The sequence below is a fragment of the Marmota flaviventris genome, chromosome 4 (genome assembly GCF_047511675.1).
Source record: "Marmota flaviventris isolate mMarFla1 chromosome 4, mMarFla1.hap1, whole genome shotgun sequence".
NCBI classification, from domain to species: Eukaryota; Metazoa; Chordata; class Mammalia; order Rodentia; family Sciuridae; genus Marmota; species Marmota flaviventris.
In genome coordinates this window covers 99,673,794-99,745,882 of record NC_092501.1, presented here as the reverse complement: position 1 = coordinate 99,745,882, position 72,089 = coordinate 99,673,794, and positions in this window count along the sequence as shown.

The following is a 72,089-nucleotide window of genomic DNA, read 5'->3' as shown; positions in this document are numbered from 1 at the left end:
TGCCGCTCCACCAAGGCCTTCCTCCTCTAGCTCTTCTCCTCTTCTCTGTTGGGAGCTGATAGCTGCAAATGCTAAAGGCACTCATTGGACTGTCCCATTGGACTTCACTGGTCTCCATTTGCCTGGCTTCATCTCACAGTAGCTGGGTTTTGCATGAACCTGCTATTTTCAGCCACATCAATCAACATGTATTTCCTAACAAGATCCTTTATTTGAAATAGCCTTCTTTCTTACCACCAATCAACTACTTCTCATTTAAAAAAAAAAAGTAAAACTTTTTTTGTAGTTGTAGATGGACAGAGTACCTTTATTTTATTTGCTTATTTTTATGTGGTGCTGAGGATTGAACCCAGGGCCTCATTCATGCTAGGCAAGCGCCCTGCTACTCAGCTACAGCCCTAGCCCCTACTTCTCATTTTTAAATGTTGAATTAAAAATGTATTTTCCAAAATGCTTTCCCTGAATATCAATACCCAACTCTAAATATGACTTTGCTTAACTTCTATTTTCTATTTCAATAATTGTATTGCCTTATAATATTTCTTCTCAGATCCCTGCTTCATGTGATTATAATATTCCACTAAGTGGACTTCAAATTCCATGACATCAGTGGTTATTTGATTTTGCCTGGTTATTTAAGTGTTAGTAATAGTAAATACTCACTGAACTGGATTCCCTGTCTTATCCCCTTTCTGAGGCAGGGATAAGATCCATGCATCATTTAACAGCTCTTAATGGATCATAAAATATTAAGTGCCCTGGGTGAGATCTATAAGCACTTGTAATGTTCCAGATTCTGTTCTTTGTGCTTTAATTCATGATCTCATATTATCCTCCCCAAAACCCATGGAGAAGACACAGTGGATCCTTGGCTGAGTTTCAGCAGGCAGGCGAGTCTGGTTGTGGCTGACATTGGTGACACTGCTGGGTGTGTTTAAGACAATATTGAGGGTGATTAGATTATGTGGGGCAGTATTTCAAGAACAGAAGCTCAGGAATCCAAACATGGCTGATAATGGGCATTATCTCATAAATTAAAAAGTACAGATTCTAGGCTCTACCTAAGACTGAATGAAAATTTGCCTTGGAGTTGAGAAGTTGCATTAAAAAAAAAAAAATCCCAGGTGATCTTGATAATCACTTTGAGGCAACACATACCTAAGCAAACATTTCATACTTATTCTTTTGTTTTGAGACTTCTCCCTTTCATATTTGTGTGTGAGATCCAGGACCATTTCCTTGGTTATATAGGTCAGTCCATCAAGCAAAGTACTAAATGAATAGGGCATTCAGAAGAATTTATACTTGTGTGTGTGTGTGTGTGTGTGTGTGTGTATGTATAATGCGTTTGAAATATGAGTTTAAGTCTATTATTAAGCCCACTGAAAATGTGGAATTTTAAGCATTAGTTTCATTACACATTTCATTATAAAATGATAATGATTATAATAAAAATGATCTTACACAGACCCCATTACAGTGGTGTCAATTATGCATCATCGCTAAGACCATGGCCCTTTTAGGTAATCTTTTGCCTAATTCCACAATCAGCCTCAGATTTTTCCCTTCTAGGTTAATATAGTTGCAATTTATTTCCTTCTAAACTTTTTGTCTCTCATATACTCTCCAAAAGTAGAAAAAGACTAGTACAATCCCCATAACCACAATTACCCTTTCCCTGGATTTTCTATTGTAGGGCTGCAAGTTTTGAGTTCAGAGTTTGGCCAGTAGGAAGTCTATATTGAAATCAGCATCATGCCTCTAAGTTTGTTTGGGGATTACTTCAATAAACTCTGGTAAATAAAACTCCACAGGAAAAAAATCAATCATACTTAACTGGCTGGGAGCCAGTTGTGAAACTAAGGTCTAAGTCACTGGTTATAATACTATTTTTACACTAAGTAGCAATCAGTGTTCTTAATTGTTTGAAAGTGGTAATAATAGACATGGTGACTAGGTATCCACTGAGATGCAGAGAAATCAGTGGAGGAGACACTGATCACTTTAAAAATAAATTTAGAATAAATTGAAGAAACTTCAAAGCTGCAATTCCTAATCAAGTGTCTCTAAACTAAATATTGGGGAAGAAAGCAGACTTTCAATTTAAAAAGTTAAAAAATTCTAACACCATATGTTTACTAAAAAGAGATCATATTAGAAAGTGTTTGCTAGATATTGCTTTGGAAACAATACCGTGAAACAGTTGACACATAAAGGTATGAATGGATGTAATAAAAGTTTGAGTGAATGAAAGTGCTTTGAGATATTCGTACTAAAGAACAAACTGGGGTCCATGTATCCAATTATGTTTTGTAACAGAGGCTTGAGCATGTCATTTAGGATAGTGGTTCCCAATGTTTTGAATGCACAAAACTTCATTTATTTTCCAATATTCTTCCACATAATAGTATTCATACTTTCATCATATAATAATAATAGGGGCAGTGTATAATTATAAGAGCATAATACATTTAATACTACTTTAAATAATTGGTATTTCTTAGAGCCACAAATATAAATTGTATAGACTAAAAACAGTCACAGCTATATACGTAAGACTTTTTAAAAAAAATCAACAGTTTTTTGTGGATACGTGTTTTAAAAATATGAATTCTTGTATCCCTCCTTGCATTAACTCCAAATCTCCAGGATATGCATTCACATATCGAAGATCACTACTTTATAGATTTTTTTTCTATAAAGAAAACAAGAACAGTGGATGATTTAATAACTTATTCCAGAGACGTGCCATCAAAATTCTCTCAGCTGAAATGTGTCCTCTCCTACTTATATCTGTATTTAGCATTAGTTGCATCTGATGGAGCCACTTTCCTCCCCTGGTCATGACGGAGAGACCTGGGGAGAGTGGCCAGTTTCTAGAACCAGATTAGGATTTGGGGCTGATCATTGTTTCCTTTTTTATTTGCGACATAAAGAGTATTGTCTAATATTCTTGTTATTGTAGCCTAGCTCATAGAGTACTGTGAAATGATGTTACGTGAAGAAACAATATGAAAGCTTTGGTAAAAGGTTATTTAAATGCCTGTAGAAAACCTTCCAATTATGGATAAGGATGTGGAACTGATGTTAACTTGTGTTTTTTTTCCCCCCTCATTTCTATAAATTAATGACAGGAGGTCTAGAACATACAATTTTCTTACATGCATTTAATTCTTTTGCTAGTGGATAGAAATAAAGCACCCAGCCTATAAGAGAATATTTGGAATAGTGAGACCAAAATAGCGATTTTGTTTTCCCTCTCCTGTGGCTGTCCTGACCTATAATTCATGGTTTGGATTCTGGCTGAGCATCCCTAGCGCCACATAATACCCAATATTCAGTGGTGTGTAAAGATTCTTTGCAAGTTGCTTAGATGAATATATAATAACTTTACATACATTCAAAATACTGTTTATTCCTTGAAATCACAAGAGAAGAACTTTAATCATGGCAATATTAAGTACTATAATGAACCACAGGGTAGCAGAGGGGCCCAGGGGTAAACAGTTTCTGTATTATTGATTTCCTTATTTGATTTCCTTATAAAATGTCCATGACCTGAACCATTGCTGTAGAATACAAATGCAGGTTTTTTGATTCAAGTCAAGCATTAAGATTCTTTTTTAAAAAGAATCCAAGTGTTCTCTGGAAAGCCAAAGGATGACTAGTTAGTGTCTTGGACCCGGGACATCAGTGTTTTGAAGTTTAATCAGGTTTGTGAGGGCGAATCCTTTATAGAGTGCCACAACTTCTATCAAGACACCATCAATATGATTTTCTAGAAACATCTATGTAGAGTTCCATGTCCGTGTGGCATTCTGTTGAACACTATCATAACATAGGCTATTAATACATAATTCTTGTCCTCAAAGAAATACACATCCATACAGTTTTTTATAGTTTCAGAAGATGTTCAAACAGATGATATACAAATTTAAATGCTTCAGGGTCTCCCCACCAATTAGTATCAATGCATAAAGCTGCCTGTAACACCACAGTCAGGAGTTGGGGGGCTTGCAACTGAGACATGCACTATTGTTTTGAGTTCAAATTCACATTTAAAAAGCCGCTCAGATGATAAAACATATCTGGTAGCTACTTTTACCCTGTTGGCCTCTTTTCAGGTGCACATACTCTTCTTGGAGCATCTAGTAACTATATGAAGTTGATTTAATTGACACAATTTTGCAAATGAGGAGATAGGGGCTCTGTAAGGTAAAGGAGTTGGCCAAGTGAGTTAGTAATTGGGAGGGCACAAGAAATTGAAGTTCTGTGGACACATCACCAGCTAGCGTTTATTTAAAAGCACCAGCGGAACAGGAAGAGCAAATATGGTTAGCCATTATGGTATATGCTCACTCTTCTACTATCTACTTGTCATTTAAGGGCTCCTCTACTGATTTTTCCTGTCACTTTTCTTATCTTTTCATACAATATTGGAAAGAAAATATGTGCCATCTTTTATAATCAACAAGATTCTCATATAGCAGAGATCTCCAGGTTGCTTTCAATACATTCATTTGCTTACCAAAGACTGGAAGAAGTTGCTGAGCAAAATAACTTGATGCAAAACAGGAAGTTGCTAGCTTGTGAGCAGGTTGGTGCATCTAGAGCAGACTCAACACAGAGCTATTTGACTTCCTTAGGGATCCTGTGCAGGATGCTTCAAAGGATGGACACAAAAAAGAGACTTGGAGTCTTATCTCAAAGCCAAACTCATGTGGACAAAAACATGGGTTTTAGAGTCAGGAAAAGTTGCATTATACAATCTCTGGTCTTGGATGACTTTGAGTTAATCTAATTAACCCTTGAACATAAAAATTGTGTTGCCTGAGGATGGAGAAAAATGTAGCATGGAAAGTAAATAAGTGAATATATTTAAGTTAGGTGATGAGTGCAGCAATTGGTGAATTGCAGGTGTTCAGTCGTTGCTGGCTCTATTCTCCCTGTCTTTCCTTCCTTTGGCTTCATACCCAGTGGAGAGCTGGGGCCCAGGCTGGGAAACCTGAAGACCAGTCTTCATTGCCACAGTGATACTGGGTTGCCAGGGGCACTATCTGCCTTGGGGTGCTTCTAATACTTTGTGACTATTAAGGGACACTAAATAAATAAGTGAACTAAGTTTTGGGAAACAAAGTGAAATTTCTGGAAACTGCTCGAATAAAAGCTTTGACAGGGTCACATGCAGATTAGCATAATTTTTATTACACGTTCTATTTTTGTCCTGTGGAATACTTATTTGGATTTCATTGTGCCCATTGAGCAGCTTTTGTTCTTTGGCTGTGAGTTTAATTATTTAGTTATTTATGAGTGCATCTGGGCATAAGTGCCACAGTTTTATTTCAGACAAATTTATGGTCAGTGAATTTTAGTAATTAATGAATAAATTATTTCTCCTCTATAAATGCCTCTGCAATTTGTGATTACCATAACAATTCATAATACTTAAGAAAGGTTCTTTATTAGTTGAAAAAAAAAACAGTGCTAATGAAATCAGGAAAGGGAGATTTCAAATTGCTTTAATTAACTTTATTAATTAGTATCCAACATGTGTAAGATATTGAAATGGCTTTGGTTGATTGATTAGAAGTTTAGTTGCCTAAAAATCTGGCTAAAATATGAAGGTACTTTATAATAATAATTTTTTAATTCTTTTGTGAAGTAAATGGCAGGAGAGAAAGGATTTCTTGTAGTTTTGACTCCTGGTATAGTCTTAAATCCTTGAAATTTGCAAAAAAAAAAAAAAAATCTGCATAAACAAATCTTCACATTAACTTTCCAAAAAGGAAGGAACCGTAAAGCTACTTGGTGGGTTGAAGGGAATTAGGGAAGCTTATGACAGTTTGTATGCTTCCAATCTTTTTCAAGTCAAATCAACACAAACAATAAAATTCCATTAAACCCTATTCTCCACAAATCACTGCTCTAAGTGGACTGCGGTGAAGACAGCTGAGTAAGGATAATCCCTGTCCTATGGAGCTCCCAGATGAGGGATGATGGGAGAGTTATTCAAATGAGCTGAGGAAGTATGGAAGACCCAATGAGGATGGATGGGCTGTGTACAGAACTAACCTGGCTCAGTGTTCTAAAGCAGAGCCTTGCTCTTCTGGTTGGTAGGGCCTGTCCTGCTGGGAGCCATTAGCCAAGTAGGTATGACAATTTCCTTGCCAGCGTACCCCATGTTGCTGACATGTTGCAGCGACATTGAATGTAGGTGACCTTGCTCAAGGACCAAGACAGATTAGGGTGTTCCCGGTTTTAAGATAATCCTGTTTAGGGCGTTCCCAGTTTAGGTTCCAGGTTTAAGGTTTAAGATTATTCCTGCTGGGAATAGGGCGTATCCTGCTGCCTGAGTTCCCCTTGAGTTCTCAGGGGATTCAGACAGTAGATTTTGGAGATAGAAGCCCAGAGAAGGTGGATTTTGGCAGAGAACGTGAATTTGGGCTGAGAATGTGGATTTCCCCAGAACGTGATTGTAGACGGCTGGTGTGAGTTCGGGAATAAAGAGTTGCTGTTTGAATCTACAAGCTGAGTGGTGGCTCGTGATTGTGTGCCCAGCCAGACTGCGGCATTTGTGCCCAGCCAGACTGTGGCACTGTCCTAAGCTTTACTTTAAAAATGAGGGCCAGAAAATTGTTTCCTTGAGGATAGGAATTCTTAGTCTTATTCCTGACTTTTCCCTCACATCCATATCCCTTCCACCAACAATTCCCATTCAGTTCTATGTTCAGAATAGGTGTCTCATCTGGATCCTTCTTTCCACTTCCTCTACTGGTACATAGTCCAAGCCTGTGCCAACACTTCCTTTTTCCATCTTGACTTGCCCCATTTGGAGATCCAATGGTCAGAGTGTTTCCTTTTCAGATCCATTCATATCCACCTTTTTGTTTCTCTAATGTGCCAAATCTTATTCTTGACCCAGTGTCTTTGAACTTACTACTTCCTTCACTTCCTGCCTCATTCTGTCCAAATATTGCCTCCCCAGAGAGTTTTACCTGACTACACTATCTAAAACAACCTAACCCCAATATCCACTGATTTTTTTTTTAATGGTGTCTTTCTCAGTTGAGGTTTAAGCAAAAAAAATTCATCTATCTATCTATCTATCTATCTATCCATCCATCCACCCATCCATCCATCCATTCATTCGTCATCTATTATCTCTTCTTTTTTTCTCCTTCTCTCTCTACCTATGTTGCTGGAGTGTGATGTCCACAGGGCAGCAGTCAGAATGGGAAGATTGATGTACAGTAGGGAGATCAAGCATGGCTGGAATCCCATAAAACTTGCCTCTGGCCTTGCTGACAAGGATATCCTAAAAAAGTCAACATCCTTCATTAAGGAGCTAAATACACACACCTGGTCCAGATATCAGAGAAAATAGAAGATCCAGAAAGTTGGTTCTAGCTGATGCTTCTGGGATAACTCAGCAGATCAGCAACAACATAAGCTATGGAAAAGCTGCTATGTCCCTCTGCTCTTCTTATCTTCCAAGAACCCTCATTGTGCCCTAAACAGAAACACCTAAGAAATGGAATTCTGGAAAATGCAGTTCAGCGTAGCCAAACTAACCCATTACAAAGCCACCACAGTATCTATAGCACCTACAATTGTATTTATATTTGTTCCATGAAGCAGATATTTTTTCTTGTGTATAACAGAATAATATTTAGTGCATAGTTGATATTCAATTTAAATATTTATTGAGTATGTTAACTAAAGATGGTTATTGATTTTACAGGTAAATTGCATAGTTATCATATTCCTTGGTCTGGGGACAGGAGAAATGATCAAATCAAGAGGTCAAGAGAGTAGACTAATGTTGAGAGCCACAACCAAGTCAAGATGGCGCCTGGCATTTTGCCAGAAGGAGTGATTGAGAAATAATGCCAGCGAGCCATTAAGATGATGATAATTAAGTTAAGCTGTGTATAATTATTAAGATAATGACTGATTGCTGTAACTGGATGATGCTAAATTGAAACAAGCTGTGTATTCAGTTGGGTATATAAACCTCTGCTGTCTGGCAATAAGGTGGCTCCTGCTACTTCGGATGTCTGCTACTTTTGAGTTCCCGTTGGTTCTCGTGGAGTTTTGGTTGAGTTCCGGTGGTGTTCCCGTGGGGTTCTGGCAATAAAGTAGTTCCTGTTTGAACCTACAAGTGGCTCGTGACCTCCCGGTTATTTTGTGCCCAGCCAGACTGCGGCAGACTAAGCCAACTAATGCTTGTTATTGGATGAGCTAGACTCTACCTGAAGACTGAGTAGGAAGCAGCCCCATCTTTCTTCCACTGTCCCCTTAAAACACTCCATCTGGTTCAGACTTCCCACCCTTGGATGAGACTTTAGGCAGGCCTCAGAAGATTTCTGATATGTATAATAAGAGCAGTCCCAACCATTGGGCTCCTCCTTTTATTTTCCATCCCAAAACACAAGGTCTCCTCAGTCTTCAGGTAGAATTGAATCATATCCACACCCAGAGCCCAGTCCAGGTGGGCTGATTTTATGTCTGAAATTGGGGGAAGAAAACCCACTCTGCATGAGGGTAGAAATTCTGGAGACATGACTCAGAAAGCTCTCTCCCTCAAAAAATGTCTTTTCTGGCCTCTTTTCCCCTTCCTTAATGAATTCTGCATTGGATTGTTGTTGTTTCTGGATGTGACTCAATAGCGACTGGTAGGATAATGGGATAATGCTGCCCTAATTAGTTTCAAGGTCTCTGGGCACATCCTTCATGTGTACTTTAACACCCTTCTCCAGGTTGTAAAGTTAATTGTGACTTACTTTAACTGTACTTAGGACCTCTGGAAAAACAAAGAGCTAGGAGAGTTCCATTTTCACACCCAGTTATAAAGGGGAGAACATTAGAGATGTGATTTGTAGCAGTGTCTTCCAGGTCATCATCTAGTTTCCAAGACATCTTCTCCTCAGCCTGTTGCTATTGCCTGAAATAAGAAAACCACTGATTTTCCCCCTTTGTTATTAAGCATTTGTTACAGGCTTTACAGTGCTGAAATGACTTCATTTAATTGACTAAGGTGATCACTTTTTGGGTTATGTGCTTAACAAAGATTTTATTCAGCCCTTATAACAATTCTGAAAATAGATGTTATTATCTCCACTGCACAGATAAAGAAACTGAGGCTTACTGAGGTTGTTACCATAGTGAGGTCACATAACTAACAGTAGGGACCTATGGAAATTAAATCCAGATTGCTCTAATTCCAGAGCTTATTTTGTTGAATTCTATATGTAGGTAAGTAGAGCATAAATGCTGGACTAACTGAGATCATTGTTTTCTTTTTAGATTCAGTAATCAGACACCAGCCTCTGGGGTCTAGTCTTCTGTGTGTGAGGCAGGGTGAAAACAGGGTAGGAATGGCCAGCCATGATGTTGAGGAAAATCAAGGAGCTAAATTAGAACCAAACAGAGGTGGAAAAATTCAGAAGATAGAATATTGTAAGGTGTAATTAAAAAAAAAAAGGTCCAAGAGACTGGTTTTCTTACAGGAATTAGTGTTTAAAACTGAGAATAAATAAATATGGATTAGGGAACTGTGAGAAAAGAGTGAATAATGGGCAGAAAAATTTTGTCCTCAAAACTATGTTTGCTTTTCTTTGCTTTCCTGGGTGCATAGCTGAACTACATTTCCTAGGTCCTTTGCAGTCAGTTTGAGGCCATTCGACCAAATTCTATCTAACTGGATAGGGGTTGAAGTATGGGCATGCCATTCCAGGCCTGGCCCACACACAGCTCCTATGCAAGACCCTTCTCACTTCTCTCTCCCCCCACCCTTTTTTTTTTTTTTTGAGCAGTCTCAGAAGCGACATAAAAAGTAGCAGCACTTGAAGGCTCAAGGATCCTGAGCACCTGGGTCCCCTCTTACTTAGCTCCCAATCCATATCACCATTCCACGTTGATTGTGGCATGAGAGAAAAACACACTTGTGTTGTGTCCAATCAGTGAGAACATAGGTTTTTGGTTCTATAAGCTAATGTGACTTATCCTGTAAGAAAAGCATGCACAATGGCCCAAGCTGAATTCTGCTCAAGGTGTTAATGCTGTGCTGTTTTCTTCCCCTGTTTCTCCTTATATTTTCCATCCCAGAACACAAGGTCTCCAAGTGACTAATGAGAATCAGAAGTCGGATGCCTGAATTGAGAGCTGAGGCATAAGCTCCCTGGGTCTGGGGCCAAGCAGAGCTCACATTCAGTGTTTGTTTCTGTTTGGGTTCCTGAAAAAAATAGTATGCTTTTTACTGGGGAGAGAAATGAAAATTCTCAGAAGTTCGGCACTGACTAGAGAACAAATGAGAGACCAGAGGTGTCACATCCCACAGGGTTTCACATCCTGTGTGGCACTACACTGCTAGGTGAAGAGCCGATGAGATGGAAAAGAGGGAACTTGAGTGGTTTCGGAAAAGAACTGCAACAATACATGTGGCACATAAATGGATCCCTAAATCAGTGATGGTTAAGATTTTTTTTTTTTTTATGAAAATGGGATAATTCTGTTTTGCATGGATTAAGTTGGCAGTGACTTAGAGTCATTCAGCCATGCTCAGTAAGAAGTAGATGAGGTACTTCCTAATCAGGGAAGCCCTTCTTTTTCTTTCAAATACAATAAGAATAAGGCCTCTGAATGTTGATTTATTATTTGGCTTTTGTTTTTTGTCAAACTAAATCAAACTACCCAAGTACTTGATATGTATGTCAAGAGGGTGAAGATGTTTAATATTGCCACCATTCTGCTGTTATCTCTTGTTCTTTTTTCCTTCCCACTACCACGATTAAGGAGTCTATACTTAGCTCTCACTGCTAATGTATTTATAAAGAATGGCCTGGCTGCTCCTTCATGCCCTTGCTAGTTGCAATTTATTTTCTGCCTTGGCCTTTTTGACTTGGCCTCAGCATGTGTCAAATTGTCTTATACATGCCCTTGATCTTTTGCCCTACTAACATTTTGCATGTGATTACATTTCAGGGTTTAGAATCTTCAATGATGCAGTGAAGAGTGATGTTGCATTAATTTTAAATTCAGGAGATTGAAAAGAGGTCAACTTGGAGTTACAGATTGACTAAATTTCTGTTAAGAGGCGGAGTGCCATAAAAGCTTGCACTGTAGCCAAATTATTTTCTGGTCCAATATGCCCTTGATATTCTCTAACTTCAGATCTCCAAGGATGATGAGAAATTGACCAGCAGTGGCAGGTTTACTTTTTAAGGTGCTAAGACCCGTGAGGCTAATAATCAGGGAGAGAAATTAATGATTTGGAAGTGACAACCAGTTATTACCTATTACTTGTCAGTTTCTCATCATACTTGGAGACCTGAAGTTAGAGAATATCAAGGACTTTTTGGCCCAGAGAAACCTGGGGGTTTAGGTCCCCCACTGGATCTCCAGGTTGTGCCAGAAGAACATTTGTCTTGAAGAACTTGTTAGTACTTCTGCATTTCTCTCTGAATAGCAGAAACATGCAGGAGAAGCTCCCTTCTCTCTCTGAGCCTATCAGGTACCAACCTCGTTGGCCTTGGTGTTCAGTGTTTTCTTTTATACCTTTCACATACGCAATGCAGTTTCAGCTGGACCATTTGCCACTGAGCGCAGGATGGTCAGGGAGGTGGGGGCATGTCCCATTAATGATGTGCTTATTCCAATATGCCCTCTGTCCACTAATACTTGTAGATGACCTTTTACTGTCAAAGGCTGGCCTCTCTGCTTCTGCAGCTTCTGCAAGGGAGGCAGAAGTGTGTTCTTCCTCTTACCATGTCCCCACTTTAAATCTCATCAGTGAATATGTAGAGATGAAGATTTTTCCCTTTCCCACTTCTCAGGCCAACTCCACAGTTAATTGCAAACTGGTAATATTATTGCTCTGGATTGTATGGACTGAAAAACTAAGAGATGAGAGTGCTGATGGGTACCGATGAGCATAGGGTAAAATAATAGATGTCTGCCATGTGAGCCGAGCCACGCACAAACCTGAGCAATAAGGTTTTCACATCATCTCAGTGTACAGAGGGCATATTAGAATTAGTAGAGGTATTCTTCTTAAAACATACCTATATAGAGCACATTTCCTCAACCTCCAACAAGCAATGACAGATGACACAAGTAGCAATGCACTGAGTATGGGGCCAGTGTAGAGAAGAAAACAAGTTGAGTATCAAGGCTTGTGGGAATCAATTCAAATAGAATAAGAAAATCATGTTCAGGTTGAAGTCATTCCTATAATAGATCAGAAGCTGAATATGAAAACAGACCAAATATACTGCTATAATTAAACATTTGTTATACAGAAATGGAATTAGGCTTTTTTACACCTAAAGTTTCCTGAGACTAGAAAACCATGTTGTGATTGTGCATGTTGAGATGAGAGGGGATAGTGATGATTACCATGTGATTCAAATCCCTCATTTCGTGGAGGAGAGTTGTGAAGCCTTAGAAATGGGGATTGTGCATGGTTATGTGATATAACAGGGAAAACCTAGGCTTTGTAGACACAAGAATATGAGTTTGATTATTTGATTTGCCATTTGACCTTGAGCAAGTTTCTTAATTTTGTTTAGCCTTGTTTCTCTGATTTGCAAAACCAAGAGGTTAGTACCTGTCACTCAAGTTTGTTGTAGAGAATAAATAAGCCCTTCTTCTCAGGGAAGCTCTTCTTTTTCTTTCAAATACAATAAGAATAAGGCCAGGCATGTAGCAGATAATAACTAAATCTGAAACACACACACACACACACGCACGCACGCACGCACGCACGCACTCGCACTTAGAGAAGACAGAGTTGGGAACAGAATCTGTATTCAGGCTCCAGGATACAGCTTTTTTTTTTTCTCTCTTCTGTATCATATAGATCCTAAATCAAGTTCCTAAAAACATAAAGCTCACATTTATAGGATTTATGAACACTTCACATCTGCTACTCATGAGAAAAAGGAGGGATAGGTTATAATCCAGCTATATTGGTGGTGAAAAATGACTTTGAGAGACTTGCTCAATAAACGTAATAATAAGAAACAGACCTGGGACTGACTCTAAACCCAGGAATCTCCCTATACCAACCCATTCCAACTTCATTCCTTTACAACCAACGTTTTACAGGTCAGTGTATCCTCCACTACCTAATTAAAGGTCAGTGTCATGGCTCTCCAGACATATCCTTGTTCTTATACTATCATCTTTAAAAAGTTGCTCTGAAATATAACAGGTATACTGAATGAGTCGAATATACATACATATATGTGTGAGCACTAGTGTGTATGTGTGTGTGTGCACATGCATGCATATAGTGTAGGTAGAAAACAATTTTTTTCATTGTTTCTCCTCATTATTCTTTCAAGCACTGTGCATACTTCATCTCTACAACTGAGATGAAGTTTCAGGCAACTGAGATGTATCTCCTTGCATTGTTTGTTAGATAATACAGTGTCTACTAGCCTTCCAGTTATTGTGGTAGCTGACACTTGACTGGTTCTATCAAAATAAACAACTGTTAAGTTAGGCAAATATATATGGAGCAACTATTTTCAGATGATTTCTATAGAAAGAATGCTGCTAGAGTTCTCTAATTTTAATTCTTATGAATTGAGTCTCAGCCAGTAGTCCATCCCATGGTAATTCTCACTTTTGAGTTTCCGTCATACACTCAGGAGCTCCTGAGCAAAGTTCACTTCCACTTCCAGAATAACTTTCTTCTCAAGTGACCTGCATCTCACCAAAGAAGACACTAACATATCCTTGTCCCATGAAGAAGTTTGTTTCCAATGGAGTCTTTTACCTTTTTTTTTTTTAACATGGGCTCAAGCTTCTTGCTTTCAACTTTTTCCATGCACAGATCTCACATCAGACTTGGGTCCTATGTATACCACATGATCACTAGAAGTACTTCACTAGAAGCTTCTTTTGCTTGTCTTCTTCCCTCCTCTGTGATAGGAAGAGAGTATATACAGCACTCCAGAACTTTCTGCAGCAACTCTGCTCTCCAACGTCTTTAAAATTAACCTTTTGATACCCTCAAGGTGGTTGTTGATTAGATTCCAGCAAAACTGATTTCTTTTTTATTAATTTTTAAAAATTTACATACACATTACAATTCTTATTACACATATAGAGCACAATTTATCACATCTCTGTTTGTATATAAAGTATGTTGACACCAATTCGTGTCTTCATACATGTACTTTGGATAATGATGTTCATCACATTCCACCATCCTTGCTAACCCCTGCCCCCTCCCTTCCCCTCCCATCCCTCTGCCCTATCTAAAGTTCATCTATTCCTCCCATGCTCCTCCTCCCTACCCCACTATGAGTCAGTCACCTTATATCAGAGAAAACATTTGGCATTTGTTTTTGGGGGGATTGGCTAACTAGATGCCCTTCAGTAGATGACTGGATAAAAAAAAATGTGGCATATATACAAACTGATTTCTTATCACTTGCTTTTCAAGTAGTGCAGAAGTGGTCCTGTCCTTCATTTTGTAGTCTAGGGGAATTTTATACCTATTGTTTGCTTTCTCCAGTTTTAGACTGAAGCAAGAATAGTGCAATTTTAACATCCTGTTACAGAAAGGGGGTATTTTAATGCCCTGGGAGCTGACCTTTAGCTGACATTCCTGGCTTTCTAAAGCAGAGCACTTTTACTAAATTATTGGCTGCAGAAAATCTGTCAGAAGATTCAGTTTATCCACAATTAACTTTAATGTCAAATGTGACAGTTGATTCTGTGATGCTTTCAACAGGGAAAATTCTCTTGTCTCACCAGTCTTCCTGCCACCCACAAATAAAAAAAAGCTGACTATTGTAAGTTGGTTTTCTTCTCCTGTTGAACTCTTCTGTGCTTTCATTTTGTAACTTTATTTTAAAATAAAAATATAAATATACTCAATACCATGATAGGATAAGCCACCATTTCATTGTTATTACCAGAAAGTTTTAAAAATTGTGGCAATTGTTATTGATCTGTAGCATCTGTCATAATGATAATTCTCTAGGACTGAAGTAAAATGAACTCCTTGATAACAATATGTGCCAACCAAAGTAGTGGGTCTTGGATTTACTGATAGAAATTGTAACCAGCATGAAAAGCAAATCATAGCCTAAGAGTTTGTAGGGTTTATTATGATTTTTTTTATGAAGCACCGATTTTCCCTGGGAAGCTGAATTTCCTCCTTTTTTTTATTGCTCTAAATGCTATTTTAGTTGCAAAATTGATTCTTTTTTTTAATAGAAAATGTGCAAGGCTTTGATGACAGGGCATTTAAAAAACTATATAAACAACATTCTGTATGCATATATATGATTCTTTTAAAAGAAGATCCTATACTTCCATTTTGAAGATGGTAGCGTCAAGTCAGCCTTTTCTACCTCTCCCTTTGACTTACTCAAAAGCAACAAAAAATGAGAAATGAAAATATTGTATTTGTCTCCAATAAAAGGGAAAGATAGCATAAATTATAAACAATAGAGTAGGTGAAGCGGTACAATTATGTTGGTGATCAAACATAGGAATGGGGGGCTTAGAATGTACATGGGTAAACCCCCAAATCAGTGTGCTTTTTAAAGGTATGGGCTTTACCTAGAAAAGCAAAGCAGAAGCCCTATTTTGAAAATTGGGAACAGGGTCCATTGGTTGTCATGGAAGTTTTTCCTCAGGTAGGTTTTTTCCTGAGAGGTGAGGAGAGGGGCCAGATGAAGATTTATATTGGCAACACAATTCACAGGCCATTCTTATGGACATGGTGGGACTGCCAGACCTTTTCACTCTAAACATCCCTACAACTGACTAACTTCATGCCCAGGGAACAGTAAATTCTCACAGAGCTCACAGACATAAATTTGGGACACTGGGAAAAAATCCTGCTATTCAGGAACCCTGTCCTGGCTTCTTCCTTACATGACCCACATGTATACAATTGGTTCATGAAGATTTTACCTCTCTCATGGATAAAAATTAAAAAGAAAAAAAATCAGTTCAGACATATACAAAGTCATTGGGAGAATAAAAGAAACAATATGCTGATTAAAGAATACATTGCAGACAAAAATCAGGAACAGATATTTCACCAGCCATTAACAAAATTAATGAATCAACTGCTCTAGTACAGTAAAAGCACAAAGTAGAAATATAAGAGCTCAAGAAGAGGTGGTTAGAGAGCAGCAGGTGATGAATGAGAGTTGATAGAGCTCAGGAAAAGTAAAAGCACAACATAAAAAATAAATGAAGTCATTGTAGAACTAAAGGCAAAACTGTTAGCAGCATCATAGATACCAGGCATTGATGAAAACAGGAAAAACAAGAATGAATACATTGAAATGTAAGCAAAGACTTAAAAAGGCTACTGAAAAATAATTGACAAGCAAAGTGATATGTATAACGCATATGCTAAAGAGCAAAAATAGAGGTAATGATTCAGAAAAGCATTTAGAATATTTTATGAGTAAAAGAATAATCTATAGTTTGAAAGGGCTATTTCTCAGGACAATGTGAGCCAGAATGGTAAATACAAGCTTCAAGTAGAAGAAAGATTTCAGTAAAAAGTAACAGTAAGCTCTGACTTTGCAGAAAATAATGGACAAACATTTGAGAGTTTTATACTCAGGCAAAATATTTTTATTTTATTCAGAAGAATTTTTTGAACATGTTATAATGCCGGGCATTTGGATCCCATGTATCCTTCTTAAAAAGAAGAAACTACTAAAGGAAGGTCAAAGGATATGGAGTGGTAGACACATAGGATGAACAAATCTAGAGATCTACCATACATCATGAGGACTGTACATAATAGTATTGGACTCTACTTGGATTTTTGATAAAAGAGTAGATTTTAGGTGCTCTTGGCACACATGCACAATGAGTACTATGTGAGATGATAGGTATGTTATTCTGCTTAACTATACTAATCACTTCACTATCACTATGTTTATTATAGCAACATGTTTTACATCTTAAATATGTGCAATGAAATTTTTTAAGAGGGGAAAAACTATCAAGTTTAAATTTCAGCCAATTAGGAAATTATATTAAAGAATAGGAAAATTATTTGTGGGAGGCACTGAATCTACATAATTGCAAAAAACATCAATATGAGGATTATGGCTGTGGAACACAACACAAAGGTTACCAACTCTGAGAAATATTGGAAAGGGGCCAAGAGAGAGAGAAGACTGGCTTTTTACTACTCTGATGTTCTCATCTTGTACAGTGGAATGTTAGAAAATAGTAGGTCAAGCTCATAAAACAACTGATCAAGACATACAATGACAAGGTGCAGTGGGAATGAAAGGTGTTAGGGAGAGTGGCCTGCCATTGTAAGGAAGAGTCTAGTATTTTATCCTTGATGCTGTGTCATTGGTGTATGGTGGTGGTGACCAGACTGACTTATAGTTGACTTTATTAATGTTTTAAATTTTTTTAAAGAACAGCATATTTTCGTATTGTTGGCATTGGGCATGGACATCTCCAGCCTTGCCCTTAGCGATCCACTGGATAAAGATACCAGGATATGACCATTACAAAAGCAAACAGGGAACAGGCAAAACACAGGGAGCAAAGAGAGAAGAAAAGATGTGTACTCATTGCCACGACATGAGACTACATCAGTCAGGGTCACTCCAGGCAATTGGGTTGGCATGAAATAATCACACCAAGACAGAGGAAATAACCTTTTTCTTGGGGTTCTTCAGGGACGGCTTCTCTGCTCCAGCTCTTACCTGGGAGACAAGGAAGGCAGACAAAAGAGGGAGGACACATTCTGAAGCCCATTTTATTGAGGGGAAGACACCCCAATGAGGCAAGGGGTCAGGTTTCAGGGGTTTGAATCTAGCTTCATGAAGTCTGGGGTCAGCAGATTGACATTTTGGAAGGCCACACCCATCTCAGGTGCTGTGTGGGGATCACAGGCAGAGCAAGTGAAAAGGACACATACATCACCAGCCCAAACAGAGGGACAATGTCAGTCCAGTCCCCTCATGTACTCATGCTCATAGTTCATGCACACAGCCACGGCTGGCCTGCAGCACTCATTTTGGCTTTGATCATGGTGTAGAATCAATAGACACTGCAAAATAATTTATATTATGAGTTTGAGCAGGCAAAGATTTATTAAATAGGACTCCTGCAACACAAGCTATAAAGGGATGATTCATAGCCTATGACAATTAAGGAGAAGGTTAAAGGGTTATTATGCAAAGTTATAGATATGCATGTAACCACTAGGAAAAAATTCTTCTAAATTTTCAGAAAAAATCAGATGTAAAACAAAATGAAGATAAGGAACTGCATAGTTTTGTTTTTTTAAGATTAAAGTATAAGACATTTTTTCTCTTGAGAAAATCAGAAGTTTCTTTCTCCATGTATCTTCCCTTCCTGGCTCACTTTTCTGAATTTGTTCCTTTTCCCTCCACATCTTGCATGCAGAAGCCATGAGAAAATACCCCTTTCTCTTTTGGAGAGGCTTGTGGTAATGTAGCATGCTGGTACTATAGCAGAGAAACCCAGACTTCTCAGCCATAACTACTGTCCTCAATTGTTGCTATGACTTTCCTTTCCTTTCAAGTATGCCCAGAAGTTGATCAAGGCTTAGAACAAATGCCTCCTTGTATCAGTGAACTGGGGTCAACATGAGTCATGACAAGATCATTGGCTCTGGAGAATGACATTTCTGAGTTTAAAATATAGCATTGCCCCATATTCTGCGTGGCTTTATATCTTCTCCAGGCTCAGCTTCCTCATTCAGAATATTGGAATAACATACACCTTGCAAAGTTGTCATGTTAATAAAAGGTAGAATTTAATGAACAATTCTATGTGTCTGACTCTTTAAAGCATCTTAAGTTGTATCACATTAACTCATTGGATTATCACAAAAACTTTATGAGGTGAGTACTGGTATTGTTCCCATTTTACAGATAAAGGAATGGAGGCACAGAAAAATGAAGTTACTTATTCACAGACACACAACTAGCTAAAGAAGAAACTGGCATATGAGCTGATTTGAAGGCCTGTTTTCTTAATCTCTTTGCTATATTGTCCTATTTGGAGGATTCAAGGTAACTCATATCATGCGTCTCACAGCAATGAGTAGATGTCAGAGTCAAGCTTTTCTTAAAGAGAGTCAGGGTGTGGAAAAGTCAGGAAACTGTTGACTTTCAAATCACTATAAGAAAGTGAAATTTCAAAAAGAGATAGAGAGAGACAAGTGGATAATGGAGATTCTAGAGTGTAGTTCATCTTTGGGAACAGTAATAATAAGAAAATTTCCCTAGTAAACAGCAGAATCAGTTCCAAAGAAAAGAAATAGTTTTGAAAAAAACAAAACAAAACAAAATAAAACAAAAACCAAACAAGACTTGCAGTTCAGACATGGTGGCTCATGTCTCTAATCTCAGCTACTTGGGAGGCTGAGGCAGGAGGATCACAAGCTCAAGGCCAGTATGGTCAATTTAGAGAGACCTTGTCTCAAAACTAAGAGATAAAAAAGAAGGAAAAAAGGGGTGTGGAGGGAAGTTCTGGGGATATAGCTTACTGATAGAGTGCTTGCTTAGCATGTGTGAGGTCCTGGCTTCAATAATCAGTGCCATAAAATAAACACACACACACACACACACACACACACACACACACACACTGGGGATAGTGAACCATTTGAAGAGCCTCTATAACTTCCCACTCTGAAAACCAAAGGATGCACAGGTAGTTTCATGTAAAAAGAGTGGAGTAATGTCATTGCTTGTAGAAAGTTTTGACACTTGATTGGTGATCTGAATGGATGTGTCTCTCTTGCTCTAATAAAACGAGTGGAGGCATACATAGTTATATTCACACATACATCCACGCGCTCCCTCACACATTCTGTTTCCCCACATACCCCGACTTCTTCAGGTTTTAGGTTCTGAACTCCAAATATCTATTGATTTGGCTTCTGTCTATCAATATGCCTTGCTGAAGCTACCTTCACTCCATGTGTGAATTCTGCCTCTCAAAGAGAGATTGCAGAGTTTGATGAGAATACCACAGGAGCTAATGTGACATGAAAAGCAAATGTTCTGAAGAAATAAAGTTGCTAAATGCATTGCATCTTGCATGCAAAAGCTTAATTCCCGATTCAGAGCCAGAGGCCTTTAATCTCCTTTCTGTGCCTCAGCCCAGGACCCAGGTGTCTACTGGCAACTATCCCATCTGGATATGGGCAGAGAGCAAAGCCCTTGGACTTCCTGATGTTCTACTTCTTCAAAGCTTTTCAGGAAATAAAAATCCTTATCCTGTACAATAAAAGAGGAGCTGTTCGGTTCACCTCATTCACTGCCACTATCCATTTTCAAACAATCAGTCTCTTTGCAGCTACGACTCTTGATTTTTGTAGTCCAAGTAATTTATTCGTGTTGCTCGAGCACCACTGTGTTCCCTATGTGGTAACCACAGTTGTTATACTGCTTGCCAAATATATTTATTTCTAGTCATGTTGCTGTGCTGAGCTGGCGAAATAGATGCATTCACGGGCCTGCTTTCTGCTGGGCAGGTTCTCTGCTGCTCTTTGGCTCCTGCGGAGACTAATGCAGAACTGGAGCAGCCAAGAGGAAAGCCTCAAGGTCTTTCCCCAATCTGCCCTTCCAAGTCGTGGAGTCACAGGTTTGGAAAGTCACTCTTAGCACTGACCATCTTCGCTAGCTCCTGCCACATCCCCCAGGACCTTGGGTGTGCTTAAGCAGGTGAGCAGAGTTGTCCCCAATTTTTCTGAGCTTCCAGGGCCCATGGTGAGCTGCTGTCTTTCACTGTAATTACCCTTCACACCATTGCTCTGCTTAGCAGTGCTGATTGGTTGTTTGAATAAAATTAGATTCTGAATTTCAAGCCATATGGGCATGAAATTACATTCTAACTGGGCCATGGGATTGCAGATAGTCCCTGCCACCTCTTTACCTCAGCCTCCCTGAGGAAGATGTTGTCAGTCTCCTACTGTTATTTCTGGAGTCTGAGATAGAACAAGCTCTGAGCGATAATACCATGTGGGTAACTGAAGGCTTTGCTAAGGTAGGGCCAGTGGGTACCTGCAGGACTTTGAAGCTTCCAAATGTTTCTCTACAGTTGACAATATTTCTTTTTTAAATGACACGGGCTGTACCATAAACTTGCATTTGGCAGACCCTGTGTGTGTGTGTTTTAAGAGTCCTGATTCTTTAAAATTAAAAATAAAAAATAAATTAAGCAAATTAAAAAGCAACCTCAGAAAAGTGTCAGAATAACATCAGAGGAAAAGGACATGAGATCAAAGGTGACTTTCTCCTACAAGTGTTGTGTTGGCTACTTTTTGGTGACTAAGGTCTCGAAGTCAGGGCTCTGCTTGTCTTCAGAGTACAGTACCTGGAGGGCAGGGATAATGCTGCCCACTTATCAAAGGGACAAAGGTATCCCCCTTTGCTAGAGGCACTCAGTGGATACTGAATGAATACATGGATGAAACTGCCCTCTGCCCTTCCCTCCTAGATCAACATGATCCATGTGAATTTAGAATCTTTAGGAGACCAGGGACAAGCATTGGCCACAGTCTGCTGGTTTTCTGTCTGTCCACATTTGAATAAAGAAGCTGGACTGGTCTCTTAGTTCAATGCTCCCAGAGTTCTTGGTCTATTCAAGAGGAGGGGAGACCCCAAGAAGGTACCAGCTTCCCTGATAAGAAGAGTCCTGAGCAGGCTTTGGTATAAACTAGTAAAGAGAGATGAACTCATATCTACACTCAATTATCTGCACATATATTAACAGGTTCACTATATTCACAGATGAAATCAATTCACAAATTCAGTAATTCAAGTCAAGGCTTATATGAAGACTTTGACTTAGTAATAAAGACTTAGGATTTAAAAAAAAACGAATTTTTTTGCTGGGTGCAGTGGCACACATCTGTAATCCCAGCCGTTTGCAAAACTGAGGTAGGAGGATTGCAGGTTCAAAGCCAGCCTCAGCAACTTAGTGAGACCCCCCTGTTCTCAAAATAAAATATAAAAAAGGGCTGGGGATGTGGCTCAGTGGTTAAGCACCCCTGGGCTCAATCCCTGATTAAAAAAAAAAACAAAATCCCCATTGGATAGAGACAAGAACTGAGTGAGTTATTAGATAAGAATTCACCTTGTAGCAGATTAAAAAATAGTGTTTTGAGAATTATATTCAATGTCATTCTAAGGAGAAATTATTAACTAAAAAAAATTCTCCATACCTTGTGAATTTCATGTATAATTATAAATAGGAAAATGTGTATGTCAGAGATGTGAATTATAACAAGTCAACTTTTAGAACACTTGAGCTAAAGGGACCTGTCTTGGTTTTGTTACACAGACACCTGGGTCTTGGATGCCAACAAGGAATTGAAGGAGCTCAACTAGGGAAACTGGTTACCTTGCAGAACTTTATCTGAAAATAGCTTCTTCCTGGCTTATTGTGTTACCCATTGGTTTAGAACTAAGTGGGAGAAGTCAGGACAGTGCTGTAGTGCTCATGGGTTGTCTGTAATTCTTTAAACTGGTAGCAGGGGCAGTCATTCTTCAGAGTGATAGGCTAAGCACTTCATTATGATTGTTAGGGCTGGAGAGGGGACAGTGAGTGTGGGGACATAGCCATTGCTCTCTCAGGGGACATGGATTAGGAGAAGAGTTGGTGGAACAGACTCCTCCATGGCTTCTTTTACTTGGTAATTTGGTCTGGGAGGGTTCAGTTGATATCAACCACAGCAGTAACACCATTTTTTATTCATTGAGTATTGGTGGTGGTGGCAATCTGTGTTAAATATTTTTTACATACATGTTGACATATTAATTTTTTAATATAACCATATTATTATTATGCCTCCCAAAGTTCCTGTGTTAATGAAGGAATGTTTGCAGGTGAAATAATTAGATTATGTAACCTATTCAGTCCATCCTAGTTTGAATGGACTGGGGGTATGCCCTGGAAGGGTACATCTTCCCTGTGGCTCCTTCCCTCTTCTCTCTCCCTCTCTCTCTGCTTCCTAGCCACCATAAATGGAGCAGTAGTTTTCCACCATAATGTTCTGCCTTACCTTGGACCCAGAACAATGGACTCAGGCTTACCATGGACTCAACCCTCTGGAATTGTAAGCTAAAATAAACTTTTCCTTCTCCGAGTTGTTTTGTTGGGTATTTTGGTCACAGCAACACAAAACTGAGGAACACACCCATGAATGTAATAGTAGTGTCTACTAAATGGATGGGGAGATTGAGGAGTGGAGATATTTAGAAACATGTGCATGGCTGGAGATGTGGCTGGGAGGGGTGGGGTGAACCCAGCTGAGGAGGTGGAGGAAACCTGGGACAAATGCCATAGACCTTACCGGCTCTGAGTCTGCCATGAATGCGTGCCACATGCTGGTTTTTCTAGGCATTTTTTTTTTGTGTGTGTGTGTGTGTGTGTGTGTGTCTCTGTGTGTGTGTGTAACACTGGGGCCAACTGAGGATCCATTGTTGAGGCCAAGTGGAGCGATGCACAAGTAGAAATAAAGGACTTGTGGATTATTTCCCATCTGGTCTGAAAACTATCAAATAAATGTGATTCATGCTGCCCACCAGAATGCTGGAATAACAATTTGGTTATAATACCCAGCACTTGCTTCACAGAATAGTACTCTTCCAAAATGACTCTCTGAAACCAACATTATAGCACTCCCCTTGAAAGTCCGCAGATGGAAAGCACATCTTTAAAATAGACTCTTTAGAAGTCAAGGACTGGATTTTGAAGTGGCTCCCGGACTCACTTGCTTTTTAGCTAAGCCTAGGCTTTAATCCATAGTGATTTTTTTTCCCCATCCTACTAGGAAATTTTGGTGATTAGAAAGGGGAAAGAGAAATAGTAGTGAGGATTTTGAAAGCAGAAATAAAGTCTTTTTAAAAAATATTATGTTGTACTGTTGCATTTTCTTTGGTCTAGCTAGGATATATCAACCTATACCCAAGATAGTCTAGGTAAAAAGTAAAAGTTTAATAAGATAAAGAAAGGTTTATTTCCAGAATTTTTCTAGGATGGAACACTTTCTTTTGGAAAAAGAAGGTCAATAAATTGCTTGGGAGTGAGACCCAATGGGCATGCCCAGTTAGTGAAAAATAGTCTTCACTACAAGGTGGAAGACTAGAGGGAATATTTCAGTGGCTTTGGAGATGGATGGGGATGGGGAGGGTGTGGAGAACAGAGAGAAAGGAAAGGAGTTCATAAGGCAAGTGCAAAAGGAGGGAGCAGTTCAGAGAGGAAGTTCAGTGGCAGCACAGTTGTAGGAGGCCTGGGGAGCAGAGGTGCGCTCAGTGAATTTAAAGTCGGTTGTTGTCTGTGCTCTGCCAGCTCCCTTTTCTCAGCATCTGCTTTTAGACTCCCCCAAAGAATGATCATCAGTGAAATTCACATTTTGCACTCATTTTGAGGGCAGCATAATGGATTCTTCTGAGGAAGTCTGAAAAGCTCTCTCTCTTTGCAATAGGGTCAATATCAGGCAAAACATGGGTCACAGGTGAGAGTAGAGAGGGGCACTAATATCTGCTTCACAGGGTGACAAGTGGGGCAAGAACTCACCTTAGACAGTCACATTCATATTCTTGTAATTTAGAATGTCAATTTTTATATTTATAGCTTGCAACTTATTTTCTGTCTTGCTTATGATTTTGTCTTTTCCTTTTTGTGTAGCATCTCATATGGTTTCCACCAGGAGAGAGAGAAGGTGGTTGACTACCTGTCGGCAGATAATACCATTTGTGGGCAATCTCTTGCTTTCTCTAATGAATTATATGTTTTATGTATTTTTCCTAAGCACAACCCATGGTTTGGCAAGCTGTCAAAACAGGTGTCCTATAGTGTAGAGTGCAGAGATAGCATTCACTTCTCTGGCCCTAGATGGAATTAGTTCTGAGTTGAAAAAAATGAGAAAATAAGATTACAAGAGAATGAGTTGCTCATAGTGAGAGAAAATAAAAACAAAGGCAGATGGGAAAAAAGAGCTGTTTGCCTTGTCTGTAGAAAGCACTGGAAAGACTTTTGAAGATAATACCCTTAATATTTATATAGCTCTTCATATTTTTAAAATGCTTCCTGGTAATTAGGGGTCATTAATCAGACTTTAGCTGCAGGTCATTCAATGAATTAGCTGTTGATTTAGATTGAGAGTTATTCATAATTCTGAAGAACTAGGCAGAAACAGGATTCATTTGACATGTCTCAAAAAATTGTACTTTCTTGTATTCATTGAGAATTACTATGCGGGTGAGTTCTCATTATGAATAACAATATGTACTTACTATTATATGAATTCACACTTATATGGAATGCTAATTTATCAGCTTGACATTTACAACCACATCAATGGAGACAAGACTATACAGGGAAATTCAAAGTTCTTAGGATGGTCACAGAGAAGCCATCACTGAATGCCCTCCCTCAACGCAGGGGGACATCCTGGTATTGGTGGCCAGTGAAGACAAACAACTTAATGTTCTTCCCTCTCAAGGTTGGACGTTGTGACTTGGATGCACCTAATGATAATAAAGGAATCTGGATTAAATACCATCTCACTGCAAGTGAATGCCTTCTCTGTTTGGCTATTTCTCAAATTCACAACCAATTTTATCTTCAACCAGAAATGAAATTACACACATAAGACTGCAGTTTATTTGACATGTTTATGTCAAAATATCAAGAAATGCTTGTTTTCCCACTAATATTTCCACAAATTGTTCTTCAACAAATAATCACAAGTAATTGAGGTCTGAGAAGAGCCACAGGTATTTGGAGTTAGAGTTTTCAAAAACTGATGAAGGGTCTTTGGGATTGATGCTTGAATATATTAGGAGCACTACGATTCTTGCTGCTTTTTCTACAAAAGCTTTGAAACTGGCTATTTCTCTCAGTAGATTTTTCACATTCCCCTCCCTCATATAATGATGCATGACCTTTGCAGCCTTCTCCCTTTTCTGAGAAACACTGAGTTTTGCTGGAAACTGGGGGATGAGAATGTTTCCTATCCCTTCCCATACCACTAAAAGTTATGCTTCTTTGAGAAGGGTCTGGTGAAGTAGGAGGTTTCATGGTTGCAGGAAAGATGGTGGGGCCATCTCATGGCTCCTACTAGTCCATGACTTTTTTCGGGGGGGGGGGGTTAATGTTGGGGTGGGGCTGTAGAAAAGACCAGATTCCCCTGCATATGGAGCTTCCAGTGATTCTAAACTGGTCCCTTCTAGCCCACATTTGGTCTTTCAGAAATCACTACATTTTGGGCTGCTTTTTTCCTTACCTTCTCCTATGGTGTTTAATTCTTCCTCTTAATATCTGCCAAAGGTGAAGCAGTCATACATCTTGTTTATCCTCAGTGGAGCTTGTCTCCCTTTGTATTTCATGTGGTGCTTGGTAACCTCAGCTCTCTCTTGGGCTCAAGAAACATTATGTCTTTGTACATTATCTGACTTTTCCCCTAGTTGTTAGGGTGAAAGTAATGTTCTCCTGCAGCCTTATGCATTTTAAACAGAAACCAGGCTTAATTTTTCAGTTCTCATCATACTGTAATCTCCCAAGCTTCTATTACCCATGCAGGAAAAATAGAAAGTCAAGGGTTCCAGAAATTCAAGGAAACAACCTGGACTTGATCCAACCAATGGAGCATACTTCTGTTCAGTTTATTAATGCTGCACTGTGCTGGTGACTCAATGTGTCCTGGGAATTCCCACTTGTTCAAGAATTTCTCCTGAGCTAGCCCTTTCATGTGGAATTAATTATAAATCTGAACTCCAAGCCATCTTTCATTCCATCCCACTTTTTTCACTATCTCCCGCCATCCTCTGGGGCACCTTGAGCTTCAGTCACATGAGTTGACAGACCTTGGAGTAAATAGAGTGAGGAGTCTTCCTGTGATGGAATCCAGAGTGTGCCACTTATTAGCTCTGTGACCTGCAGCTACTTAACCTCTCTGTGGCTTGGTTTCCTTGTTTGTAAAGTGGGGAAAGATATATTATGTCATAGGTTTCTTTATGAGGTTCCCAGCTTCATTATTCTTATCCCTCTGAGAACTTCATCTGCAGATGGATAATTTATAAAACACTAATGCTCATTTCAGGTTCAATTTGGTAGTCGCCTTGTCTGTGGCCCTTCTTAAGATTAGCCTCTGTGAGCATATAAGAAAGCTACTCCATTTTCCATTTAACCACTTCAGGACAGAAGGTCAAGATACTAATTTTGATGAGCTTTCAAGTGTATGCCATCACTCCTATGCCTTCTCCTCTTTCTTTTGTATTGGTTTGTAAGCTTGTTATTTTGCTAAAAAAAAAAAGTCCATTAAAATTAAACAGTAGTTGACTGGAGGTTCTAGGTATCTATGAAAATTTGAAAAATATTTGTTAATTCTCTGGCTAGTATATGTTCTGAAATCCATTATTCACCCCCAAACATTTATTCAGCACCTAGTATATGTCAGGAATTGTTCTAGATAGATGTTAGCATGTTGGCATAATGCCTCTGCCTTTGGATCTGTGCAAAAAAAAAAAAGAAGAATAGATTCAATAGAAGACAAAATTCACTGACAACAATTTATAAGAATGGAGTTACACTAATATGTTACCCTACAATACTGCTAGTTTCATGTGAATCAACATTATCTAGAAGGTTTTGAAGCTTTTCATGCTAGCATTGGAGTTGAGGGAAAAAGAAGCCTCTGGAACAATTAACAAAACTTGAATTACTTGTTCATGTTTTATGTCAGCTACAATATTTTTTTTTGCTTGAATGTTCAATCATGTTTTCAAAAAATTACAAACTATAAAATTACAACTAAACCTTCCTATCAGGGCTCATGGTTAGTTAAGTTTTCTTGTTGTTATGAAAGATTAAACTGAAACCACTGTTTTAACCTTTTAGCTAAAAATCATTTGGTCTTATTTTTCTTTCTGAGTATAGGGGAAAAAGTTGAAATAGATTTTGGGGGTCATTTTAAACTATTTTGTTATGGCTTATTCAGTATCTCATGGTCAGTCTTCAAAATTTCAGTTTTTATTTTAAAGTATTGAAAATTGACACAAAATTTGGATTAAGTTTATAGTGACATCAGAATATTCCAGAAAGAAGAGGCAGTGTGATTTAGTGGAGTATACATCAAATTTGGGGTTTGAGAGACCTACACATAGATTTCTGTTTACCATTTGTTTACTATTTACTATCCTGTAACTCTAGCTTCTTCATCTTAAAATATAAATAAGAATATATGGGAGAGAAGGAAGGTGGCGGCGAGGGGAGTGCATTGCCCCCGTGTGCTGCTTCACTGTGTGGGAGTATGACAAGTCAGGACGGCTAAAGGATATCTTGTTAGGAATTTCCAGCAATAGTGGGGTGCTCCGGAACCTGGAGGAAGGATTTCCATCGCACGAGGATCAGCTACGGGGACTCAAACGCGAGAGGTTTGTCGCACGGAGGGTAACACTGCTTATTCAGCAAATCGCCCCGCGGCTAGAGTCTGCAGCGTGCGCTGGGATAGAGACGCAGGGTTACAGTGCTGCAGTTTCTGCCAGCCGCGCAAGCACCGTACTCAGGGCTGAATTCTGGGTTCGAGACTGGGGAAGGAAGCGGTCCATCTCGGTTCTCCACACCGGTCAGACCACAGAGGAGGCCAGCAGCCACCATGTTGGTAAACTGACGTCACCACCCCTGTTTTCGACTGACCGCAGCTCATTCAGCCATAGAACAGGTAATTTCAGGCTGCAATTCGCCTGCGGCTTGCAGACAGATTGCGAACACCGAGCGCCGGGCGGCCGAGTTTCGGCTCCCGGAACAGTCCCGGAACCGCCCTGGCCCAGGGCTGCTGAGCCTGCGGAGGCTGCTTCTTGGACCCTGCGCCTATCAGAGCATACAACAAGCATTAAGCAGCCGAATTCCGGCTCCCGGAACTGAGCCCGCGGGGACTGCTTCTTGGAGCTTACACTTATAGGAGCTTACACAGAGCACGGAGGGGCCGAGTTCCGGCTCCCGGAACTTCCCTGGCCCGGGGCTAGGAGCCCTCGGAAACTGCTTCTCGGTCCGGGTCCTGCTGAGGGCCGGTCAGGACTCACCCGGTGCTTTGGTTGCCCGGCAAGGGGAACGAAATGCTGCCATTCGCATAGGATACCAACATGGCAGAGATCTGATGTCTGCAGAAAGCGGCGGAGGAGAGAACTTCATCAATACCAGCGGTGACATAAGCAGTTGGTCTCCTGGTAGGGGGGGTGAGGCACAGTCACCCGAGTCTCCTCAATTTGTCGTCGAGCCAGAGGGGAGGAGCCGGGCCGCCGCCAGCGCCCGGAGCAGGCCCAGCGGCTCGCCAGCGTGGTGACCGCGTGACCCCAATTGGAGAGGGGGCGGAGTGGAGCCGCCACTGGCACCCGCAAGGTGGGCAGACCCGCGACCCAGTGGTACATGGGCGTGGTAGGAGGGGCAGGGCAGAGCCGCCGTTCGCGCTTGCAAGGTAAACAGACCTGTGACAGCCTGGCGGGTCAGGCCCAGTGGCCTGCCAGTGTGGTACACACGTCACCCCAACTGGAGTAGGGGCAGAGCAGATCCTTCTCCCACGCCCGGATTAGGCCCTGCTGGTGTGGTGGTCACGTGACCCCAATTGGAGTGGGGGCGGAGCGGAACCGCCACCCGTGCCCGCAGGGTGAGCAGACCAGTGATCAACCTGCAGATCAGGCCCAGGGGTCCGCAGGCGTGGTAGGAGGGGCAGGGCAGATCCGCCGCCCGTGCCTCCAAGGTAGGCAGACCTACAACAGACCGGCGGATCAGGCCCAGGAGCCTGCCGGCGTGGTACAAACACCACCCTAATTGGAGTAGTGGCAGAGCAGAGTCGCCCCCCGTGCCAGGAACAGGCCCAGCGTCCTGCAGGCGGGGTAGTCATGACACCCCAGTTGGAGTAGGGGCAGAGCAGAGCCTCCACCTGTGCCCGAAAGGTGGGCAGATCTGCGACCGACCAGCGGGACAGGCCCAGTGGCCTGCCGGTATGACAGACACGTCACCCCATTTGGAGTAGGGGCAGAGTAGAGCCGCCGCCCGCGCCTGCAGGGTAGGCAAACCTGCAACCGACCGGCGGATCAGGCCCGGTGACCTGCCGGCGTGGTACACTCGTCACCCCAATTGGAGTAGGGGCAGAACAGAGCCGCCGCCAGCTCCCAGAACAGGCCTAGTGACCTGCCGGCGTGGTAGCCACGACGCCCCAATTGGAATAAGGAGAGAGCAGAGCCGCCGCCCGCACCTGCAGGAAAGATACGCAAGCAGTACGAAAAGACAAGGAAAGAAAGGACCACAAGCAATGCAGGTCAACGCAACTTTAGAAGAGGTAACAGCTGCAGCAGATGGAATGTCAGATAAAGAATTCAGGATATACATGCTTCAGATGATCTGGAGTATCAAGGAAGACATTAAACAGCAAAATCAGGCAATGAAAGATCACTTCGACAACGAATTATGCAAACAAATCCAGGAAGTAAAGGATCAACTATACAGGGAGATAGAGGTTATAAAAAACAAACAAACAGAAATCCTAGAAATGCAGGAAGCAATAAACCAACTTAAAAACTCAATGGAGAATACTACCAGCAGAGTAGAACACTTAGAAGATAGAACATCAGACAATGAAGACAAAGTATTTCAACTGGAAAAGAACATAGACAGCTCAGCAAGACTGTTAAGAAACCATGAGCAGAACATCCAAGAAATATGGGATAACATTAAGAGACCAAACTTAAGAGTCATTGGGATACAGGAAGGTACAGAGCTCCAAACCAAAGGAATGAGAAGTCTATTCAATGAAATAATACAAGAAAACTTCCCAGACTTGAAGAATGAGACAGAATCCCAAATCCTAGAAGCCTACAGGACGCCGAATGTGCAAAATCATAAGAGATCCACACCTAGACACATTATAATGAAGATGCCCAACATACAGAATAAGGAGAGAATTTTAAAAGCTACAAGAGAAAGGAAGCAGATTACATTTAGGGGTAAGCCAATCAGGATAACAGCTGATCTTTCCACACAGACTCTGAAAGCTAGAAGATCCTGGAATAACATATTTCAAACACTGAAAGAAAATGGGTTCCAACCAAGAATTGTGTATCCAGCGAAATTAAGCTTCAGGATGGAGGATGAAATTAAAACCTTCCACGATAAACAAAAGTTTAAAGAATTCGCAGCTAGAAAACCATCTCTTCAAAACATCCTCGCCAAAGCATTACAGGAAGAGGAAATGGAAAATAACAATGAAAACCAACAGTGGGAGGTAGGACAGTAAAGGGGGGGGGAATAATCAAAGAGGAAAACAAACCATGTTTAGTAACAGAAATAAACAAATATGGCTGGAAGAACAACCCATATCTCAATAATAACCCTAAATGTTAATGGCTTAAACTCACCAATTAAGAGGCACAGGCTAGTAGAATGGTTCACAAAACAAGACCCAACAATATGCTGCCTACAGGAGACGCATTTGATAGGAAAAGACATACATAGGCTGAAGGTGAAAGGTTGGGAAAAATCATATCACTCATATGGACTTCGGAAACAAGCAGGAGTGTCCATACTCATATCAAATAAAATAGATTTCAAGCCAAAGTTAATCAAAAGAGATAAAGAGGGACACTACATACTGCTTAAGGGAACCATACACCAACAAGACATAACAATCATAAATATTTATGCCCCAAACAATGGTGCAGCTATGTTCGTCAAACAAACTCTTCTCAAGTTCAAGAGTCTAATAGACCACCATACCATAATCATGGGAGACTTCAACACACCTCTCTTGCCACTGGACAGATCTTCCAAACAAAAGTTGAATAAGGAAACTATAGAACTCAATAACACTATTAATAACCTAGACCTAATTGACATATATAGAGTATACCACCCAACATCAAGCAGTTACACTTTTTTCTCAGCAGCACATGGATCCTTCTCAAAAATAGATCATATATTATGTCACAGGGCAACTCTTAGACAATATAAAGGAGTAGAGATAATACCATGCATCTTATCTGATCATAATGGAATGAAACTGAAAATCAACGATAAAAGAAGGAAGGAAAAAGCATACATCACTTGGAGAATGAACAATAGGTTACTGAATGATCAATGGGTTATAGAAGACATCAAGAAGGAAATTAAAAAATTCTTAGAGATAAATGAAAACACAGACACAACATATCGGAATCTATGGGACACATTGAAAGCAGTTCTAAGAGGAAAATTCATTGCTTGGAGTTCATTCCTTAAAAAAAGAAAAAACCAACAAATAAATGATCTCATACTTTATCTCAAAATCCTTGAAAAAGAAGAGCAAAACAACAGCAAAAGAAGTAGAAGGCAAGAAATAATTAAAATCAGAGCTGAAATTAATGAAATCGAAACAAAAGAAAAAATTGAAAAAATTGACAAAACTAAAAGTTGGTTCTTTGAAAAAATAAACAAAATCGACAGACCCTTAGCGATGCTAGCGAAGAGAATAAGAGAGAGAACTCAAATTACTAGCATACGGGATGAAAAAGGCAATATCACAACAGACACTTCAGAAATACAGAAGATAATCAAAAACTATTTTGAATCCTTATACTCCAACAAATTAGAAGATAGTGAAGGCATAGATAAATTTCTTAACTCATATGATCTGCCCAGATTGAGTCAGGAGGATATAGAAAACCTAAACAGACCAATATCAATTGAGGAAATAGAAGAAACCATAAAAAGACTACCAACTAAGAAAAGCCCAGGTCCGGATGGGTATACAGCAGAATTTTACAAAACCTTTAAAGAAGAACTAATACCAATACTTTTCAAGCTACTTCAGGAAATAGAAAAGGAGGGAGAACTTCCAAATTCATTCTATGAGGCCAACATCACCCTGATACCTAAACCAGACAAAGACACTACAAAGAAAGAAAACTACAGACCAATATCTCTAATGAACCTAGATGCAAAAATCCTCAATAAAATTCTGGCGAATCGGATACAAAAACATATCAAAAAAATTGTACACCATGATCAAGTAGGATTCATCCCTGGGATGCAAGGCTGGTTCAATATACGGAAATCAATAAATGTTATTCACCACATCAATAGACTTAAAAATAAGAACCATATGATCATCTCGATAGATGCGGAAAAAGCATTCGACAAAGTACAGCATCCCTTTATGTTCAAAACTCTAGAAAAACTAGGGATAACAGGAACATACCTCAATATTGTAAAAGCAATCTATGCTAAGCCTCAGGCTAGCATCATTCTGAATGGAGAAAAACTGAAGGCATTCCCTCTAAAATCTGGAACAAGACAGGGATGCCCTCTCTCTCCACTTCTGTTCAACATAGTTCTCGAAACACTGGCCAGAGCAATTAGACAGACGAAAGAAATTAAAGTCATAAAAATAGGAAAAGAAGAACTTAAATTATCACTATTTGCAGTGACATGATTCTATACCTAGCAGACCCAAAAGGCTCTACAAAGAAACTATTAGAGCTAATAAATGAATTCAGCAAAGTGGCAGGATATAAAATCAACACGCATAAATCAAAGGCATTCCTGTATATCAGCGACAAATCCTCTGAAATGGAAATGAGGACAACCACTCCATTCAAAATATCTTCAAAAAAAATAAAATACTTGGGAATCAACCTAACAAAAGAGGTGAAAGACTTATACAATGAAAACTACAGAACCCTAAAGAGAGAAATAGAAGAAGATCTTAGAAGATGGAAAAATATACCCTGTTCATGGATAGGCAGAACTAACATCATCAAAATGGCGATATTACCAAAAGTTCTCTATAGGTTTAATGCAATGCCAATCAAAATCCCAACGGCATTTCTTGTAGAAATAGAGAAAGCAATCATGAAATTCATATGGAAAAATAAAAGACCCAGAATAGCAAAAACAATGCTAAGCAGGAAGTGTGAATCAGGCGGTATAGCGATACCAGACTTCAAACTATACTACAGAGCAATAGTAACAAAAACAGCATGGTACTGGTACCAAAACAGGCGGGTGGACCAATGGTACAGAATAGAGGACACAGAAACCAATCCACAAAACTACAACTATCTTATATTTGATAAAGGGGCTAAAAGCATGCAATGGAGGAAGGATAGCATCTTCAACAAATGGTGCTGGGAAAACTGGAAATCCATATGCAACAAATTGAAACTGAATCCCTTTCTCTCGCCATGCACAAAAGTGAATTCAAAATGGATCAAGGAGCTTGATATCAAATCAGAGACACGCTGTCTGATAGAAGAAAAAGTTGGCTACGATCTACAGTCGGTGGGGTCGGGCTCCAAATTCCTCAATAGGACACCCATAGCACAAAAGTTAATAACTAGAATCAACAAATGGGACTTACTCAAACTAAAAAGTTTTTTCTCAGCAAAAGAAACAATAAGAGAGGTAAATAGGGAGCCTACACCTTGGGAACAAATCTTTACTCCTCACACTTCAGATAGAGCCCTAATATCCAGAGTATACAAAGAACTCAAAAAATTAGACAATAAGAGAACAAACAACCCAATCAACAAATGGGCCAAGGACCTGAACAGACACTTCTCAGAGGAGGACATACAGTCAATCAACAAGTATATGAAAAAATGCTCAACATCTCTAGCTGTCAGAGAAATGCAAATCAAAACCACCCTAAGATACCATCTCACTCCAGTAAGATTGGCAGCCATTATGAAGTCAAACAACAACAAGTGCTGGCGAGGATGTGGGGAAAAGGGTACACTTGTGCATTGCTGGTGGGACTGCAGATTGGTGCAGCCAATTTGGAAAGCAGTATGGAGATTTCTTGGAAAGCTGGGAATGGAGCCACCATTTGACCCAGCTATTCCCCTTCTCGGTCTATTCCCTAAAGACCTAAAAAGAGCATGCTACAGGGACACTGCTACATCAATGTTCATAGCAGCACAATTCACAATAGCAAGACTGTGGAACCAACCTAGATGCCCTTCAATAGACGAATGGATAAAAAAAATGTGGCATTTATACACAATGGAGTATTACTCTGCATTAAAAAATGACAAAATCATAGAATTTACAGGGAAATGGATGGCATTAGAGCAGATTATGCTAAGTGAAGCTAGCCAATCCCTAAAAACAAATGCCAAATGTCTTCTTTGATATAAGGAGAGTAACTAAGAACAGTGTAGGGACGAAGAGCAGGAGAAGAAGATTAACATTTAACAGGGATGAGAGGTGGGAGGGAAAGGGAGAGAGAAGGGAAATTGCATGGTAATGGAGGGAGACCCTCAGGGTTATACAGTGGAGGAGGTAGAGAGAGAGGAGGGGAGGGGAGGGGAGAGGTGGGGAGGGGGGAGGGTGGAGGATGGGAAAGGCAGCGGAGCACAACAGACACTAGTATGGCAATTTGTAAATCAATGGATGTGTAACTGATGTGATTCTGCAATCTGTGTATGGGGTGAAGGTGGGAGTTCATAACCCACTTGAATCAAAGTGTGGAATATGATATGTCAAGAAATTTGTAATGTTTTGAACAACCCACAATAAAAAATTAAAAAAAAAAACAAAAGAAAAAAAAAAGAATATATGCCTCATGTATTCCTCAGTCACGTGATAACTAGATGAGATATTGTGCATGGTGGGCCTGGCTTGCAACATGTACTCAGTGAATGGTCTTAGGCTTGTTATTGTTCTTGCGTTCACCATCTGTGCATTTATTTTTTTATTAACTACTCTTCTAAAAGTCATGGGTGATCTTCTGGTTTAAGAAAGTGCACTGATCACATGTTTATCACTTTTTGCTCTTCTCAGCTCTAATATGAGAGTAAAAGATGAAAAAAAAACGCATAAGAATAGACAAATAGAACAGGAGAAGGAAGTCATACAGACATTTCAACAATTTTTTGGACTGATAGAAGGTAGAGGAGTATCGCGTTAGTCAGTTTTGTGTTACTGTCACCAGAATACCTAACAAGAACAACTTAGAGGAAGAAAAGTTTATTTTGGGCTCTCGGTTTCAGAGGTCTCAGTCCATAGTTAGCTGATTCCATTGATCATGCCTGAGGTGAGGCAGAAATCATGGTGGAAGTGTGTAGTGGAGAAAACCTTAGCTCATGGCAGCTGGGAAACAGAGGGAAAAGAAGGATCTGGGAGAAGACAAACTTTCCCAGGGCATGCCCCCATTGACCTAGACTCTCCATTTAGGTCCCACCCCCCCAGTAATCTATTTAGCTATCTATGGATTAATACATTGGATGGCTCAATCCACTGATGAAGTCAAAGCCTTCATGATCTAATCATTGCCTTAAAGCACTACCTCTGAACCTTGATGCATTAGGGACCATGCTGTCAACACAAGAGTTTTTTGAGGGACTTTTTTTTTTTGGTACTGGGGATAAAACTGTGACACTTGGCTACTGAACCACATCCCTAGCCCTATTTTGTATTTTATTTAGAGACAGGGTTTCATTGAGTTGCTTAGCACCTTTCTTTTGCTAAGGCTGGTTTTGATTTTTGAGGAGCTTTTCAGAACTAACTCATAACAAGTATCACTGATAGAGAAAGCTGGAGAGAGCCACAGCCTGAAATTTATGCAGAGACATGTACTTTTTAAAGAAATAATATTATTCCCCCACAGTCATAGACTGGGCATTTAGAAACTGGGGAGAGTGGAGATCACAGGACAGGTGTTGGTGGGTGTGAAAACAGAGTATCTGGCTGAAAACCAGAAAGCAAAATAGTCAGATCCCTCTTCTCATCTCCCCCTGCTTGGACCATCAGGACATTAGCACTGGGTTTCTGTTCTTTAGTTAGAAGAACAAAAGTTGCTTCCCTAAAAAATTTGGGTAGCAGAAGTGTAGGACCTGGAGATTCATCAGAGGAAAGCATTGGATGTGGGTTTTAAATGGAAAATTAACTGAAAATCTGTACCCACTGCCTTCTCCCCTGTCCAGAAGCCCTAAATCCAAAATACCAGCCGTGAGACTGTCATGTAATTTGATCCAGATGGGCACTGTTCAGACAGGAACCACCATTTACATTATAGCCTTTCGTACTTATCATGACAGTTTTCAGCAAATTCTGTAAAATGCCTTATTTTACCAAATCAGGTCATTATGATGATCTTCCGACAGGTGGATATACAGTGTCTTGAGGGAGATGTGTTTTTTTCATCAATACATGGCCCCAGGGCAGGAAGAAAACAAAATCTTTACAAACTACCTTCAGGAGAGATCCTTTTGGGCCCCTTAGGCCCCAAAGGGCCCACACAAGTATTTATGATAACAATTTTTTTTTAAAAAAGTGCACAAAGGAATTTAGTTGAAAAGTTTAAAGCATTGACTAAAATTTAAATGGAGGTAAATGAGGTCAACTAGAAAAGACTGAGAATGAGAGTGCTTCTGATATTTCAGCATTTAACAAGTATGGGCTACAAATCATGGAGCAAAGCATTCACAAGTACAAGGGAAATAATATTCCATTTAGAATTATCCAACCAGCCAGGCAATTAATAAGGTGTGAGAGAGATTTTCAGGAGGCAAGTATTCAAATTAAAGTTCCAAGTGCTCTTTCTGAGGAAATAATATTTGAGGGTGCACTGCAGAAAAATAAAATAAATAAAGCAAGAGAGGAACAGAAAAAAATTCAGAAAACAATGGATAAATCCATGAGAGAGATGAAAGAAAGTCCCAGGAACGTAACTATGCCTCAACCTAATGACCCAAAGGATTGAGTAGAATAAAGGATAGTGTTTTAATCAGCTTTTTTACTGCTGTGACTAAAAGATCTGACATGAACAATTTTAGAGAAGGAAAAATTTGTTTGGGGGTTCACAGTTTCAGAGGTCTCAGTCCATAGACAGCAGGCTCCATTCCTAGGGGCTCAAGGTGAGGCTGAACATCATGGTGGAAGAGTGTGGTAGAGGAAAGCAGCTCACGTGATGATCAGAAGCAGAGAGTGACTCCACTTGGCATATACAAAATATATACCCCACAGCCATGCCCCTAATGACCCACCTTCTCCAGCCACACCCTACCCACCTCTGTTACTACTTAGTGAATCCCATCAGGGGATTAATTCACTGATTGGATTAAGGCTGTCACAACCCAGTCATTTTTCCTGTAAACTTTCTTGCATTGTCTCACACCTAAGCTTTTGGGAGACATCTCACATCCAAACCATAACAGGGAATCCCAGGAGGTGAGTTTCCAAGAAAAAGAAGTAGTCAACACAATAGCAGATGTGTTGTGGTGGTTGGACAGAATTTTATGTTAAGAGGAAAAAAACAAAACAAAACAAAAAGAAAGAGTGGGTGACGGGGAGATTAAGAGGAAAAAAACAACAGAAAAAAAAAAGAAAGTCAGAAACTCTTGAGAAAACAAAATCCGAGAGACTACAAGTTGTGTAAAATATTCATACTACATTGCTTGGTAAAAAAATATTCATATAATTATAATGGTCAATTTTAAAGAAATAACTATATACTATTTGGTAAGGAGGGAAAGAATGGAGGACTTGGGAATAAGAAAATGAACTCCCATCACTTATAACCAGAGTCATTAATTAATGATATCTAAAATTAACAAATCAAAAAATAATAATAGAAGCATAGTATTTGGAAATTTGGAAGTAAATTACAGAAAAAAAGTCACTTTTGCCAGCATGCTTGGAGATTAGAGAAGAGTGGGACAGGAAATACTGTTTTTTTCATTAAAATTTCAGCACTATGTAATATTTTATTCACCATGGCCATTAATAAGTTTGAAAAAATTAAGAGCAAAATTGAGGGTTGACATGACTTCCATTTGTGTGTGTGTGTGGGGGGGAGGGGTTTCACCACTAAATGTAATTATATGATCTAATTGAGGGCATGTAAATGTGCATGTGTATGTATGTGGATATATGTGGATACATATGTTTTATGATGTTTTTCATCTTTAAAATATATGGGAAGATATATTCTAGTTTCTCAACATGAATTAGATTTGGAAAGAAAAGTGGGAAGTATGGAAAAAAGAGGAGAAATGGTATTTGCCTAACAAATCTATCTTTTAAATTGCAGTACTTTAAAAAATGGTAAAGCATTGTAATTTTTTACGAAAATCTCGGGAGACTTAGAAAATTTAGGAAAATATTAATCTTTTTTGTGTACTTTGCTGAAATATATTTAGTTCGCTCAAATTAGTATTATTCACAAATCACTCTGCAGCATTTTAGAAGTCAGCAGACTTCCATTATTCTATACAGAGAATAGAATTAACTGTATTGTTCTATTTCTAGTTTCATTCAAACTGAGACAGTTATTTTATGCAACCAGATTCATGTTATTGTTTTTCAAGGAGTTGAGAAAAAAATGTAAAGTCAATTTTTCAGGTTATTTGGGTGGTTCTTCAAAGGAATTTTACTTGTTGGAAAGTGTTAAAAGTCAGAGAGGTGCTCCTGATTTTATTCATATTTTCCCTTTTTATTGAAGGCAGAAGTAGAAAGTAAGTTTTGTTCCAGGAAATTGTCTCAATCCCAATATCTCTATCATTTAAAATTTTTTTTTCATGATTAGGCTGGAATTTCTGAAAAACAACCCCTTCTCTACTGTTTACTTAGTATATATATTTTAAAAAGATGCTGTAAAGTATATCATCTCTGTTTTCAATTGAGGAAAAGGTGACTACGAAAAAGTCAGCAATTTGCCCAAGGTCAAAAAGCATTAATAGTGGAAAATTTAGAATCAGATCTAAAGCTTGTGCTACCTAGTACCGAAATGGAGGTCTACATGTGAAGATGAGACTTGTTATCCCTGACTTAGTTTTTTTTTTTTTTTTTTTTTTTGAGCTACAATGTGCTTGCTCTCCCTCATATTTCCTTTCCAAGTATTGTCAAACTAAATGACAGAGACTGTTTAAGGAATACTGAGTTTATTCAGGAGTAGCAGAGGATTACTATCTGAACTATATATACATACTATCATCGACATATCCAAGGTAGTTAAAAGGAAACTTATAACAGGCAAAAGAAATAATAACCCAATCAATAAATGGGCTAAGGACATGAACGGACACTTCTCAGAAGAGGATATACAATCAATCAACAAATATATGAAAAAATGCTCATTATCTCTAGCAATTAGAGAAATGCAAATCAAAACCACTCTAAGATTTCATCTCACTCCAGTCAGAATGGCAGCTATTATGCAGACAAACAACAATAAGTGTTGGTGAGGATGTGGGGAAAAAGGTACACTCATACATTGTTGGTGGGACTGCAAATTGGTGCAGACAATATGGAAAGCAGTATGGAGATTCCTTGGAAAACTGGGAATGGAACCACCACTTGAACCAGCTATTCCTCTGCTTGGTCTATACCCAAAGGACTTAAAAACAGCATATTACAAGGACACAGCCATATCAATGTTTATAGCAGCACAATTTACAATAGCTAAACTGTGGAGCCAACCTAGATGCCCTTCAGAGGATGAATGGATAAAAAAAATGTGGCATATATACACAATGGAATATTACTCAGCAATAAAAGAGAATAAAATCATGGCATTTGCAGGTAAATGGATGGCGTTGAAGAAGATAATGCTAAGTGAAGTTAGCCAATCCCCCAAAACAAATGCCGAATGTTTTCTCTGATATAAGGTGACTGACTCATAGTGGGGTAGGTAGGGGGAGCATGGGAGGAATAGACAAACTCTAGATAGGGCAGAGAGGTAGAAGGGGAAGGGAGGGGCCAGGGGGTTAGTAGTGATGGTGGAATGTGATGGGCCTCACTATCCAAAGTACACGTATGAAGACACTAATTGGTGTGAACATACTTGATATACAAGAGATATAAAAATTGTGCTCTATATATGTAGTAAGAATTGTAATGCATTCTGCTGTCATGTATTTAAAAAATAAAATCAATTAAAAAAAGAAATAAGCATATATAATTTGTTTTGAAACAAAGGAAACATTAGATACTTGGGCTTATGGAAGAAGTTGATGATATCAGTTCATTAGTGGAAACAGTAAGACAAGTGTTCTTATGCATTGACCTTATGAAAGTCTTTGGCAAAATTGTGGTTACAAGCACACGTGCATAAGAGTCCTTCAGGGGATCTTTGGAATAGTTCTTATCATGGGTGTGTGTGTGTGTGTGTGTGTGTGTGTGCAGGTCCTCCCCTTTTAACTTCCTAATTCTGTTTTTTTGAGGCTTGGCATAAATGACTCCATCATGATATTGACAGCTTTCACAGTGTATATTCTCACATGCCTTATAACATTTGTGCTTGTTACACCATTGAAAGATTGGTCTCTGGAGGTATTCTGGGTGGTAGACAGTTAGCTGTCCTTGCCTTAATGACTTCATTATCCTTCATGTATCTAAGTTCATTGTCTCAGGAAAATTATTTACAAAAGATTTCTCACATTGCTTTGTTGAAAAGAGTGAATGATTTTCCAACAGAAAGGAAACATAATTTAAGATTATGTTGAAGCATAAGTAAAAATGGTTAAAATTAACCTCATGGCTAGAATGGCAGCCAGGTAGGGAATGATCATGAACTTTTCTTAGATGGAGAAGGTTCATTGTTAATTAGCTTGATTATGATGACTATTTCACAATGTGTATGTGTAAGAAGTTATCAGGTTTTACCCTTTAATTATTGTAATTATTGTCAATTACATGAATTTGTTTTCTGTTGTCATAATAAAATATCTGAGACTGGGTAATATTATAATAAAATATCATGAGCCAAATAAGGTTTTATTCACAAAGAATAGTTCTGGAGACTGGGAAGCCCAAGGACATGGTGCTGGCATTTAGTACATCATATCTTGGTGGAGGGCATCACAGAGTGAGATAGAAAAAGCTAGCCCAAGTCTCTCTTCCTTTACTGTCAAACCACTAATGCTACCCTTGTGACTTCATCTAATCCTAATTACCTCCCCAAAGCCCTGCCTCCAAATACCACTAACATATGAATTTGGGGATTAAGTTTCTGATGTATGACTTTTGGGGGGAAGCATTCAAACCATATCATCAATTATATCTCACTTAAAAAAAAGTTTCTTTGTGTTTATTTAAAAATTTCTCGTACAGCCTAGCCCTGTGCTGGGCACTTGGTAGTTCTATTGGTTAATGTAGCATGTATAATCATGTTCCTAGATTGATATGTAAAAGAACTGGCTACTTGGTCACAATAAAGAAAACCATGATAGACATTGAATATAAAGATTACAGCCTAATAAGGTAGCTATGACTTATGGAGAAATCATCATGTGGCTGTTGTCCTGCAAGTGTTTTTTTTTTTTTTTAATGTGGGATTATTCACTTACTTTCCTGAATAAGTTCCTGAGTAAATATTATTATCACTTCCTTTCTTAGGATAATGTGACAGTGATGGAACCAGGATATGGAGCTAGTGTTCTTGTGAGGTCTGGAAGACAGTGACGTGAGGAGCTAAGAGTTTATTACCCTATTGTACTATGTTCATTCCAGCTCTGCATCCTGAAGATAGAAGTGCTACAGAGTCCCACACCTGGACGACAGGGGTGGAGAAGACTCAGTTATATAGTATTTTGATTCTCCTTAATATAAATGTGTTTAGTAAATGTAAGGAATTGACAAATGTCTTTAGCTTGCTGTGCTATTATGCGTGTTTCCCATTCTGAATGGCTGAAAAATGGTACTTCCGCCATTTCCTCTGTCTGAACATCATTAGAACTGTCCAGCTGACCAATCCCATGATACTCTTCCTAAATCATCTTTTCACTTAATTCCTTTGCATTTGCTACTCTTAATCATTTTTAAAATAACATTTCACTCTGTTTTCCAGACTAAACCAAATTTCTTATTCTTTCTGTATAGATTAGCTTGGTCCACCATAATTATTTTAGTTAAGTTTCCTTATTAGTCAAATCTTCTACTTTCTATTATTTTGTGCTTTATTATGAATGATTGTCAATATTTAACAGAGCTTTGGTTGGGAAATTTCCAGAATCATATGCAATATATTCTAGGGTTTTACAGGATGAGACTAAGGGATAAGCCTAACCATATATCCTTCATTTCCATCTTCTTTCTTGGGAACTGTTGTAGGTTCAATCATGTCCTCCCCCTACCACCCAAATATGACTCAGTCCTGATCCTTGGTGCCTACTAATATTCTCTTATTTGACAATAGGTTCTTTGCAGATATAACTGGGTTAAGATGAGACCACACTGGAGTATATGGGTCCTTAATCTAATATGAGTGATCCTTATACAATGAGAAGAGATAGACATATAGGCAGAACATGTGACAACAGAGGTTGATTCTGGACTGGTAAGTCTCCAAGCCAAAGAAAACCAAGGATTGCTGGTGTTCCAAGAGGAACATGGGACATGTTCATAAAGAGGCCCTACCATCACCTTGATGTAAGATTTGTAACCTCCAGAACTGTGAACGAATAAATTTCTATTATTTTAAGCCACAGAGTTTGTGGCAATTTGTTACGGAAGATTTTGGAAACTAACATAGGGACTAAAACATTTCCTGATTTATCGCCATCACCTCAACTGTACTAGCATTAGTGTTATCAAGCACCCAATTTGTTCCCGGTACAGTGCTAAGCATACCCAAAATGTCACATCTGATTTAATCTTCACAGCCACTCCAATCTTCTAGTATTATTTTTTTCCTGATGTACAGATTCGGGAATCGAATATTGGTGAGACTGAATACACCCTGGAAAGAAGTAGATGTGACTCCAAATGTATCTGACTCTAAAACCATTACTGCAAACGACTACATTTTGCAATAGGATCATTTTCTTTGTTTTTCATCCCTTCCTTATTTAACATTTTGAAAATTGTTTCTGTGTCTAGTCCTCTAACAATAATAACAATGAAAATAATAACAATGAAAGTCATTGTTGTTCTTCATTATGCCCATTACATTTCTAACACTTCCAGCATCCACGGTTCCCATCATCCCTTCTTACTTCCCTTTTAAAGACAGATTTTGGTCAGGAGGAAAGATACTGAAACAGAAGAGGAGAGATCTTACTTTTATATTTATGTCTCTGAGTACAGGTCAGAACAACTTCTCTGAAGCTTTTCCGAAAGAGGAACATCCAGCTATCAGACAAATATGTTGTCTGCTTTTTCTTCAAGTTATAATTTGGTTTAAAAAATATTCTTGGCTGAAACAAGAAATAATAATCAAAGTTTCTTGGCTTCATGCTCTAAGGCAGCATTTTGAAAAGCTTCTACAGTGACCTAAACCTTTTTTTCACGATTGACAGAAGTCTGGAAAGGAGAGATTTCTGGAACTTTTCTTCCTTTCATTTGGTTATTTGATTGGCATTTTAAATCTTTCTTCTTCTGCTAAGGCCAATAAAAATCTTATAGCCTTTCATAATCTATAAAGCACTTCCATATATATTATTTGATTTGATTTTCACAACACTCTTAAGATACAGGCAGAGCAGATATTATTTTCATTTTTAAAATGAGAAAATACACTTGTACAGATAGCATTTGACTAAGATCCCTTAGACAGTAAACAGGAGTGGGATTAGACCCTGAGCTCTGTATTTTCTTTTCTTTTCTTTTTAAATTTATTTCTGAATTGTAATGCAAAAAAAAAAAAATCAATGAGAGCTCTGTGTTTTCTAACACATCCAAATTTTCATAAATCAGTGCAACTTACTAACAAATTAACATTTATGTTGTATATTTTATCTCATAGTGTTATAATCATGCATTAATATAGATGCTTAAAAATATTATTTCACAAACCCATGGACAGTGACTTAAAAATGATGACAGTTGAGTGAATAGTCCCGGGTCCTGTGGATGGTAAGGGTGGGGAGGTTTGAACTTTCTGCAGACACACACTTGTAGCTCTTTTATTGAACATCATCCTAAAGCAAGCTTTTGTTAATAGGCAGGTAACACCAATGAGATGGCTCACTAGTTAATTATACACCAAGAAATTCAATTTTTAGCCAGCAATCAAAACCAGATCTTTAGTAAGCTATGTGTATAAAGGGTAGTGCAATTTGAATTGAAAAAGCTTTTTTTCTCTCACATTAAAACTTTAGTTGGGTTAATGTTCTCTTGGTTCCTAGACATGCCATCTAAATAATCTCTAGTATGATCAGGCATTTGAAAAATTTATTATACTTCCTGTTAAAATATGTACTCTTAAGCTTTAGTCGCATATCAGCCTTTGCTCATGTACCCTGATGGGACCTGTGTGACGATGGCTCTGTGCTGTTAGGTGATAGCCCTCAGGGTCTGACATACAATCCAAGTGGTATAACAGTGATCAGATTCTTGAGAAGTTAAAACACCTTCAAATCACAATGAATTATAATGAGGAAGTTTGAAAAAATTAGACTGCCAATTTTTATCCTTCACTGTATTGTTACATGTCCAGACCACATTTTTTTTTTTCACAGTGGAATCTTACAGGTAAACATTTTTCATTTTTTGGAGAGCAACCTTGGGTTAGAAACTTTATCTGAAATTTTATATTGAGCAAAGTTCTTTGGAATCATTCTTCTTAAAAATTAATAGAAATCTCTTATTTAAGAGAGATGCTTGACATAGAAAATCTGCACACTTCTGATCAATGTATTGATCTTTCAGTATAATATTCAGATAGGAAGACATTGAAACATTTAAAAAATCATTCATTGAATGGCTGTAAAGTAAATCTCATCCTCAGATATATTCTGGGACTTTGTTTGGAATAAGGAAATTTATTGACAAAACTGATTCACTGAGAATTATTTGTGAGCAATATAACCATGTCTGAGTTAAGTTTACTCTCACATGTATCATAGAATGAAATAATATGAAAACTATATTTATTAGAGATAACCAGCCTTAAATAATTTATTCATCTATAGAATCAGGTAAACATTAAACTTTCACCAGGATATTGACCAAAATCCGTTTTCTTCTTAATTTCAACATATATTAAAATCCAAAATAAATTCAATATTGAATAATTTGTACTACGTATAATGTAGTTAAAAAGCCCAATATTGAGAAAAATATATATAACAATTAAAATTTGAAATTTTAAAATTTTGTAGCAAAATCCTTAACATTTATGATATTTTTTTATTCTTATTGGTCATCTTAGCAAGCTGCTCTCCATGTATTCTGAGCTGATTGAGCATGACTAACTCATTGTTCCTGACAGTTGACTTCAATATGTTCAGATGCAATACTAGAGTTATCTTTATATTGGAGAATTTATCAGCCATCTCAGCACAGTAATAGTTTTTCCATGTCTGTGTTTTGATTCAGTCTGCTTGTAGATAAAGGGCCAATTTAAATGAAGTTGTGCACTTTTTTATTTTATCAGTGATTGATAGTCTAAAGTTGAAAAACCTAAAAACAATACAAGATATTATTATTAATTCATGATAAGAAAACCCAACCAATATTCTGGCATTTCCTTGAGGTTCTTTTTTGATGTAAAATTTTTCTAGTTTTTCTTTCTCTTATATAAAAAGTTCTCCCAATATTTTAAAAGTAAAACTAATTTATGATCAGAAAGTTTAGTTTCCAAATGTATATGAGAATCTCTGGCTTTCCAAGGTTATTCCTAGGATTCGGGTAACATGGGCGCCTTAGAATCCTCTAGAAAGGATTAGGAGAAAAATAGTTTGACACTTTTGCTAAGGCTGAGTTACTTGGATTTTATGGGGTATATGTGCAGATAAGTTAGTTGTGAATAAGTGGGTAGGAGAAAGGACGATGAAGGGCAGGCACTAGACATATGCATTAAGAAAATCCATGAGTCACGAAATTGAGATCACAGGGAGTCTATCAGATAGGCAGCCATCTGGAAAATGGGAGCCTAAATTTCCAACTTTCCTATACCCACAGATAATTAGGACTCCTTAAGGGGATCATTACTTGAAATCATGGGGAACCTTATCAAAGCAGACAAACTTCAGGAAAATGGGGCCGGGTATGTCAGAACCTCCCCTGGCCATAGTTAATCAAAACCCCTTAAGGGAACTACTGGCTCCAGACCAGGTCACTACTATCCTTTGAGACCAAGTTAGCAGGATCCTCCCTTATCACTGAAACCATGTGGTAACCACCCCTTGTGGGTGGTTATCTCCAATAGCCCTAACACATGAGACTCACTAGAGGCTGTATGAAGGGATAATTAACCACTTAAAGGAGTGCTAGATATTAGAATAAGGACAAAGAAATTCAAACTCCTTAAAACCTCTCAATTCTGTAAGGGCTACACTATTCTCTTCAGAGATGATCTAGCACCTGTACTATATATGATCTCTTTTATTCTCATTTTCCCAAATAAACTCCTTTTACTTGCTACCATGCAGGACTCATCTGAAATCCTTATAGGACCACAAGATCTGCTCCATAATGGCAGACTAGTGGAGGGGCGCTGTCCCAGCAGTTCCTCGACACCCGACTTAAAAGTGGGAAGACAGCTTCTGAGTGAGGTGGGTAATTGGGGGAAATCACTTACACTTAGTACTAAACTATAAAACATATATAGCATCACAAAAGTTAGATTCACAAACATAAGAAATAATTTGTTAGAGAAGTGCCAGCTTGGGTGCCCAAGTGGTTGCCAACAGTTGTAGTGAAGGGAAGAGGCAGTGCAGACGAACAAAGGAGATGGTGTGGCCAGCAGATAAAAAAATTTAAAAAAAGAAGAAGAATTGACTTAGCATAACCTGTGGAATACAGCTGAATTTAATAGACACAAAGAGAATCAGTGAAAACAAATCCAAAAGTGACTTCCATGGGAGGGAAAGTGGTCTGGGCATAGAAAACCGTTCTGGGCTCCCCACTGCAAGGAAAAGCATGCACTGGCCCTATAAGAGAAGGTGGCCACCCACTGTGATTGCCATACCAGAGAAAGTGATCCCTCACTGAGTTTCCATAGCTGTGAAAGTGCAGGATCATGCTACCAGAGAGGGCTGCCTTCCAGGGAATTCAAGCCTCCCTCTACAGATACCACCCTTCACAGTTCTGCGGCTGGGAAAGGGCACGCTCACATAGTGCCTGCTGCATCCCCACTATCTGCAAAAGACAACAGGCAACCCCCCTAACATTCCTATGTGCTGGCAGACAGGAGATCAGGAACACTTGCAGATAACCAAAAATTCCCAGAAAGCATCTGAACCAGAGAGACTGAAATAGGCACAAAGAAAAGTTTGCCTAGACCATGCAGGCTCTGGACCCCAAGGAAAAAATCTCTCACTGTTGCTAGTGCTACAGTGGGGACACACAGGTGTGTCACCACTCCAGGGCAGATACCTGGTATTTCATATTCATAGCAATGAGGGTGAAACTTGTGGAGGTTTTATGCCCTAAAAGTGGATTTTACCAGAATCCCTAGAATTCTAGATACCCTGCAGAGGCTGGCATTCCCACCTCCAGTAGGTAGTGTAGAGCAATTCTCAAACACCCACCCATAGAGTTCTAAGGTTTGATCTAGACTAGACCCCAATTACTGGAATCTCCAATTTAGAATTCAGCAACTACTCCACCACAGAAGCACACAATTTGTCAACACTCAAATTGTACTACCCCACTGTGCATGTGGAGACTGGAAGCTGAGATTTACTACAGCCAGTTTTGCTTCCTAGCTGCAAAGACTGGCTGCTAAGAGAGGAACACAAAGATGTTGAGCTTATCAACCCACTCCCCAATCTTTGACCCAAGAGTCACAAAGCCAAAGCAAGTATCAAGAATGAAAATCCTTCACTGCCAACAGTTTTGGCAACAAATTAAATTTTTTTTTTCAAACATTATTTCATCATACTACTTTTTACTTTTTACATTGTGTGTGATTTTGTGTGTATGTATGATCGGGTTTGTGGTGGGCGTGTATGTACTCATTATATGGATAGATTAAAATATATGTATACTCATATAATTTTACTTTCACATTAATTTCTTCCTTCTGTACCTGTTTATTGTTTATCTTGATTTATTTTAGATGAGGTTCAATTATATGCAGGTTCAAGCTGTTTTGATCTTACAGTTGCTGGTTTGTCCATACCTTGGTTCTCATCCTTCTTATCTCCTCTTCATCACTATCTTCCTCCAGTAATAATAAAATTTTCCTGTTCCCACATCCTCTCTTTGTTCATTTTATTACTTTCTATAAATCCTTTATTTCTACTTCTTCATAGTGACATCTTCTATCACTTATCTGTCCTTTGATCACTTTTTAAACAATATTTAAAAATTTCTCTCATGTTTCCATTCTGTTTTCTCTGTGTTTAAGAAACTTTATCCTGATAAATAATAAAATTATATAGTTTATGAAATTCATACCCCATTCATGTTGCTGTGATTATTAAAGCAATGGATTAAATAGTAGACACCTGATGTTGAATGCCTGATCTAGTCCACATTTTTTTTATTGCTGAGATTGATGTTAAATGCTGACTGCCCTATTTCTATATAGGTGGCAATTAGTATTATAGATGTCAAAGTACATTCTGGACATTTATCTCAAAACTATACATCTGTGGCTGACATTAGTGTTACTTCTAACTCTCCCCTCCCTCTAAGAGGGGCAGGAAATGTTTGGGACAATTCAAGACCATGAAGTAGAGATCCTGCTGCCAAAAACACTAACAAGCAATAGTGAATCTCACCCCACATATGCTCTAGCTCTATCTGAGCCTAAATATTACTTTAATTGGGGATTATTGGGGGAGGAAAAGACTTCAAACCAAAAACCAGGTCCCCAAGGAGGAACAACCAGAAGGGAATTTCAGGTCCCATCCCTTGACATCTATTTGTATACCCCAGAGAGAAAACCTAGAATGAAAAAGAGGGAGGGAAATCAATCTCAATTGATGTGCAAGTCCAGGACCTCTAAAAACATGAGGAAACAGGCAGTTAAATCTTCTCCAAAATTCACAATCTCCCAATAAAGGATCCTACAGATATAGAAGAGGATGTAATTTCAGAGAAAGATTATAAGAAGGCTGATCATTAACATGTTCAACGAATTAAAAGGAAACCTAAGGAATGAATTAAGAGAACAAATACAGGAGATGAAAGACCATTTTTAGTAAAGACATAGAAACATTGAAAAGAAACAAATAAGAACTGGAAATGAAAGGCAATTAATCAAATTAAAATTTCACTTGAAAGCTCCATCAAGAGATCAGATGTGTAGAACATAGAACTTCAGCACTTGAATACAGAACCTCAGGCCTTGAAGACAGAATACATGAATTTAAGCAGGTAGAATTCAATAAAGGAAAAAAATAGAAAGTGATCAGAATATAGAAAAACTCTAAACAACACTGAGAGGCCAAATCTGAGAATCACTGGGATATAAGAGAACATGGAGATTCAAACTAAATGCATTAAGAATATTTTCAATCAGATAGTTACAGAAAACTTTCCCATATCAGAAAGGAGATAGATATTCACCTACAGGAGGTATACAGGACCCCAAATAGACCTAACTGGAAGAGAACTTCTCTAAGACATATCATAATCAGAATACCTACCATAGAAAATAAGAAAAGAATATTAAAAGCAGAAAGAGAGAAATATCAAGTCAAATTTAGAGGCAAATCAACTAGGCTGACTTCTGACTTCTCAACTCAGGCACTTAAAGCAAGGAGGGCCCGAAATGAGGTATTCCAAGATCTAAAAGAAAACAATTGACAACTAGTTGTTACCTAAACAATTTTTATACCCAGAAAAGCTCTCCTACATATTTTATGGGAGAAATAAAAACTTCCCATGACAAGGATAAACTAAAGGGATTTTTGACAAACAAAGCCAGCACTATGAAGTATTCTCAAAGAAAGACTGCACACAGACAAACTTAAAAACAAATCCCCAAACTCCAAAATGGATAAAAATCAATAGAAAACTAATCTAAATGAGAATCAAAACAGATAAACATAAAAAATATCAGAAAGGGAACAAATCACACACACATATGATAAAAACACTGAATACGAGGCCCAGAATAGCCAAGGCAATTCTGAATAAGAAAAGCGTGGTCTCAATTCCTCAATTAAAGGACATAAATTAGCAGAATGGATCACAGAATAATATCCATCTATATTTTGTTTGCAAGAGACTCATCTCATAGGCAAAGATACTCACAGGCTGAAAAGTAAAAGGATGGAAAAATATTCCAAGCAAATGGAGTCTGCAAACAAGCTGGAGTAGATATTCTCATATCTGACAAAGTTTATTTCAAGAAAAAATTAATCAGAAGAGAAAAATGAGGCTATTACATCATGGTACAGGGAAGAATCCAACAAGAAGATATAATGCTAGTATATATGCCCCAAATGTCAGCACACCCAATTACAATTAAAAAATACTCCTTGACATTAATCCCTGATAAATCCCAATACAGTAATACTGAGTGACTTAAACTCACTTCTAGCACTAATAGATGAGTCATTGAAGCATAAAAACCAATAAAGATCTAACCAACCTAAATAATGCTATAGATCTAATTGACTTTATAGATATACAGAATATTTCATCCCCAAACAGCTGACTTTACCTTCTCAGCAGCTCATGAAACCTTTTCCTAAATAGACTACATTCTAGGTCACAATGTAAGCCTCAGAAAATACAAAAACACAGATAGAATTCCATGCATCCTAAAGGATCATAATGAAATGAAACTAGAAATCAACAGCAAGAAAAATATAAGAAGCTACATAAACATATGGAGACTAAATAATACTCTTTTAAATGAAAAATAGAATGAAAAGAAGAAATGAACGAACAAATCAGGAAATTCTTAGGAACAAATGAAAACAATGATACAAAATATCAAATCTCTGGGACAGTAGAAAAGCAATACTAAGAGGTTTATTGAATTAGTGCCTATATAAAAAAACAGATTCCAAATAAATAAGATTATGCTCCACCTCATTGCCTTAGAAAAAGAAGAAACTAACTGCCAAATCAGTAGAAAACGGGGAATAAATAAAAATCAGAGCCAAAATTAATGAAATGAGAATTAAAAACCAACACACAGGGTCACAAAAAAGGAATAAGGCAAGGATGTTCATTCTTACAACTGCTATTCAATATAGTTCTTGAAACTCTAGCCACAGCAATTAGGCAAGAGTAGAAAATTAAAGGGATACAACTACAAAAAGAAGACATCAAACTATCACTGTTTTCTAGGACACGAATCTATACCTAGAAGACCTGAAAAATTCCACCAAAAGACTCCTAGAGCTGATAAATGAAGTTAGCAAAGTAGCAGGATGCAAGAACAACACTTCTAAATCAATAGTTTTTCTATACTCCAACAGTGATTTAGCTGAGAAAGAAGTCAGGAAACTACCCCTTTCACAATATCCTCTAAAAAAGGTAAACTACTTTAGAATTCATCTAACCAAGGAAGTGAAAGATCTCTACTATGAAAACTATAGAACACTGAACAAAGAAATAGGAGAAGATTTCGGAATATGGAAAAACTTCCTGTGTTCTTGGATAGGCGGAATTAATATTGTCAAAATAGCCATACTACCAAAAGGAATATACAGATTCAATCCAATACCAATGACAGTCTTCACAGAATTAGAAAAAATAGTCCTTAAATTCACATGGAAGAATATGAGGCCCAGAATAGCCAAGGCAATTCTGAATAAGAAAAGAGAGGCAGGAGGCATCATAATACTTGATCTCAAATTATACTATAGAGATATACTAACAAAAATAGCATGGTAATGGCATGAAAAAAGTGTTGGGAAAACTGGATATCTACCAGTAGAATAATTAAATTAGAGCCCTATCTTTTGTCCTGAACAAAAATGAAATCAAAATGGATCAAAGACTTAGGAATTAGACCATACATTTTGTAAATGCTAGAAGAAAACATAGGGTCAATACTCCATCATCTAGGTATAGGCACTCACTGATTCCTCAAGAGGAAACCTAAAGCTCAAGAAATAAAATCAAGAATCAATAGGTGGCATTCCACCACTAAAAAGCTTCCATACAGTAAAGGAAATGATTAAGAGAGCGAAGAGAGAGCCTATGGTATGGGATAAGATCTTTGCCAGCTACTCTTCTGACAGGAGATTAATGTCCAGAATATATAATGAACTCAAAAAGCTTAATGCCCCCAAAACTAAGTAATCCAATCAATAAATGGGCAAAAGAACTGAACAGCAATCTCTCTAAAGAAGAAACACAAGTGGCCAATAAATGTATGAGAAAATGTTGAACATCTCCAGTAATCAGGGAAATGCAAATCAAAACTATACTTATGTTTCATCTCACTTTAGTCAGAATGGAAATTATCAACAATATGATTAATAATGAATGCTGGAGAGGATTTGGGGAAAAGAGTGCAATCATATGTTGTTGGTGGAACCACTTTGGAAAGCAGTGTAGAGATTCTTCAAAAAATTCAGAATGGAACCACCATAGGACCCTACTATCCCACTGCTTGATATTTATCCAAAAGAACTAAAATTGGCATATTATGGTGATATATGCATTACAATCTTTATGAAGCACAATTCACAATAGCCGAATTACGGAATCAACTCAGATGTCCATGAATAGATAAATGGATCAAGAAAAAGTTGTATACCTATACAATGGAGTTTTTACTCAGCTATAAAGAATAATGAAATAATGGCATTTTCTGGTAAATGGATAGAAATGGAGAAAATCAAGAAGTGAAAATCAAAAGTGAAGTAAGCTAGACTCAGAAAATCAAGGGTCAAATGTTTTCTTTCATTTGTGGATGCTAAAACAAAATAATGGAAAGAAACCAGTGAGGGATGGATCAGTTATCATAAAGATATAGGAAAGATCAGTAAAGTAGATGTAGAAGAATGAGGGCGAGGGAGGAATAAAGGGAAAGGGAAAGAAATAGAGAATGAATCCAACAGACTCATGTTCTATATATATATAAATTTACCAAAAAGAATATCTCTTTTATGTATATATAGAATGTACCAATGAAAAATCAATAAATAAAGGAGAGAGAAAGGGAAAAGGAGGAGGGGAAAAGAGAGAGGGGGAAGAGAGATTGAAATAAAATTTTGTGTACATACAATTATGTCAAAAGGAACCCAAATACTATGTATAAATATAACACTCCAGTAAAAAATTGCAGGATCTGGAGTCTAAGAAACCCTATAGCCTCTTTAGCTCCATGGATGGGTCTCCTCTGCAAAGTATGCAATACTGGGGTTTCATTTTAGGGATTTTGAGTGCTCATCCTGTTTTAATCAGCTTTACATTTCTGTGACCAAACCATCAGACAAGAACAACTTAAGAGGAAAAAAAGTTTATTTTGGCTCATGGTTTCACAGTTTCAGTCCATGGTCGGCCAACTTCACAGCTTTGAAGAGGTGGAACATCATAGGGGCAGGGTGCAGCACAGGAAAGCAGCTCAGGACATGGTAAGCAAGAAGTGGACAGAGCTCCACTCACCAGGGACAAAATATAAACCCCAAAGGCAGGTCCCCAGCTACACCCTACCTGCCTACACTTACCCTGCAGTTAATCCATATCACTGGAAGATTCACGGATCAAATTATGTCTTTCATAATCTAATCATTTCACTTTTGAACTTTCTTGTATTGTCTCATGAATGAGCTTTTGGAGGACACCTCATATCTAAACCACAATATTTTACCAATGATCCCTAAAACTTCATACCCATCTCACAAGGCAGAATGCATTTAGTCCATTTTCAAGAGTCTCCATAGTCTGAACAATTCCAGTATTGCCAAAGTTCAGTCCAAGTCCAAAGTCTCCTCTGAGACTCAAGGTAAACTCTTGGATAATCTCCCCTGTAAAGATCAAAAGCAAATTACATATATCTAGGCAGGGAGTAAGCATTTCCACTCCGTAAGTGAGAAATAAGGGCATAGAAAGAAGGGATGGGACAAATGCAAGACCCAAATCCAGCTGGGAAAACAAGTTCTGTAGATCACTTCTAACATCTGGAGCACATGGCATCACGGTGCTCTCTTCAAAGGGCTAGTGTAGTTCCACCCTTATCACTTTGCTGGTTGCAGCCCACATGGCCTCTACTCTATTTCTGAAGCTTATCTTGGCAGACGTTCCATGGTTCTGACATCTCTTGATCTCAGGAGTCTCCTCTGCAGCTGAAGCTTCCTTCTCACAGCTTCTTGGATCACCCTCTTAGGGGTTATCTGCAGGGATTCTGACCCAGCTGCACTTTGCCTGACCTCCTGGTCAAGATTTTCTTTGAAATCTTGGTGGAAGCCTTCATGACCTGCTAACACTAGCATACTGCATTCCTGCAGAACCAGCACCATATGGTTGATGCCAGGGTCTGCACCATCTTGAGCAGTGGCTAAGTCTCCGAGGACCATGGCTGTAGCCACCTCTGAGTTTCTGGAGAGCATAGCCTGTAAAAAAACTTCCTATGTCCTTCAGCTGCATGCAAGCAGGGTACCCCTACAGTCTCTTCTCAAATGAATTTTTACTTTTACACCCTGGAGGCTGAGGTGGGTGTGGTCTTGCCAATTCCTAAGATGACCTTAAGCCATCTTTTCTTTTGTCTCTTCTCAAAGCTTTTAGTATTTCTTTAGTGGCTGTGATCTCTTTAACCACTGCAACTTCTTGTTTTACTTGTACTTTTCTGGACAAACTGCAATTAAAAAAAATCTTCCTCCTTTGCTTTCTGCTCCTGATTATTACAGTAACCTTGCTAGAAAGAGCTAGTAGTATCCAAACCACCACTTGAATGCTGTGCTGCCTTGAAATTTTCTCTGCCAGTTAAATTAGCTTATTATTTTTTTTGAAATTAGCTTCACAGAAAGTCTCAGGACATGGACAACTTTTTTGTCAGAATGTAAGATGAATGGCCTCTAGTTCAATCTCCAATAGAGTCCTCCTTCTCCTCTGAAATCTCATGAACCAAGTCTCTACATTTAACAGTCCTAGTGGTATTCTGATCTTTGAGTTCCCACTATAAGAACCCATTAAATAAAGAAAGAAATAAATAAATATATAATATACATATATAATATATAAAATATATGTGATATATATATATATATATATATATATATATATATATATATATATATATATATATTTAAAGTTTTTCGATCTTGCATCTCTAAACTTTTCAAAATTCCTCCCATAAACCAATTCCAAATGCTTCTGAACCACATGGTCAAGTTAGTCACAGCAATGACCCCACTCTGAGCACTAATTTCCGTTTTAGTCATCTTTGCATAACTATGACAAAAGACTTTACCAGAATGAGAAACCAGCCTCTACCTCAGAGCAAATCCTGTCCAAGGAAGGGGGCATTGACCAATCACCCCTACCCAACTTGTTCCCGCCAGTGAATGTGCTAATCATGTTTTAGAGTTGTTATTTGATTTTCCCGTGGTGTGTGATGATTTGCTAAGAGATGCTATGTTGTATGTGAAGTCCCTGCCTTCCCCAAAGAGTGTATAAACTGCTGCAAACCCTGGGCTCGGGGCCTCTCAGCGTCACCAGTTGCTGTGTGTGCACGCAGAGGACCGAGCTAGCTCGCAATAAACACCTCTTTGCTGCTTACATCTATCTTGATCTCTGGTGGTCTTTTAGGGGTCCCAAATTCAAGCATAACAAGAACAATTTAAAAGGAGGAAAAGCCTATTTTGACTCATGGTTTTAGTGGTTCAGTACTTGGTCAGGGGACTCTATAAACTTTGGGCCTGAGGTTGGGCAGAACATCATGGCAGAATGGTGAGGCAGAGGAAAGCGCTCAGGACATGGCAACCAGGAAGCAGAGAGATAGACAGCTCAGCACATCAGGTACAAAATGTAAATCCTAAAGGTAAGCCCCCAGTGACCAATCTTCCCCAACCACACCCGATCCATCTACAGTTACCATCCAGTTAATCCATATCAGTGGATTAATCCACCGCTCTTGTTACATCTCTAATAATCTAATAATTTCACTTCTGATCATTCTTTCATTCATTGCCTCACACATTTTTTTGATTCTAAAATTTGTCTTTAAAAGAATAAGTTATACTCCATGTATTTAAAGTTATAGTCCATGTATGTATGCTATGTCAAAATACACTCTACTGTCCTATATAAAAAGGACAAATAAAAACATGTAAAACCATGTTGTCTTTATAATTTTGCTTCTGTTAATATAGCTGCAGGAACCTTTGAATTGAGTCCTTTAGAAAGATTTTGCAGTGTAATTGTTGCCATTAGTACTACAAAAGTGGCTGAGATATAAGCTACCCTGAGGACACAGGGAATAAGTTTAAAATCAGATAAAGCAGAGCTTGAGTTTAAGTTACGCAAGTAACAAAGTCTCTCTGAGTTTGTTTTCCTGATGTGTAATACATGGGGACACTGTTCCCTCTGCAAAGGGTTTTGTGGGATTTAAACTCTGCAAGAGTTTCTATGTAGTGTATTTAATACTACGTTTGACTCAGAAAAGTATTCATATAATGCTGGCTAATATTATTAACTGAATGATTGTTAAGGGCAAATTTCCCTTTTACCAGTGAGGAAATTAAAGCACATGGAATTTACATGACATTTCTTAGATCTTCCAGTTAGTCCTTCCAATAGACAGGTATTTCCAAAATTTCAGTCATTGAATATGATTTTCACAATTTTTTCCATATGTCTATAGCATTTTACTACTATTCGCTTAAAAGTTTCCTTAATATTTAATCTCTTTTTTTTGTTTAAATAAAATCTTTAGAGAAACTGTATATCCATGTTTTAAATACAAAGTTAGTATTTCTCATAATCAAAAGGTAATTATAAACATCAACTCAATAACAGTATGAATTTATTATATTTTAGTTAGATACTGTTAGAAGCAAGTTAAATTCCTAAGATAATAGCTTGGGAGAGGAGAAGCTTCAAGAGACAACAGTGCTTTATGACATTAAGGAATTGGTGCCCTGTTAATCAGAAATGAGAAACCAGATGAGTGTTAAGGTATGGTAAGGATCTAGCCATTTGTACTTCAGGATCAGTATGGATCAGAATGGGTGGTGATAATGTAATGGGAGTGAGTGCTGAACCAGAGTAGGATGTCATTTCTGTTTTGGAAAGGTCTGAAACCATCACTTAATTAGGTTTCTAAAAGGATTTGGTTTAGGAGCCTGCCTAGTCCCTTGATTACAAGTGATTCCTTAGCTACTCATCCCACTTCCATGTTTTCTCTCACTTTTCAGGTGTTTTATACCAGTTGTTGCTATTACTTTTATGCTAATGTATAGACTACGAATTTTGTAGCAATGAGGCAATCCATTTTCGGTGACAGGTTGTAATGAACCCAGAGGGTTACTTTATCAAAAGCATTCATGGCAGGAGTGTTGAGAGCCCAACATATACATTAGTCAAATAGCCGAGAATGGCCTTTTGCATGCTGGCTAGAGATGTCAACAATTTGACCACATGCAGAACAGATGGTGTAAGTCATGTTGGAAAGCAACCTTCCCACCAGAGGCTAAACCTCCAGAGTTCTCTTCAGTAATGTGTGAGTAATTGCTGTCTGTCTCTGTCAATATTTTAGGGAGGTAATTAGACCATAACCCAACCATTCTGCACCCTGATCTTGGACTTCCAGCCTCTACAAGAAATAAATTTCTATTGTTTTTAGGCTACCCAGTCTGTGATAAATTGTTAGGGCAAACCAAATTAACTGAGACCCTCAACACCTGAGTTACTGCTCACTTTCTCCAGTCAAAGAAATGCAAACTAAAACAACAGTGAGATAATGTTTTTAACTTGCCATACTGTCAGAGTGAAAAAAGAGTAGAGGAAGGTGCTGAATGAGGCTTTATCACATATTTCTCAGTGGGACAGAGAGAGACACTATGTGTTTGACAAGAAATCTGGCAAAATTGTAAAAATTTAAAATGTGCCTATTGTTATCCTAGCAATTTCACTTGGTACCAAGAGATGTTTGAGTGTAGGTCAATTGTTGGATTATTTAGAATTCACTCTACATGGAAATAACATAGATGTGTATCAATATGGCATTGTTTAAACAAATCATGGCATACATACATATGCATATGTATTTAAATATATGTTTGTGTGTGCATACATATGTACATATGTGGCCAAAATACTATAATTAATAAGAACAAGGTGGCATTGTGTGTTCCTATATGGAGAATGGCCTTCAACATATATTGAGGTAAAAAATAAACAAAATAAAAATAAACAAAATAAACTTACTTATAAGTAAAATTTATATATTTTACAAAGTTATATTTAAATAATGTATTTTTAAATAATTTCCCCCCAAAATATAGAGTGTTATATAAGGTATTATCTAAAATTTATGAGACGAGATTAACAAATGGAGAACTGTCAGTGGGAAACAGTCAAAGGAGTGTCCCTCCATGCTTTTTTCACATTACTAAAGGCATCAAAATATATCAAAGGTCACGGTCTTCAGTCTACATTTGACTCCCAGAGGGTGGCTGAAAACCCTTTCAACATCCTGCACAGCCAGTGTGTCATGGACCTGAATCAGAGTGTGTGTTGCATGGTCCAAAGTTGCATGAGGCTTAGGCATTCAGAAGATAGAAGGTTGATACACCTTGACAGTTTTCAGAGCAGATGTGGTATGCATCTGAGTAGGAAGGATCTGGGGTACTTTACATCCTCTCTCCTTTCAGATCCAGGTATGTGCTGATGTGATGCTACTCAGGTCCTTAAGGTAAAGTAATCTACTGATAGGAGCAGAACACTCTGGCAATATTTTTAAATGTTTATATATATACTGAGAAACTGCTTTGTGACAGATGGTAAGGCAAGCAGCCAGGAAACAAGCATGAGGATGACACAATCCCTGCCCTGAAAATCTTGACTGAGGTGTCAAAAGTTCTGACTTAGCATCTTTTCTGAATCCACTGCAGACAAGGACCTGTACATCTGGCCAAAGGTCAATCTCTAGTAGGCTGTTTTCTCTATCCAGGTGAGACCAGAGCAAAACATACGTTATCCCAGTTAACAAATCCCTCAAACCGATTAATCACTCCATTCTCCTGTTACCCCTTGTGGTCTCCTGGAAAGATTCTCCTTGAGCCTGAGCTAATGACATTCAGGCTGTTTGTTTTACTGACTCCTGTGACTCACTCTGGGCTTGACTACTCTAGATTCTAAGAATGCTCACTTTTTTTTTTCCTTTTCAAATAATCTTTTCAATATCCATAAAGAATTAAAAGGTTATTTTATATGCAGTCATCATTAAGCCTGAAGAATAATGCCTAGAGTATTATTGCAATTTTGAATTGTATCAGAAAATACTTAAATTCATTTGAATGCTTCATAGTTGCAGGCTTTAAAGGAATTCAGAATTATTATCATATATCTGCAGTAATAATGATTCAAAAAACCCATTGTTGTGATGATTTGTTTAATGTACATTCATAATTCAACTGCTATACTATAATTTTATGGCCGTATTCATCATCTTCCTTATTTGCTCTTCTCTCAGTGTTTTTTTCCCCTCCAGCTCTCTACATTTCTGTTGCTAAAGGCGTTAGATACCTTCCCTGTAATCAGAAAGAATCTTAATATTAGAATCCTTTTTAGCCCCTTCCCTTTTTTAAACCTCTCTATATAGTTATTGCTCAGATTGGAGCACCAATTTGCCATTTGTCTTGTCCAAATCGATTACCGTTTTTTTTTTTTCTGCGTTATATAACCTAATTTTGACTTGGCTGTATGGTTGTTCAAAGACATCTCCCACTTTTCCTGTACTGCTAGACGTGTTTATATGTCTTCATTTTGAACAGCAGATGTAAGCGGAAGTATGTACAGCAGCTTTGGGGAAGCTTCTTAGAAAACTTCATAGGTACCATTTTTCATATTATTTTCCATCTCTTCCCGTTATGTGCTCCCTGGCTGGAGCCCAAGGAAGCAGGGCACCCTAAGATAATGAAAGAGCATGGTAGGAGAGTGAGTAGTTACTGGTCCATGTATACCTGACATATGGACTCAACTGGCCTAACTCTGCATTTATTTCAATGAGATGAAAATCTATTTATCTTGTTAAGCAATCACCATTTCATGTTCTCTGTTACATAAATCAAAGCTAATCCCGAATAATACTTTCCCTTATGCTTTCTGTCCTATTCTTGACATTCTCCCTATTGTTATTAATGTTGGAAACTGAAAAACCAATGTAATTGAAGGTTTAGCAGCATAAGCTTGGGATAATTCTTGTTTTATTCTTTGCTCTATATCGAACTTTATCTCTCTGTGCCATGGTCCTCTCATTGTTACGTTGAAGACCTGATAAGTTTATAGTCAGGAATAAATGAAATAATGCATATGAAAACAATAATGTGTTGTGTCTGACAGTAAGTGTTCCATAAAGGGTGGTTCCTTTAATATTATTGTCTTGTTTTGTTTGACCTAAGAGAAAGGTCTTAGAATAAATGCCTTTAGACACAGAATACTAATCCAATCACTGAATAAATATTAACCTGCTATTGAGCTGATAGCTCAATTGTTTTACATTTATACTTAAATTTAATATTTGACATATTTATATCTGAATTTAAGCTCAAGGTGCCCCCATTTATAGCCTATGTTAAATCATAGACTTGCAGTGACCATACTATACATATTATTTCCCCAAATCTTTTTCTGGCATAATCTTTCATACCATCTCCTTTGACAGTAGAGCCTCTTATGCCTAGTATTCTATTATCTTTTATAATATTTACTCCATCTGGAAGTTTAGTTGGATTTTGTGCCCATTTTTCTTAATGCAAACATGGTCTATTCTTTAGCCAATTTCAACAGCTTCCTTATTCTAAGATTAAAACTCACACACTCAGTTACTCACTTATGCCAAATTTCATAGTTCATTTTTATTTTCAAAGATCCTTTAAAAATAACAAAAAGCAGATTTAGTATATATTTATTTAATATTTATTTATTTAAATAAAAACTATTTATCCCAATAGTTTTCATGATTTGCTAAAAATCGACAACATTGTTGAATAGTCTTATTCTCAACTGTATTTTTTCCCTTTTTGTTTTGATTCAGCTATAATTCACTGCTACAATTATTGATGGTTAGTTTATAACAGTTACCCAACTGGAATAGGCTTCACCATTAGTTCCAGGGCTCTACTTTAATACTTTCTTCACGTCGCTTCATAAATCCTTATGCACATCATTATTTGAAGTTGTCATTTTCTTATTAAAAAACTTTGACTCACACCATTCTTTCTTCCTCTGCTGTCTTTTTATTATATTCTCTACTCTTCCAAACAAATACCTCAACTAACTCCATGAAACCTGATACATGCAGCCCAAAGTGATAATTTACTCTTCCATCTTCCCTGAGCAATATGCCAAAAATACATTTTTTAGAGTATTGTATTTTGCCTTGAAAACTTCAACTTTCTTACTCATGATTGCTATAACTAAAAAGGAGTAGGCTGGCCTCTGCTATGCTGAATATTTTTTCCCAAAGGTGATATAAAGGATGTTGGACAGGAGGTCAGGAAACTAGGACCCCAAAATACAAACAGAGGCCAAAGTCATTAATAGCAAATTGGAGAAGTCAGAAAAAGAAATTTCAAGACTTGTTGGATAAATGACCATGTGAGGCACAAACCATCAAAACTGAAGGAAGTTGGTGGTGGGTCTTTGTAAATCACTTTGATTTCTAGACAAAGTTCATGGTTTTCTGTTATGAGCTGGCAGGCCCAGTGGAAAATAGATGATGGAATTGACTGAATGGGAGAAGTAGAAATGCAATGAGATAGACCCAGTCTGTGTCTTTAAATGGTCTTAAGATTATTTTTCCAGTTTTTAAAAAGCACAGTGGGTGGTATGACATTATTAGAAAAAGAGTCAGATGGTGTCACTAATTTGGATTGTTTCCCAAATAGTGTCTCTTGGCTCTCTGTGCCTTGGATTCTGGATCATATTCTGTATGTCTTGGGTGGCCAGTGGTCTCTTTAGGTAATGATGAGGTAGAAATGGTGCTCAACAGTGAGACAGAAGTAGAAACCCTGGTTGCTATGCAATGGTGGAAATATGCATAATTAGCATCCAGAAAGTGGGATTTGAGCCAAGCTAATTATTAGTATTTCTGAAAACTGCAAGTCCTGGCTGTCTCTACAGAATTACGCTGTGTATTAAATTGGGGAATTTCCAGGGGCCCACTGTGGGTGCCTAATGAAGGCATGGCTGAAAGCCTGTAGGTGGTTTTTTGAGGTAGATACTTGAACTTTGGGGAGTTCATGCAAGTCGGTCAGTGCTGAGGTCTCCTGGTGTTCCAATGGTGTGGTGGTAGTAGTGGTGATGGGGGTGTATGTGTGTACATGCACATGTGTGTAACTCGTTCTGTGAAGGATTCCAAGAAAATAAGGTGCTCTCCCCAAAGATCTTTTCCACCTCTGAGAATCTTGTAATTGTCTCATAAGTGGTACATTTCTAGCTTCAGTCTCACATTCTGCAAAGCTCCCTTTGCCTGAAAAACTCCCTTTATTACATTCTGTGGAATCACCCATCAGTGGTGAATTCTCTTAGTTTTTATTTATTGGAAAGATTAAAATCATTTTAATCTTTCTTCATTTTTTTTAACATCTACAGAATTCCATGATGGAGGTTTTCTTTCAGCACTTTGTGGTCTCCATTTTTGGTTTATAAGTCAATCCTCAGAAGTGAATTCCTGCTTCTTTTAAGGAAATATGTCATGTTTTCCCCTCTGTGAATGCTTTCACAATTTCCTGTCTGTCTTTGGTTTACAATGGTTTTACAATAATGCACCTGTGTGTGTGCTTCTCTTTGTATTAATACAGTTTGTGGTCTGAAGGGTTTCTTGAAACTATAACTTAATTTTTAAAACGGTTTCTATCTAGTTCTTCCTCTTTGCCTCTCCCTGCCTTTTTTTCTGGTACTTTAATACATGCAAGTTAGACTTTTGCTCTGTAACCTTACAGTCTCCCATATTATTTTTCTATTCTTTTTCTCAAATTAGGAATTTTCCCTGTCCTGTTTTCTATTTCACCTATTCTTCTTCCAACTCTGTATGATGGGCTCTGAAAACTATTATGACTATTATTGTTTTTAAAATGCTAATATTTCTATTTGGCTGTTTAAAAAAATTTCTAGCTTATGACTGAAAATCCTCAGTTTTGTCTTTTATCTTTTTCACCATGATTTCTGTGTTAGTCCACTTTACATTGCTGTGACCAAACTACCCAAGAACAACTTAGAGGAGGAGAAGTTTATTTTGAGCTCCAGGGTTCACAGGTCAGTCCATGGTCAACCTACTCCTTTGCTCTGGGCCCAAGATGAAGCAGCAAATCCTGGCAGAAGGGTATGGTGGAGGAAAGCTGTCAGCTCATGGCAGCTGGGAAGCAGAGAGAAGGAGGAGAAGGGGCTGAGGGGAAGATGAACTCTTTTTCAGCACACTCCCAGTGATCTGTCCCCTCCAGGCGCACCCCATCTGCCTACAGTTACCACCTAGTCAGTCCATTCAAATTAGGTAGGACTGATAGGTGTGGCTCTCATAATCTAATCATTTTACCTCCAACATTAACATAAGAGCTTTTGGGGGACACCTCATGTCTAAAACAAAATAACAGTCACATTTGAAGACTATATCTAATAACTTCAATATTTGGATCTTGATTTTCTTAGTTTACAGTTATACTGCTTTACCTACTTATTGGATCTTGCTATATTTGATTGAATACTGGATATTGTATTTAAAATTATAACTAAATTTGAAATCTTGGATGATGCTATCATCCAGAAATAATATTTATTCCTTGATGGAGGTTTCAGCAACTTTAATCTTAGCCCTCTTCTAGAATCTGTGATGCTGTGGAAATTTGGCTTCAAATGCCCGGTTCCAAAACCTGTGTTTAATTCTTCACCTGGTTAATCTTCACTGACTTAATACTCTGCTTCCTCCAAGCAACTTTCGGTCCAGCATTTCTGGCTATATTCAGCAAAAGGGCTGATGTACACCACGCTGTCTACCATTCCCTGAAGTGGAAATTGTGAGTAATTGCATTCAATCCTCAAAAGTAGAGGACTAAATCTTCACTTATTATTTAGTGAAGAGGGAACATGAGGACACCTTTGTGAATTATTTCCAACTCCATTCCTGACCAAGTCATTTGCCAACAGTTTATAGTGGTGAACTAGTGATTTTGATTATTCCAGGGTGTATATAGGAATATGGGCTATTATATCTCTGTATTCTCTTGGGTACTCTTTCTTGCTATAGATGTTTTAATTGAGAAAACCTTATATATACAATGCAGTACATCACTATGGATTTTGATCTCCCTTCTAAAATTAGCTTTTTTTAGTTTCCATGAGCTATTGTTTCTTAGAAGACACGATTAATGCTTAGACTTTTTTTAAGATAAGTATTTGTTAACTACTTAGATGTTGTTTATTCTGAGGAAAACATACATGGATAAAACTTACTTTATGATTTTTACATAGTCCTTTTCATAAGAAATTGCTTTCTCAAGGGGTAAAGCAAGTGACAACAAGTGACCAAAGGCCACTGGAATAGCTAAGTCAAGGGACTAGGGTCTATTTAGGAAATATTTTTTTCTGGGATGTGGTGAAGAAAACTATTGGTTTTCTGTGGCCTATGCTCGATCTCAAATCCTGAATTTATTACCAGTGATACAAGGAAATATTCATATAGAATATCACACAATTAGGGTCACGATTTCAGGTCAAATCGGTGGGTTCTTTATGCATTGGAATGTACCTCAGTGCTGATAAATCAGAATGGCAAAGAGTGTGCTAGAAACTTATAGTGTTTAAATCCTAAAAACAGAGAAATCAGACAATGATACAATCATGGCAAATTTGGGAGGTAGAAATGAAGATAGACACCATAAAATGATGTTCAGGGGCTTCCTGCACATGAATCCAGCACGCTAGGAACAACAGGATAAGTAGCCAATAGGCCAAAGGCTAAAGAAGGGCAGCACAGTGTTCCATAAGGCTCTGGTGTTAGGCTTTTCTGTGGCTTCAGGCTACTAATTATTGTCTTTGCAAAGCATTTAAAGTCTGTATGCCTTAGTTTCCTTGTTTGCAAAATTGGAATATTAGGATCTTTGTGTAATTATTAAGTAATTTATCTGAAGTGCTTCGTTTATTGCTCCGAACATGTTAAGCATTTATATGAAAACAAAAACAACATTGGTAATAATTACTATGATCAACATAGAGACTTCTGTAAAATTTGATTGAGGAAGTAGAAATTATCTAAAGATAGACAATTTGAATGATGAGAAAAATAATTTGGTAAATACATCATCTGTGAAGAATAGAGATGTCAGAATATTGTGATGGAATCTTTGAGTTGGAGATAGCATCTGTGAACTCTTATTTCTTGCAGATAATTAGTGTCTTAGGAGGAAGATAAAGTAATAGTGATCTTTATCTTCACTGATAAAGATAAAGAACCTGAAGTTTCTGACCAAGAAGCATCCAGGAATGTGCAAAATTATTGTCTCAAAAAGTGGCAAGTGTAAGAAATGATCCCTGGTAAAGACCGCTGGTCTGAAAATGCATTGTGAAAGAATAAGATTTTCTCTGAAAAGCTAAGAAGTAATGTTTTTGAAGACTTTTTTTTTTTTGCCTTGAGGTAACTTATTTTGCACAAACTGGGAAAAAGATGTGTTTACCAACAAACATTTCCATGAGGTGAGCTAGGGCTCTCAATGCAGAACAGGATAGAGCATCTTCTCTGAAGGAACATGTGGGACACAGTCATTTTACACCCAACCATACTGCATTGCTGTGGAGCTACTTTTGTCTGATAAAACTATAAACATAATAAGAGGAGGAATCCCATTTTCATGCTTGGAAACACAGTTTAACTGCATGTCTATTTGGAAATTTGTATGTCATCTGTTCTTTGATTTGGAAGTTTGTCCAAAAGCAATTAAATTCTGATCTTACCATATATTAAAGGTATGAGAACACCCATCTGGGGCATTTTTTCTGTCTTTTATCCTGTAACATGGAATAGAATGCCTGATAACAGAAGATACCATATAGATATGTGGTCATTTTGCTGTAAAAGACCATCTGCCTACCTCTGTACAACATGGTTGAAGAAGCATAAAATGAAGACCCAAATCCCTTTATACCCTTGAAGACCAGATGCCTTATGACATGACTGATGGGTGGGGTGAAATCCACCCTAGTGCCATCCATTGGGTAGATATTAGGCAATAGGCAACAGAGCCAGCTGTCAGAAACCTAAAACACTGTAACATTTTAGAATTTCATTACTAAAATCCAGCCTGGAGCTAAAAATTTTAGCTTAGTGATTTTATGAGTGACCTTAGAAAAATATGACTTTGTAGAACAGGTAAAATACAGTTGTTTGTTATATTACACTAGCTATGACTATCTCTTTTAAAATGCTGTAGGCCTGAATTTTGGAATATGCTCAATGCTTCTTTTCTTGGGAAATCATGAACTTGGTGTTCACATATTACAGTGGACCGACCAGCAACTTAAGAGTGAATAATGTTAATTCTGCTTTTGGATATGATGTGTTCTGTAACTTTGCAATGAATTTAACCTGTGCAGGGAAATAAAAAAAAATTGTTCCAGAGAACTTCTTATAGGATAGGAAAATTTTATAATGCTTGACAGGGCATTGGGTGCAATGAAAATTATTATCAATGATTCTTCAGAGACAAGCATCTCACTTTTACTGAAGTATTTTAATGTGCAGTCCAATTAGAGAGAATATGAGAAATGAGCCTCTCTGATTCTCATTTTTTGGCTGGAAATCTTGGCTGGCTATTGGGACAATCTGTTATTGCTGGCTTTGACTCTGGGGGTAAATTAATGCCAGCCATTCAGATGCTCACTAAAATCTAAATTTTTGTGGAATGGTGGTTTTCTGCTTGCAGTGATGATCTTGCCATTCTGTGTAGCACAAGCAAAAAAGACCCCCTTTCTGCCCTTTGGTCTTGCTGGAGCCTTGGGCCCACAGCTCACATTCTATGTACTTCCTCAAGCTCATTAGTCAGTTTCCAGCCATCTGTCTTTGTACCATTAACTCACTCTATTGGACACCGCGCCGTTGTTTTCAGTGTCTGTTCTGGTAAATTATGTGTGGCTACAGTTACGCACTCGGAGGTACATGCTGTTCTGAGGACAGCTCCCTGGGAAGGGATCAGGGTGGAGAACTACTCTGTGCAAATAAGAAGTTGGAGCTGAGTTTGGTTCTGGGAAGTGAATGATTGGATAAGGGCAGTCCTTGAGTAGGCTACAGAGAGAGCGAGGCAATGGAAAAGTATCATCTTTCACTAGCCAGTGGATAGGATGAGAACCCAGGGACACATAACAGAAAAATCCAATGGACACTGAAGCAATTTTCTGGCCTTGGAAGATAAACAATAGCACAAAAGAGAGTGATGCCATGCAAATAGTTAACAACAGGTGTGGACATTTCCTCCTTTCCTTTCTTTAACTTGCCCTATCCACCTATCATGGGTAATCTTCCTAAATGCTACTCTTGGTGCTTGGATAGGATAAAACAAAACAAAACAAAACAAGAAAACAAATAAAACCAACCTGTTGTTCCCTGGAAGGCCTAGGAAAGCAGAGCTGGTTATCATCCTGAGGGGAAGTCAGTACACTGAGGGCACAGGCAGAGCTACCTTGGATTTTTCTGACTCTCCAGAATTCTACAGGAGAAATTTGGTAAGTGCTGGGTGATGGAGAACCCTCTCAGTGGACAAAATTAGGAAACATATATGTATATACTAATTCATGGATGACATACATCTTTATTTTAGTATTTATCTCTATATCACAAGTATTGAAATTCATGTTCGTATTAATACCTCTCACTTCAATCCAACATCATCAGGTCCCTTTTCCTTCCCTATTTGCAACTTTATTACCTGAGAGTAAAGAAACTTGACTCCCTGTCTGGACAATATATTTACTTATTTGTTCAGTCCTAGGATACATACAAAGTGTGTTTTAGTCAACTTCTTCATTACCGTGACCAAATGATCCGACAACAACTATTTTAGAAGAGGAAAAGTGTATTTGGCATACTGTTTCAGGGGTCTAAGTCCATTGCTGTGGGCCCGAGGTGAGGCAGAACATCATGGTGGAAGGATGTGGAGGAGAAACACAGCTCAGGACATGACTCAGAAAGCAGAGAGAGCTCTGTTCACCAGGGACGAAATATAAACCCCAAAGGCATGTCCTCAATGACCTGTCTCTTCCAGCTATCCCCTTCCTGCCTATAGTTACCACTCAGTTAACCCATACCAGTAGGTTCATCCACTGATTAGGTCATACCTCATAATGTAATCATCTCACCTCTGCAAATTCTTATATTGTCTTACACACGAACTTTTGGGGGACTAAGTGCTTTCAAATTCTAATCAATGCCTCTGGAAGAAACACATTCACTAACTAGACTGCAGAATTTGTGAACAGGTCTTTTTGTCTTGGGAGTTAGGCTTATTTTGATAACATATTTATTTCATTTCAAATTTAGTTTTTAAGGTGACCTTCTCCTGTATCAGCTGTAGTGAGATAATTATCACTTGAATAGATTTTTGGTGGTACAGGTTATCACTGAAAAACAGCAATGTGCAACTGTCTGTAGATAACAAAGATATTTGTAAATGGAAAGAAAAAAGTTCACCAAAGTTTGCCTATTTCATAATTGGAAACATACATTTTGGTATAACTTCTTGATTTGTTTCCCCAGGATCAGCCCCAAAATCAATATTTCTGTGAAGTCTCAGAGCAATATACTAAATGTGGATGGGAAGCCCATACCATCCATGAACACTTTAGATTTCAGTTATAGAATTAATAAATCAAAATGACTCAAAAGTTTTCTGCTGCTACCATTTTGAATAGAACTCATCTTCTTGAGAGGGTTTCAAAATAGTAGATATTAGTCTATATTATGTCTCTAAATGTCTTTATTATATCTCTATGTCTATAATATGTGGTGTATTCCTAAAAATTATTTGTAGAATGTATCACTTTTTTATTATTAGTTGTTCAAAACATTACAAAGCTCTTTTTTTTTTAATTTTTTATTGTTGGCTGTTCAAAACATTACATAGTTCTTGATATATCATATTTCACAATTTGATTCAAGTGGGTTATGAGCTCCCATTTTTACCCCATATACAAATTGCAGAATCACATCAGTTACACATCCATTGATTTACATATTGCCATACTAGTGTCTGTTGTATTCTGCTGCCTTTCCTATCCTCTACTATCACCCCTCCCCTCCCCTCCCCTCCCCTCTTCTCTCTCTGCCCCCTCTACTGACATTCGTTTGTCCCCCTTGTATTATTTTTACCCTTCCCCTCACTTCCTCTCATTACAAAGCTCTTGACATCATATTTCATACATTTGATTCAAGTGGGTTATGAACTCCCATTTTTACCCCGTATACAGATTGCAGAATCACATCGGTTACACATCCACGTTTTTACATGTTGCCATACTAGTGTCTGTTGTATTCTGCTGCCTTTCCTATCCTCTACTATCCCCCCAGAATGCATCACTTTTAAGACCGATTTCTTTCCCCCTGCCTTAATTTTTTTTGAGCCAGGGTCTCACTGTGATGCCCAGGCTGGTCTCAACCTCCCAGACTCAACTGATCTTCCCACTTTAGACTCACAAGTGCTGGGAATACATAGGGCCCAGTTGTGATTATTTTTTTCTACATGGTAGTTTTTTTTTTTTTTCAAATCTAATGTATATACAGACAATTCTTTAAAATGTATCAAAAAATAAAAATAGGAGCATTATGATTACATGTATTAAGAGAGCAGAGATTAAAATGACAGTAAATAAATGTAATTCATTCATAGTACATATTCATGGTGTTATTACTCTATGTTAGGTGCTGAGGAAACAGTCACAATTAAAATGGACCAAAGTCTCTTGTTTTTGCTGCGGAATTCATATTCTACTGGGAGAAAGATGGGCAATAAAGCAAAATAACAGTGCCGTACAGTATTGTTGGAAGACAATAAGTGACATAGAGAAAAGAAAGTAGAAAAGATGAATTGGGAGAGTTGGGGACTGGAATTAGGGTGGTCAGAGAAGGTGTCAGTGAAAAAGTGACAGCTGGGCAAGAACTTTGAAGAAGGGGATCTGGTGACTGACCGTCAAAATGGGACCCTGTCTCAAGGAGCAGCACTGAGGGCAGCATGGGAGAAGTGGAATGAAGGAGAGATTTCCAGAGATGAGGCTGGAAAGGCCGCGAGGCCAAGAGCAGAGGCAAATAGTGAGGAACAGAAAGTGACTGTCTGGAGGCCAGTGTAGGGCTGTGACTTTTACTGATTGCAAGGGCAGTCACTTGAGGGTTTTGATCAGGGGCTAGAAGTGATCAAGACCTTATTATTGCCAAACAACCACAGGGTTTCCACAGCTCAATTCCAAGCATCCTTCTCTCTACCATCTTTTATCTTTCTATCTAGGACACTGATTTAATTATCCTTTGATTCAATCAGGGACTGTTGACCTTATCTCCTTTCTTTTATCCTTGATTCCTTGATATCCTCTCCCTACTTTCAGGCATAGGGAAATTCTATGAGCAGTCATTATGGTCACTCTATTGGTTATACCCAAACCCCCACTCCCCATTTCCTCCTCCCTTTCTCCTCCTCCTCTTCCTCTTCCTGCCCCCCACCTTTTTCCCCCCCTTTGTAGCTTGTTAGCAAAATCACAGCTTTGGATCAATTCAACTTCCCTCTTTCTACTTTTGCACCCATGCAACTAAATGTGCCTAGAGGGGGGAAAAACACCCTCTTAGATTAGTTCTATTTTAAATTTGTGACAACAAACCTCGGATGTGCTCTCAATGTCATCAGGCAATCATGTTCTCATGAGTGAGCATTCGCCCTCCCACCCTCCCAGATGATTAATCACCTTCTTGTCTTGCCTCAAACCTGCAACACATATTATCCTTCTTTATCTTCTTGTTTCTTATTTTACTAAAATAATTAGAAAATCAGATAAGACCTTTCACAGACTTCTACACCAATGTATCCACTCTCAGTATTTGCCAACCATCATCTTGTGCTTTCTTG